The 72089-nt window shown below is 48.3% G+C and overlaps 1 protein-coding gene across 1 annotated transcript; it reads right to left on the bottom strand.

Annotated features, from left to right (window-relative positions):
* Positions 1-11866: 11866 nt before the first annotated feature.
* Positions 11867-45918, bottom strand: TET2 (tet methylcytosine dioxygenase 2; the record flags this gene model as incomplete). Its single annotated transcript, XM_084251986.1, has 9 exons — positions 11867-13308; positions 14882-15230; positions 16912-17049; positions 28451-28540; positions 30514-30664; positions 38405-38613; positions 39155-39248; positions 40526-40616; positions 42582-45918. 9 exons carry the CDS (start codon positions 45916-45918, stop codon positions 11867-11869), a joined length of 5901 nt encoding a protein of 1966 aa, XP_084108112.1.
* Positions 45919-72089: the final 26171 nt, after the last annotated feature.

Below are 72089 nucleotides of genomic sequence, written 5' to 3'. Positions count from 1 at the left end.
GGGGAACTCTTTGCTTGTCTTCCAAACCTTTGTGTGTGTCCAGTCTGCTTACTCTGTTCTCATGACTCCCACTGCTTGGGGGCAAGACCTGTGGGTATCCCAGCAGGGGGAGGGGGGAGGGAGGACCCCGATACAGGCTGAGATACCGGCTGACAGGAAGCTGGGCCCTGGGGCAGGACCTTCTCAAGCCTGCACAGGTACCACTTCAGGGGAGTCTGGGAAATGGGCTTTCCTGGGTGCTCCCTGTGCATTGAGTCTGGAGCTGAGCAGTCCGGGACTGTCAGTTTCTGTCCCACTGGGCCTGTGGCCATGAGCCCTCATGGTCACCAGAGCCAGCCAGTTGAGCAGCAGCCCCAAAAGTCAGGGCGCAAGCTGTGCACCAGCTCTGCTGGATGGTGGCGGCAGCCAGGAGCAATGGGAGGGACCTGAGTCCCCAGGTGTCTGCGGAGCGCTCAGCCAGCCCTCAGGTGTGCGTCAACCTGGACGGCCCTGGGGGCCTCTCTCCCAGAGGACCGGACTCCTTCACCGAGGGCAGGACCCTCCCTTGATCGTGGCCTTGCTGGTGCCCTCGGGAGGTGCCACCTACATCTGGCCAGCCCAGCAGGATGGTTTCCAGCTCAGCGCGACCTTGGGGAGCGCTGGACTAACATCGCTTGGCTTTCAGAGTGCGATGTGTTGAGGGGCCGTTCTCAGGGCAAAGTCTTTGAAGTTGGGGTCCCTTCACGTGGCGAGTGGGGAGGTCATGGCAGGTGTATGGTGTGACGTGTGTTCTGCCACTCCTCTGTGACCCACCTGAATTTCTGAAAGGCACCTGAGATCTGCGGCAGCCTCCAGGGTGACCGTTGCCCTCCCGGGCAGGGGGTGAGGGGAAGGTGCTTGTGGTGGACGCGGGCCGTGTCACTCTCTCGGGAAGAGCTTGGGACATCCCCTCTGCTGTCCCCTGACAGCGCCCCCAGCACGGCAGGCTCGGGGGGCTGGTAGGAGACCGGGGTCCAGGCTCCACGCCGACAGGGCCCGGGGAAGTCTATTAGGCTGTGAATTTGAGGGTCAGATCGTTGTGTTTATGATTGGATTTTATGACAATTTTCAAGTCACCAATGACGGGAGTGCCTCCTGCCTAAGCCCCGGGGCTCTTGCGCTGAAGGGGGAGAGGTGGGCTTGGTGAGTACCGGCCACCCCCGGCAGGGTCCCCGGGACACTGAGCGCGCCGTGTGCTGCTGCTGAGACCCCGGGGCTGGGCGCCACGCTCTGAGCGGTGACGTGTTTGTGTTCTGTGAAGCAGAGTTTCTTATTGAAAAGCTTTTTGTTGCAATCTAACAAAAAATAAAACCGGGGCCAGCGTGGGGGTGGGTAGGAGAGTGCCCGGGGCCACCTCATCTCCGCTGGGACGGTTCTGGTGGAGGTGATGGGCGTGGCGCTGTCAGCTTTGTGTCCTTAAGAACAAATTGTCCATCTAAACCGTGGAAAAGAAAATGATCAGTTATGTCCCCGGGTGAGCGAAATCAGTGGTTGCGTCTCTGGAAGGTGGGGAGCCTTTGGGAGGGAGAGACCCATCACATGCGTGCTTTCCAGACAGAATTGCCGGCCGTGGCAGGGAAATAGCAGGTTACCGGCCCTTCCCGCTGCACTGTGGAATTGCCGGTGTTTATCCCGGGCCGTGTGAATTGATGGATGAGCTGTCCCCCAGTTGCCCTGTGTCTGGGTCCTCAGCAAGGGCACAGGTGCCACCTGTGCTTCTGTGTTGTGGCCAGAAAGAGCTGCACAGGACAGCCAGCGGGGAGAGGCTGGGGCGCTCGTGTTCTTGGAGAGGGGGCATCTGGGTGCCAGGGGTGGGGGGCCGGGGGGTGTGGGTTTAACTTGAGAGGTGGGAGGTGCGAGGGAGCTGGGACGCAGACACGGGAGTAGCATCGTGCCGGGGCCCTGTATTTCATGACATGCCAGGCAGGCTGCGCTGAGTCAGGAATGCCCTTCCCGGTCTTGTGAAGGTTGAAGGGGAAGAGAGGGAGAGGCTGACCGTCTCTCCACACTGGCCCCCCTCTGTTCACGAGGTGCTGTGGGCAGAGGAGGCAGCCTCAGCCCGGGGCAAAGGGATGGATGAGCTCGTGGACACTGCAGGGGATTCCAGACCCACGCTTGGGAGACCGGCCCGAATGCCTGCCAGTGCGGGGGTCAGCCCCCTCCGCGGGAGGACAGCATTCCCTTCCCGGACTGAAACGAGCACTGGCGCTTGTGAGTCCCGGCTTCGGCAAGCCTAGATGGGGGTGTCCGTGTTTGGCCATCGCTGGAGCATCCCCGGAAATCGGCTGCTTAGGCGGAGTCTGGGTTGCTGACTGTGGCCCGGCTGCGAGTCTGATCAAAGCTGTGGGGCTTCAGGGTCCCCAGGGCCTGCTCCTCAGCCGTCGCCCCCGTTATGGCGATGCCCTCAGGCTCGGGTTTTCAGTGACTCTCCAGAGCCCCTGGGAAAAGTGCCAAGTAAACCTCTCCAGGGTAAGCCCTCTGCGCCCCGCAGCCTGCTGCACCCGTCAGCATGTGCCCCGGAGCTGCCCGCTGGGAGCCACCCCGACCCGAGCCCCCTCCCTGCGGGTGCAGGCAGGTCTCCTGCAGGCCTGGCAGTGGCCGCCGTGCGTGGGGTGGCTCATTCTCCCACCTCTGCTTGGTTTCCCCGGGATGCCCACGTCTCAGACATGCACTGTGGTCTCTACTGGGGGTGTGGGGGGTGTGAGGCACTCAAGGGTGTCCTGCCCAGGTGGGGCCGACCACCTGTGGGCCTGGGCTAGAACTCTTGATTTGGAAAAACAATGAATGAATGCATGCACGTGATAATAGTTGAGTATTACAAGCATTTGGGGGGTCTCTGTGTAGAAGTTTGGTGGTGATTTTGTGGCCAAAGATCTGCTCTAGGAAGTTGGTTCTTGTTGATATCAGCCTGCGATCAGTGGGTTTCATTCTAGGTCATTTTGCTGAAAGTTGCGGTTTCTAAGAACGAATCAATGACGTCCAGTGAGGACTTTCTGCAGAAATGCTGCAGGCATTTCTGGCCATTTGAACACAGCTTCTCTGGGCTGCTGCGGGTCCTTGGGACCTCTCCGAGCCCTCTAGAAGGTCAGCTCAGCCCCCCGTGAGCACGTGGGGTTCCCAGGTCCTCATCCTGCTGATGTCACCCCTCAGCTTAGGTCCATGATGGCTATTGGAGTAGTTGGGGGGCAGGCATCCACAGAAACAGCTATTGTCAGAAACTTTCCTGGTGGGGTTGCTTCTGTCAGGCACTGTCCCAGGTCTGTGGGTTTTGAGACGTGAATGTAACGGGAAGGTCGGACTGGCACACAGAGAGGGTGTGGACAGCTGTGTCTGACTGACTCGGGACCACTCGCAAGATCCACGTGCACACTTATCCCTTGGGGAGACTTCCTCTTGGCCTGGCAGGGCCTAGAATACATCAGTGTACTCCGAAAAGGAGGCGAGACATTGGTCATGCCCATGGAGGAAATGGAAAATTCATAGGTTTGAGCCAGGATCCTCCTCACTCCCGCCTGCTGCCTTCCGCCTTCCGCCTTCCTGAAATGGGAGATTCTCTGGCCACTGAGTGTGGGACATCCAGTGCGTCTGGATGGGGCAGTGTGTTTGAGGGGTGCTTGGCGGGGGGAGGGCAAGTCCATGTCCTCTACTCTGTGAGTGGAAGAAAGAGGACCCGGTCATCCTATCCCGGTTCTGGAGTTACTCCCCTTGCTTCCTGCAGACTTGGACTGGGTCCCAGCGTCCTGACTGTCCCTTTCCCAGACTGTACCATCCCTGGAGACCCCCACCCCACTTGCAGCTCCATCTCTTAGGGGAACCCGCCCTTGTGCTCCAGCCCTGCTTCCTTCTCAGTGTGCCTCCATGACATACTGGTTTGATGACTGTAGCTTTGTGATGCACTTTACGACCAGGGAGCACGCTGCGTCCAGTTTTCTTATCTTCTCAGGATTGCTCAGGGTCCTGCATGGGTGAAATTTTGCGGTTGTTTCTCTGTGTGTGTGGTAAATGTCACTGGAATTTTAATAAGATTGCATTGACTTTAGATCCCTCCTCAGGTAGTGTGCATGTCTTCACAGTATGAGTTCTTTTGGTCTGTGGACATGGAATATCTTTTCATTTCTTTGTGTCTTCAGCTTCTTTTATCATGTTTTTCTACTTGTACAAATCTTTCACCTCCTTGATTAAATTTTTTCCTGGGTATGGTATATGTAGATGTGGATGCCTTGTGTCTGGGGTTGCTCTCCTTGTTTCTTTTTCAGTATTTTGTTGTTAGTTTATAGAAATGCAACTGTTGCCCACAGGTACATTTTGAATCATGCGACTGTACTGAATTCATTCATCTGCTGTCTCAGTATTTTGATGGCGTTTTGGGATTTTCTGTATATAAAAGCACATCATCTACAAACAGTTTACTTCTTTGCTGTCTGCATGCTTTCTGAAAAAAATTGAGATGTGATTATACACGTGTGTGCATTTGCGTGTGTGTAACAGTTTTAGGTGTATAACAACAATTCAATATAAATATATGTAAGATGAACTAAGTCCAGTTAACATCTGTCACCACAGACTGTTACAGATCTCTTGCTGAGAAATTTGGCGGTCAACTCAAGTATACGATAAAGTAGGAAACCGGACATTTGAACCTTTTCCCCGCCCTGCCCGTGTGTTGCCCGCCCTCGCCGAGTCTGGCTACCATCCTTTTCACCAGTGTGCTTGAGGTCCTTGAGAATCCACCTGCGGGTGACACCAGGCTGTTTTTGTCTTTCTCTGCCTGGTTATTTTTTGTGGCATAATGTCCTTAATGTGCATGCTTGTCGCACATGGCAGGGCTGACACCCCCGTGCGTGACCCGTGTCTGCTCTGTGCGTCAGTGGAGACTTGCGTCTCATCTGTGTCTTGGCCGTTGTGAGCTAGGCTGCAGTGTTCAGGGTGCAGGTATCTTTTCAAGTCAGTGTTGTCATTATCTGCACATAAATACCGTGCAGGGGAATTGCTGGCTCTTAGGGTCGTTCCAGGAGCCTCTGTACTGTTTTCCATAGCGATCACACCAATTTACACTCCCACCAGCAGTGCACACGGGTTGTTTTCTCCCCATTCTAACGCCGCTTCTTGTCTTTTTGAGAACAGCCGCTCTGACAGGTGCGAAGTGGTATTTTGTTGTGGTTTTGATTTGCCTTTGTTTGGTGACCCGCGTTGAGCACTTTCTCGTGAACTAGGACCGCCTGTGTGTCGTCCTTGCAACAGTGTCAGATCCTCTGCCCGTTTCTTAATAACTTTGTTGTATTGAGTTCAGTGGGTGTATGATTTGAAAATATTTTGTTCCCTCTTTTTTTGGGGGGGGGATTTCCTTTGCTGCAAAGAGGTTTTTAGGTTGATACAATCTTACTTGTTCACTTCTGTTCCTTTTTCCTCTGCTGTCTGTCATAGTCAAGCACTCACTGCCAGGACTGACGTTAGGGACCTTATTGCCTGTGCTTTCTCTTCGGAACTATTATGTTCGAGTCATTTATCCATTTTGAGTTATTTTTGTGTATGAGATAATGATCCAGTTTCATTCCTTTGCACGTGCTAATGTTCTCAGCACGATCCCTTGAAGAGACATCCTATCCCCACCGTAATAATCTTGACTCCTTTGTCATCAGTTAACTAAATATACATGGGTTTGTTTCTGGGTCCTCTGTTCTGTTTCATTGATCTGTTTGTCCGTTTTTATGACCATACCGCATGTTTTGGCTGTCACGTCATGTTTGTGATGTTGCTTGAACTCAGAGCGTGGAATCCAGATTGGTCAGGATCACCTCGCTGAGTTGGGATCTTCGTGAGTCCCTGTGAATTTCAGGGTATGTGTCTATAGCTCTTGAAAAAATGCCGTAAGACTCTTGATGGGGGTTCTATTGAATCTATGTATAACTTTGGGTAGTATAGACCTATCAACAGCATTCATTTTTTCCAATTGATGAACATGAAGTAACTTCCCATTTATTTGCGTGTTAACTTTCTCCACTCAGGGTCGCAGTCATGAGTAGAATGTTACATTGATTCCCAGGGATTCATTGGTTTTGCTGCTATTGTATTTCTCTATCGGAAAACTAGCATCGGGGCCAGAAGTGTTCCTGACTGTGTGGTGATTTTCTGTCCTACAGCTGACTGAATCGAGCAGGTTTTGGTGTAGCCTTCAGGATTTTCTCTATCTGGAATCATGTTATCTGCCAATAACCTCCCCGGTCTGAGACCGTTTCCTTCTGTTCCCCTCGCCTAATCGCTCTGCCCGGATGAGGACCTGCGGTGTCCGCGGCGCATGACTGGCGAGGGCGGGCTGGCTCCTGGCCGGCCCCGCAGCTGGGGGGGGGCCTGCGGCCGTCCCCGCGGTAGGACGGGCTCAGCTGCCCTGTCCTGCCTTACGACAGGTTCCTCCTTACCCACCTTTGAAAGATTTATTGTAAGTGGATGTTGACTTTTGTGAACACTTCCTCTGCACGGATGGTGTTGGCGCCATGGTCTTCCTCTTCCCCCTTCTGCTAATTACTTAAACTTGGTGGCCTTTTTATCAGGCTCCGATGTGCCTTCGGCATGTCAAGAACGTGGCTGTCGCTGCAGTACTGGCGATTCCCGCCGTCCCCAGGGGTGGCTCACGGGCCTAAGCCCAGAGCAGCTTGTGGCTTGAGGAGCGGGCGGCCTGGGCGAGCCCCGTGCCCGCCGTCTGCTCTCTAGCCTGCCCGTCTAGCGCCGCTCCCCGCGCGACAGCTCCTTGCTGCTGTGTGAACCTCCCGTGTCCGGTGGGGGTCTGGGCGTCCTGTTCAGTGGGGGGGACGGTGGGTCACCTGTGAGCTCTCGGGTGTGGTCCTGGGAAGGGACGGGCCTGGAGCGCAGGGGCGGGAGACGGGAAACACTGACCACGTTTTCTGGTGGGAGCCTCGCCATGGCCTTGGGCCGCTCTGTCAGACAGAGGAGGCTTCAGGGCGTGAGATTAGCCCACCCACCCCCCTCGCGCGGCCCAGCCCAGAGCAGGTGCTTCTTGGGACTGTTGTTTCTCTCAAGGCTCAGCCAGAGCCGCCCAGGGAAAGGGCTGGCCCGCGGCCCGCCAGCCCCAGCAGCTCAGCCCGGACTTCTTGATTAACGGGACCATTTTGTGGAAGGAATAAAGCAAACGCCCGGCGACCGGCTCCAAACCTGGGCTCAGTGCATCTGGGTGGGCTGATTTCCTCCTTGTGCGGCCTGGGGGACGGGCCCCTCTGTGTGACGGCTGTGCGCCGCGTCTGGGTGGACGCCCCACTTCTGTTGGAAATAAGAGTTGGTTAGAGTGCAGTGTCACCTTGACTAGAGGAGCGCCTTTTGCAGCAGCAGCACACAGGGGAGGCCCCAGGAACGCGTGTGAGGAGAGCGGCTGCCTTCCGGCTCGGCTCGACCAGCCTGACCTGTGTGAGAAATGGCTGGGGGGAGGCGGGTGGCTTAGGGGAACAAAAGGACCTTTGTTCTTTGACTGAAGAATGTGGGTGGGACAGAGATGCTGTGTAGCTGCTGCTAATTCTCTTCTAAGCACCCCAGCGAGGGTTTTCTCACCACCCCAATAGCTGGAGAGTGTCTGGGGGGCGGGGGCGCAGCGGGACAAGACTGGGTGAGGTGCATGTCCACACCCCCGCGCTGTCCCTGAGCCACCCTGGCCTGGCCAGCGAAACGGCCTGGCGCCTGGGTGGGCGCGGCAGCCCTTTCCTTTCTGAGGCTGAGAGGCCCTGGAGTGGGCTCCGCTGAGACCCCGGGCAGGAGGGGTGCTGCGCGTCTGAGGAAGCAGCACTTGCAGGGGCGGCCAGGGCCTCAGGGACGGGCTCTCAGGTCAGTGGTGAGGGTGGGAGGGAGCGCGAGGCTCCCAGAGAAGCGCGCTGTGGACCTGCACCCCTGCAAGGGCACTGCCCCCGGTGCTGTGGCTGCTTCTCGTCACCTTCTGTTTGTGGAGAGTGGAGCAAGCTATCAGCCCTGCAGCTCCAGGTCGCCCGTCTGTCCGTCCGTCCGTCCGTCCATGTGGTCCTGCACTTAGGGATGATTTTCAGCCAAGTCAGTTCGGGGTGAGCAGAGAGACCACGGGGGAAAGCGATTTCCTTGCCCACTCAGGGAGGGCATGCGATGGGAGGACACTGTGGGGCTTGCATGGACCTGGCTGGATGAGGGTGTCAGCCTGTGCCTGGCCCTCAGGGAAGAGGAAGGTGGGTGCTGACTGGACGGTTGTCCTCCCACTCCCTGAAGCCATGTGTGCCGGATGGGGACACCCCCCTCAGCCTGCGTCCCCCCCCCACCCCCCGGCTGCCCCCACTCCCGGGCCTGAACTGCCTGCCTTCCTGACCAGCAGGAAGAGAATCTTCTTGGAGGCGGGTGGACGGTGGAGGTCACAGGAAGCTGAGATTCTGAACTTGGCCCGAGGGCTGCCATCTGGGGTGGGTCCGCGAAAGGGACAGGACATGGGCTTCGCGTTGGCAGAGGCGCTACCACCCCACCCCACTTTCATTGCTGTACTTGCAGAGGGAACAGGCTGGAAAGGAGGCTGCGGGGGGAGCCGACGGACACCCATCAAGTAGGGACTTTGCTGACGAGTGGTGACCGCGAGGTGGGCGGTGAACTGGGTGAACTGGGACAATGGCATGAAGGGCGGAACTGGACGTTGAGTCCAGACACTTGTGGATTCTTAATGACCCCTGAATCCAGAGTGATGTGATGCCGGAGTACAGTGTCGTGTGTACAGCCAAGTATCTAGACTGTCCAGCCAGAGCACAGCCGGCCTTATCTGGACCTCACTGGAGATGCAGCTGGACACTGAGGATCTCCATGAGGTGTGAACCTGGCCCCCGAGGCGTCCATGGTGTCTTGAGCACATGTTTCCTCCCTAAAGGGGCAAGAATGCGACCTCCCGGGTGTCCCTGGAGAGCTATTTCTTCTCATCCCCATTTGCCTCATGGAGTTGGCAGCAACTCGGCAGTGAACAAACTCAGCGAGCTCACACTTCGAGTGCATTAAATAAATATAAATTTTATTAAAAACACTCACAGCGCATTATCAGGAATGATATAATAAACGCTTTCAGATAACCTGCATTGGTAACATTACAGTATTTACAGTATTTATAACTGTCCTCATACTTTAGACAAACCACACATCTCATGAAAATGAAATGAAAGTAAGTTAAAAACAACAAAGGCATAGAAAAAAATGCACACAGAGTCCATTCCCTTAGTGTCACACTGCAAATCTCCGACACGAGTCAGCCGCCGGCTCCGGGGCGCACGTGGCTGTGGTCAGTCGGGGCAGAAAATTCATTCAAGTAAAGTTGACACTACTCAGAAGCGTTTTCAAGTATGGCTATAGAGTCCACCTGATATTCCTACAGAAGCAAGCTGCAGAGCGGCTTTCATTCATCCTGGCTGAGGCAGGTCAGATATGTACAGTCGCGGAGCTGATGTTGACAGTATGCACTCGGCTTCTCCTCCCGCCCTCGGCGCCGGCCCTGGCCGGCCGGCAGTTTGACAAATGACAGCGGATGAGACAGACCAGATATTCAGAGGACGGACAGGCCGGCTCGAAGCCAACGAAGGAGTGTGTGGCAACCAGCGATGTGGGGATTGACGTATGGAAAACCTACGATCCTGTGGCTGGATGTCCACAAAGGTTTGGGAAATGTTTGTAAATTGGACATAGCCAAAAACTAGAGAATTTTTTTCAAAAGACCAAAGCCATCTGATCAGACTCGACCGACCAATAAAACTCAGAAGTCTCCTCTGGTTAAGGATCAATTTGAAGTGTCAGCCAAACTGCCCTGAGAGCACGACGTCTCCGCAGCCGACGGCCCGCCTCGGGCCTAGCGGTTGTGCCGCCGGGGCGGCCCTCGCGGCGCGGCCCTCCCAGGTCTGTCCTCCTAGTGGCCACGCTGAAGGCAGGAGGAACCCGTCTTCAGCTGGAGCGGTCACTTGTCAAACTCCTGCCACACAAGTTTCCCTATGTATCAACTCAGTGCAATCTATTTTTAATTTTTTTTCCTGCTTGAAAGACTCAACACCTTTTAAAATGCCTTTCTTTACAATAGTCAACTGATTTACAAAATTAGTTTTAGTTATATCAGGACATCTACAAGTAAAACAGGAGGGATTCAAAACAGTAGGGTTAAATCCCTGAAAAAGAATAAAATTTTTATTAACCTACGACAATTTTACATAAACACAGGTGATGAAATGTTGGCATAAGGAGAACATGAGCTGAAATATCCCTGAATTTTTAGAACAAAAAGGTTGAAGTTCAAGTTATACTTGCTGGGAAATCAAGTATTGAAAAAAAGGATGCTTTTTTAATAATAGTAAAAATAACAATAAAAACAGACTTGGAAAGGATGATGGTACACAATGCTCTAAGCGTTCCCTCTCAGTCCCACGTCCCGCTGCCACACTAGTGTTGAGGTACATGACAAGGAGGGGCACTGCTCCGGGCGAAGGGCTCCCCGCTCACATCAGGGTCTGTCTGCAGCAGGCTGAGTAGCACCATCGTGATGGGAATATGATTCAAATCTATATATATATGTATAGATTTATTTTTTTTACAGTACTAAAAATACTAAAGCATTGCATTAAAAAAGTTTTGTTTACAATTTAATTTACTGACTATACATCTCTTTCATATTTTTATACAGATGAATGATTTAAAACCACCACAGCAAACCAGCTGCCTGTTTCTCCTTTATTTTTCTTGAACAGATTCATGTGGAACGAACCCTGTTTATGCACCTGACGCAGGCTTCCGGCTGCCCAGTCTTCCCGGTAAAGAGGACACTTAGCGCTAAGAAATGACAGCATCACAATGCACAGTTCATAGCACACAGGCAGACGGCGGCCGCTGCTCTGAGGTCCGCCGGGGCCCAGACCACAGCGTGGGCGCGGCCCCGAGGGCCGCTGAGCCTGGAGCATGTGGTGAACAGGCGTTTCTTAAGACTCTACTTGCTTGAGCAATGGACTTGTCCCACAGTCCTGTAGGAGACTGTTTTACAGTACAGAATGTGAGATGAGCACCAAAGAACCTGTGTTTTGTGGACAAACACATCCCCCCAAATCCAGTAAGCCCCACTTTGGATTTAACTGGCTGGATTAAAAATGGACACACTGCTCATCAGCAGAGGCCTGCGAACAGCAAAAATAGTTCAAAAGCTTTCCTCATTTCCTTAAAAAAATCTCCTTTGCCTTCTAAAATGAAAGTAAACTTTGTTTTTAATGTCTCAGTACCTTAGCATTGTTCAAGTTGTCAAAGCTTAGGTAGACAAAGTGCTTCTAGACACCATTTAAAACATTTATACATACTGTGTGCACATATACATACGTGTATATATGTACATATGTACGTTTATTGTCCCACAAGGACGTCAGGGGATGAACCCAGAGGCTTATAAAATGTCCACGTTTTAAAAAGAGGAGTCGCCCCGAGGATGCGAGGGTGGCCCCCACTCAAGTGTCTCCATGACAGAAAGGCATCCAATGTTAATTCTGAAAGACACCAATTTCTTAGCACCATTTCCTAGCACAACACCAGCACCCACGCCGTGTTCTGCTGTCTGTCCGCTTCCGCTTCCTGCGGCTACCGTGAGAAACGCGAGACGAGGACGACAGTGAGAACTGCAGGGTGAAAGTCCTGGTTCCAGTCCTCAGCACCAGATGGAGGGAGTCGCGGGCTCGGTCCCGGGCCGCGCAGCACTGGCGCGGGGAAGGACGGGTCCCCTCTCCTCCCGGGGGGGGGGCGGGGGGGGCGCGGGCGCGCGCGCGCGCAGGGGCCGCCCCCGTTGGCACAGCCGGCCTTCGGGCGCCGCCCGCCCCCGCGTGCCCGGGGCGCGTCAGATGTACCTGCTGTAGGGCCCGGTGACCCGCGTGAAGGCGTAGGGGGCCGTGGTCACGGTGGACTGCGTGGTCAGCGACACGGTCCTCTCGGCCAGGGAGCGGATGAAGCGCAGGCAGGTGGGCTGCGCGGCGTCGTGCGGCTCGGCGGGCTCGCGCTTGGGCCGGCGGCCGTGGCCGTGGCCGCGGGCGGGCGCGTGCTCGGGCCCGTGGCGCTCGCCCTCCTCCTCCTTCTCGCGGGCCTTCTCGGCCATCTTGGCCTCCCAGAGCGCCAGGCCGTGCTTGGGCTCGTTCATGCTCTTGTGCTGGTAGAAGACCAGCGAGATGCGCGTGGGGTGGTTGCGGTTGGGGTTCTTGAGCGGGGTGGTGGCGTGCAGCTCGCGCTTGGCGCACTCGATGAGGATGGAGCCGTGGGCGGGCGCCACGGCCACGCCGCCGATGTCGGGGTCCAGGAAGCTCTGCTCGCTGTCGGACCACACGTCGTCCTTGTCCTCGGCCGCGGGCGGCGGCTTCTCCGGCCGGCCCGCCTCCGGGGGCTTGGGCGGGCCCTCGGGGGCCAGCAGCTTGGAGAACCCGTGGGCGGCGTGCGCCAGCAGCTCGTTCTCGGGGCGCGGCAGGCGCAGGCCGCCCAGGGAGCCGCCGAAGAGGCCGCCGGGCGCGTAGTTCTGGAGGAGGTGGGCGGGGGGGTGGTGCTCCCCGTTCTTGTAGTCCAGGCCGGGGTGGCGCCAGCCGGGCGGCAGCCCGGAGGGGGCGCCCACGAAGCGGCCCTCCAGCGCGGCGCCGGCGTAGGGCGGGAAGGGCCCCACGGCGTGCGCGCCGGGCCTGAGCGCGCAGCCCCTGAAGGCGTCGGCCGGCAGGCGCTCGTGCCCGTACCCCAGGTACTTGGAGGGGAAGGTCTGGCTGCCGGCGAAGCGCGGCTGGTAGAGCGTGTGGATGGGCGGGAGGCTGAGCTTGGCGAGGGCGTCCGGGCCGGGGCACCTGTAGAGGTCCACGGGCTGGGGCGGGGCGGCGTAGGCGCCCAGGTACTGCGCGCAGGCGTCCACCGACACGCCGCCGTTGCACGGGTAGGCCGGGTACTGGCGGTTCTGAGTCAGGAGCCCGGGGTAGGGGTTCATGGGGCTCGACGAACTCAAATAGGGCCCCGGGGCCTGAGATGCGGCGGGGTAGAGCTCCCCGGGCGGGGCGCCCCCATACAGCTCCGCAGCGTGCGCGGAGCCGGGGTAGGGGCTCGCCGGGGCGGCCCGTCTCACGCACAGGCCGGCGGGCCCCGGGGAGGGGTACGAGCCGGCGGGCTCGTGAGTGCTCGGGAGGGAGGGGTGCGGCTGCGCGGGGGGCGGGGGCTCCTGGGGCCCCTGGGGCCGCTGGGGCTGGGGCGGCGGCTTCGGGGGCTGCGGGGGCTGCTGGGCTGGCGGCATGACTGGTCCCGAAAGTCGCAACAGCTCTGTGGACAGGACGAGAGAGCGGGGACAAGCACGCTTGGTTAGTACTCGTGAAGGCCCGCGGGGGGCTGCCCGGCACCCCCGGCTGAGCCAGACCCCACGCGAGGCCACGGCGGCGGCCGGCTCCGGCCACTGCTCGCGGCGCCACGGCAGCCCGGGCCCGGCACCGCCGGGGAGGCGAGCACGCGCTTCCTGGCGCCCACGGCCCCCCTGAGCGCCGAGGCCCCGCGCGCCTCCTGCGCGGTGTCCCGCGTCCGGCCCGGGAGCCGCGAGGACGGGCCTTGGCCGCCCCTTGGCGTGCCCGCCGGGCCCCGCTGTGGTGGAGGCCGGGTCCCGTCTGCCCTGTAGGGCGCGGCGCGCGCCTGTGAGGGGCCCCCGGGCGGCGGGCAGTGCTCGGGGGCGCCGGCGCGCCGAGGGGAGGCACTGAGCCGCTCACGCGCCCCAGCATCTTGGTAACCTGCCGCCCGCTCCCGTGCCGGGGACAGGCTGGGGAAACTGTCAGCTTCTCAAGCGCAACCTTGAGCAGCCAGGCTGTTTTGTGGGTGTCCTTAAGACAGGAATGTGAAGTGCGATCCCGTAAACGGAGGTGCAGGTGGGGCTGAGAACCGAAGGGGCCCGGCGGCCAGGAAGGGGGGGCGCGCCCGGCTCCAGCTGCTCCCGCGGCCCTCCCGGGAGGCGGAGGAGCGCCCGCAGCGGGCGTGGGGCTCCCCCGGGCCTTCTGAGCTTGTGCGCAAGGACGGCTGTTTCCAAGCAGACTGACTGACACGCTTTCCTCGGGGGAACAGCCGGGCCGACACCGCCTCACGCTGGGGTCTGGACACCCCATGCTCGGAAGGAGCTTTTGCGGCTCCACTGCAGACAAAAGGCAGGGAGCCCCGGAGGGACCAGCAGCGCGCCAGCCGGCCCGGGCTGCGCAGCTGGCTCTGTTTGGTGGGGGCGGTGCCAGGAGACACCCCCGACCCCTCATACACACACAGCGGGGACCCGCCCCCTGCACGGCAAGAGAGCCTCCCTTCCTGCCCTCTGGACCCCCTGCAGCCCGGCTTCACAGCCCTCTTCTCAAACAATCCTGCTTTCTTACCCGGGCTTCCAACTTCGGGTCGTGCTGGAATGTTCCTTCCCCTTCCCGCCCGGGTTTAGGGTCTGCGCTTGGAAAGACTGTACCGCGTCGCCTGTGCTGCTGTCTTCGTGCTACCGCCAAATTCGAGCTCTCGGTTTACTTGCTTTCAGTTTTGCTTTATTATTATTTTTTTAAAGTTCATCACATCCACCTCTATTCTTAGTGGCCTCTTTCCCTGCGCTCTGGCCTACCTGTCCCCACCGGGTCAGGCCCGGGTCCCGGGACCGCTGCCCGGCCGCCCGCGGCTGCGCCTCAGAGCACCGGCTTCTCCGCGCGCGGGCGCGGCGGGACGGGCGGCCCCCGCCGGCTCCGGGGCGAAGCAGGCCTGGCGGCTGGAAAGTGGACTCTGGGGCAGAACTAAGGCCGCAGCTGAGAGCAGCCCGAGTTCAAAACGCTCGCGTTGAATAGCGCAGGACCGCGCGGCCCGCCGCCCCGGCGCCTCGCCCCCAAGTTACCTGCCAACTGCTTGGCCTGGCCGGCGCCGTCCGGCGGCTTGGCCCGGGCCGCGGCCGCCTTCTCCTTCTCGCTCTTGCTGCTCTCCAGGGACGACAGCTTTTCAGCCGCAGCCTTCTTGGCTTCCAGTTTCCGCTGGCGGCAGGTCTTGACCGGTTCTGCCAACATCCGGACTTTGCGCCGGAAAGAACTGAGCACCTGGATGGCGCCGCTGCGCTTCTTCGCCTCCTGCGCCTCCGCGCTCCCGAACTCGTCCACGTCCGAGACCTTGTAGAGAGGCAGCACGTGGAGCTGCTCGTCCTCCGGGGTCCCTCGGATCTCGCGATTGTCCTCTCTGGTGAGGGTGCACACCTGGGGAGGGGCGGCCGCGGCCGCGGGTCAGCCCAGGAGGCGCGCGCGCCGCCCCCTCCCGCGACGTCGCGCCTGTGGCGGCCTGTCCTGTGCGCGCTGCGCTCCCCGGACCCACGTGGCCCAGCACCCCCGCCGGGACGAAGCCCTCCTGTGCTGTCACCCCTGGGGCACAGGTGAGACCTGGGCGAGCCCCGCCCGGAGCCAGCGCCGCCTCCACCCAAGGGGCCGCCGCTGGCCTCCGGGACGGCTGTGCAGGCTGCTCGGCTCCCCTGCGCACCCCCAACTCGCCTTTGCCGCCTGCACGATGCCCCCCGGGTGCAGAGTGGAGGCCAAGTCCTGGGGACTGGAGAGGACAGCGTGGTGGCCGCCTCTGCGCTCTGCTTCCCTCCTGGCGCCTCCCTGCGGCGCCACTGCCCAGACGGGGCGCTCTGGGAGGACAGAGACCCCACTTCTGGCCTTTGCTAAGGATCCTCTGCTCCTTTTGTTGCCTACAAGCAGGCGGGCTTTGAGGAAAGACTGCTGGCTAGTTTTCAGTGCGAGTTTTCAGTGTTTGGTTTTCTCGGTGAACGGAAAACCATGCGAACCATGGCTGGTGAAGACACAGGTCACAGAGAACCCGTGCAAGAGCCTCTCGGGAGGATCTGCGGGAACAGACTCACCCGGGACGTGGGTAGCAGGAGATGGCCTTGGAGTGACGCTTTCCCTTTCCATGGGGCAAAGTCTGCCAGGCCTGGTCCCCTTCCCTGGGTGCCCGTCCCTTCCCCGCACAGACCTGGGTCCTGCAGCCCCTCAGCCTGCGCTGAAGGGGTGTCCTCAGCTCTCTCCCCCTCCCACGCCCCAGAAGGAGCAGGCGCTCGGTGGGTGCAGACAGCGGAGCACGAGCTCCTGCTGGTTTCCCTGGGCCAGAGCCCAGCCGTCTCCGGCCGCGGCCAGCCAGCCTGCCTGTTCTTCAATGGTTTTCACTTTTAAAGGATGGTTTTACTAGAACGCAAAGAGAAGAAGGTGGCAGAGACCCAGCCTATGCAGCCTGCACAGCCTCAGAGCCTCACCCTCTTTACTTTAGTAGACGTTTCCCGGCCCCAGCCCCTTCCCACTACCGCTGGCCACCTCTGTGACACCCCCCTTCCCCCGTGAGCTGCAACCTGAATGGCCTCCTCCTGTGGGTCATCCTCAGCCTTGAGGTCACCGGCCTTCGTCATGCCCGTGTCTGAGGGTGGAGGTTTCTGCACTTGACCTTTGCTGCAGTTAGTCCCGGCTCAGGAAGTGCCCTCGATACACAGGGCCGCCCCGGGGAGCAGCACCCCTCCTCCTTCCTAGGACAGACATGGCCCTCCCCAGCTCCGTCTCACCCTAGTGCCAGTTGTCACCAGCTCCCTGAACACACTAAGGGGGTTACTGTGGCAATGGTACACGTCTGTCGCTTACCCGTCTCTCTTCGAGGCGGGTTACTGCCCTGGCCCTGGCGTGGCTTTATACTTAACCGATCGCAGCCTGCCAGACCCCGATCCCTCCGGCCGCCGGCGGCTGGCACGCTCCCCACTGGCTGACAGCAGCACCAACAAGCTCCAGATTGTGCAGCTGTGCCACCCTCTGGGGAGAGCGCCACTTGCCGAGGCAGGAGGCTTCAGAGGACTGACCCTCTCGCCGTGCTGCCCCAGCCCCCACCTGGCCCCCCGCTCACCAGCGTGCTACCGTTCTGCATGTTGTGCAGGTCCCTGTGGGCGTGGGCACAGAAGTCCAGGCAGGCGGTGACCCCTGAAAAGGGACGGCCTTCCTTCAGCCCCAGCCGGCACTCCAGTGCTCTGTGCTCATATTCGATCTGAAAAACACCGCATGTGGGTTAGTGTGACAGAACCCGGGTCCTACACGGTGCCACCACCTGTCCACACCAGGTTGGCCAGGCTCCTCGGGACACCAGCTCTGTAGAACTTGAAGAAATGTTTCATGCTCAGAGACATGACGCGATGACACAGAGAGGGGCCCTGACGTGGTAAGACGTGACAGGGGTTCAGGTGTGACTCACAGGCCACTGTGCGCAGGAGTCGCCCCAGGCAGCATCTGCCTATGACACAAGAGCCACCGCCCATCAGCCCGTGGTGGGGCCGCCTCCAGGCCGTGCCCACCCCCGCGGGACTCCGGGTGCCCCAGGCTGTCTGCCTCTCGCAGGGCTTCCTGTGGGTAGCTCACCGTGAGGTGAAGAGAGTCAAGGTGGATAATTTCCATTTCTGTCAGAGCAGACTGTGTTATGACTAGGGAAGGAAGATTTCCAGGGCGTCTTCGGATTGTGTTCTTTAAAAATTTATTTGACGATTCCAGGTCCTTCGTCTTTCTCCATTGTTAGAATCAACGCGGCATTTTCGTCAAAACCCCTGGTGAGGTTTCGGCAGCTCAGGTGTTGAGTCCATTCATTCACTGAGGGGAACTGGTCTCTTCTTCACGGCTGCACTGCAATCCCTTGACATGGTCTCTGCAGTCACTTGTCTTTGTAACGTCTCCCAGCAGCGTTCTGGGTTCTCATTTGCACAAGTCCTGCATATTTTTGTCAAATGTATGCCAAGGAATTTCCTATTTTTTCATGCTATTTTACATGCTATTGGTTTTCATTCTAGTTTTTGTTTATTGCTAATTGCAAAACTACGATCACTATCTGTATTTTGTTAAACCGTTTATTAGTCCCACAAGTCTTTTGTAGATTCTTTGGGACTTACTATGCAGATGGGCGTGTCATCTGCAAACAAGACAGCTTGACTTCTTATCCAGCTCATGTGCTTTCTCCTTTCTCTCATCTGGTGCACTAAAACTTCTAGTTACATGTTGAATAGACGGGGCGAGGATCAGCCCCCTTGTCTTGTTCCAGTCTTTCTCCATTAAGTATGCTGTTGGCTGTAGTTTTCGTTATCCATGTTCTTTTTCAGGCTGAGGAAGTTCCTATCTACAGATGTGACATTCTTTAAAATGACTTTAATGAGCCCGGAATTAGTGAAATAAGCCCATGTGGCTATGATGTTTTAGTTAGATGTTACCTGTTTTACACATTGTTGGATCTAATTCACTAAAATTTTGTTGAGAATTTTGGTATCCGTTCTCATGAAGAACACTGGACTGTGGGCTTCTCTCTTGTTCCATTATCAGGATATTTCCAACCTCCAAAGAGTGGGAAGTGGCTCATTTTCTATCTTCTAGAACAGTTTCCACTCAATTAATGCTATTTCTCCTTCCACATTTGGTAGGGAAATAATCTGAGCCTGGGTTTTTTGGGGGAAAGAGTTTGAAGTACAAATTCAATTTATTTTATAGACACAGGGTAGTTACTTCTCAAAAATTTCTTACCTTTTTTTTTTAAAGATTTTTTTTTTTTATGTAGAAAAACTGGGGTGTAAGCCAGAAGTGCAGGTGGGGGTGTGTGTGAGACGATTCAACAGAGGCAAGCAGGAAACAGAATAGGTGGGTGTACTGAAATACACTGCTGAGGAGAGCAGCGGGCGAGGCAGGACAGGTCTGCTGCGCCATGTGTGGGTCACCTCGCTGGCCAGGGATTGAGCTCAGGCTGTAGGATGATAGTGCTGAGACTTAACCCCTAGCCCACCATGGAGGCCCTATTGTTGTTCATTTTTGTGTAATACCTTCTTTCTCCCTGCAAGTGTGTCCCCGTAATTCTACCACCATCACAGCACAGTATTACTTTTTTCTTTACTGAGTTTTGGTTGTTTCATATAAGTCACAGAATTTATTGGCATAAAGCTGTCACTAGCACGTCTTTATTATTATTTTCAAGTCTGTAGGACCTGTAGCGGTACTCTCTAATTCTTGATATTGGCATGTCTTTTTCCTGAACTGTTCTCCTTAGTCACTTTGCCTCAAAGTACCAGCTTCTTGGGTTTCTCTGATTTATCCTCCTGTTCAGCATTCCACCTCACTGAATTCTTTTCTGTTCCTTCTGTCTTACTGGGCTTTCATTGTTTTCCTTTCCCAAGGTTGTTATAGTGGAAGCATATAGATCATTGAGAATTTATTTTTCTCATGTAAATGTTTAATGCTATAAATGTCTAACCAAGACTTAGAGAAATTTCAAGGTCACAATACACACTTTCAGTGTGAAACACTTTCTTATTTACCTTGTGATCTTTTTTGACTCATTTAGAAATATGTTGCTCAGTTCCCAGATAATGAGGAATTTGTAGGTAACCTGGTAGATTTTTTTTGTTGGTTCCATTGTGATCAGAAAACATTGTGAGACTTTTCAACTTATCAGTACTTTTTCTATGACCCAAATATATTTTGGCAAATCACCCTTATACGCTTGGAAATATTCTTCGTTCTGGTGTTGAGTGTGGAGTTCTGTATGTGTCCACGAAGTCAAGTTGTTGTTCAAGTCTGTCTCCTCGTTGAGTTGCTGTCTCCTTGTTCTGTTAGTTCTTGAAAGAGATTACACTGAAATCTGACTATGGATTTTCTATTTCTTTGTTCAGTGCTATTAGTTTTTGTTTAATTGGAAGCTCTATTATTAAATACATACTTATTAGGATCGTGCTGTTAGTAAACTGCCTTATTACTAATCAGCCTCTTTATATAATATTCCTTGCTATTAATACAATCACAGCAGCCTGGCATTAGCTAGACATACCCTTTTCTGTCCTTTGCCTTTTTTTTTTTTTTAATAGAGGCATGTTTTATTTATTTATTTATTTGTTTTGTGTTTATACATGCACTGGGTACAGTCAGAAGCGCGGGAGGGTGAGGGAATTCACCAGAGCCAGAGCGGGGAACAGAACAGGCAGACTGACGAAATACACTGCTGAGGGGAGCAGCGGGCGTGGCAGGAGAGGTCTGTGTACCATGTGGGACCCTCCTTTGGTGGCCGGGGAGCAGCCGGGGATCGAACTGGCGCTGCAGAGGCCGTGGGCAGCTTCGCAACCCAGCACTCAACCGCTGCGCCTGTCCTTTACCTTTTAACCTATTTATGGCTACATATTTAAAGTGTCTTTTTTGGTGGTTGTTTTAATATCACAATTATTCAGTATCATTGTATTATTCAATGTCACAAGCCTCTACCTTTTTATCGAGGATGCTAAAATCATTTATGTTTAAACATGGCTATAGGTAAGGTGGGGTTTAAATATACCCTAGTGACATTTGTTTTATATTACCTTTTTTTGCTCCACAGTCTTTTAAAAAATCTCTTCTGGATTGATTTTCTTCTCATCTCTTTATTGGTAGACTAAACTCTATACAATTTTTAGTGGCCACTGGCCCTCACAACAGCATATTTCCAACCTGCCATTTTCTGTGCTTTTTCAGGTTACAAATTTGAAAGTATATTGTTAATATGTACATCAAGTAGCAAATTCTCTTTTAAAGAATTGTTTAAAATAAGAGAAAACGGCCTTTTCTCACATTTACCACTTAGGATGTTTTCATTTTCGTTTTCTTTCTACTGGTGGGTTTGAACATTTTCAAAGTGTTAACCTGCTGGTGGTGACCTAGCTCAGCTTTGCAAAGTCTGAAAAAAAAATGCTCACTCACCTTGTCTTTTAAGAATTGCTTGGATTGGTTGTAGATTTTTAGGTTACTTTTTTTCCCCCTCTGGTACTTTAAAGATGTCTTGCCTCTGTCTTACACTTTCCTGACACCAAGTTTCCTGTTGGTGTCATTTTGCCACTGTATGAAAGAAGTCTGTTGTCTTCATTTACTTGTCACATTTCCTCTCTATCGCTCATTCTAGGCAAGGGAACCGTGACGTGCCTTTTTGTAATTTCCTCGTGTGTGCCCGACCCCGCCAGCCCCACTGTTTGGGGCTTGCAGAGTTGCTGAGCTTTGAGGTTCAAGAGCTTAAACTTTTGAAACATGTGAAAAACATTCTGTCCATTATGGAAATATTCTTTCACAATTTTTTTGTCCACTTTCCTGGGAACCGCACCACATATATTAGCATGTTCATATGGAAACCTTGCTCCACGCGTCTGTGACCAGGCCTTCAACTCTGGAAACTATTGCGGTGTACTCGGGTCCACCCACCTTCTGTCAGTTCCCCCTCGCCTACACTCTGTCTCTCCATTAGACATTTTCATCTCTAAGAGCTCAGTGCAGGTCTTCCGATAGCTTCTTAGCTTTATCGTGCTCATGCTCCTTCATCTTCTTGAACAAAGAGTGACTGTGTTACGATAAATGTCCTTATACACACACTGTTCTCACATGTCACTTTCATTTCTGATGAAACTGTGGGTCTTATTTTTGCTGCTGTCTCTCTGTAGGCCTGGTGAGTGGTGATGGCATGCTAGAAATTGGAAATCTGACCTTGTTGGTAGATTGTAAAACTTGTTCTGCTATGTGTCTAAGTTACTGGAAATAGGCTTGATGCTTTCAGGTCTTAATTGTGAGCATTTTTAGGTGGAACCAGAACAGCCTACTGGGTCACACAACCTCGGCCTCGGGATTCTGAAGTCTCCTTGGTCGCTTGGGTGTTGAGAAGTCCTTTCTTCCAGATGGTAGCAAGGAGAAGCACCGCAGCGCCGAGACATGAAGGGATTGCTCCGTCTGTGCCCTTGGCACTCTCCTCCCGCACGGTCTTCATCATGCAGCAGAATCAATAGCTCTTGATGAAGAGTCCTCTCCTCTTGTGTTCCTTAGATCCTGGCAGGGATGACCCTGGGGTCTGTGTGGATGCCTCCTCTCTGCCCTGGACTTTAAAAGCACTTAGGTAGTGAGCTGGGGAATCACAGCTTTATCTTTGCTGTTTCTCTCTTCTGGTGTTACTATCTTGTACTCCTTATTGTTCTATCTAAAAACTATTTTTCACATATATATGAGACGGTCCACAAGTATACATAAGTAAATATAGGCCTAGAAGCTGAACCGATACCATGATAAACTTTTTGATGGTCTGCATACAGTATTTACTCCCGGGTTCACGCCTTTCTGTTGTACCTGACAAGACCCTGGTCAAAAGAAAGTGAGGGTCTTGCCTAGCTTATTTCATAGCTGTGTGGTTTGTGACTATGGTTTGAGCTGTGGTCTGGTTAGCTCCATTCTGTTCCCTTACTAGAATCATATTCAAAGTCATTGGGTGTTTAGACTCTTGCCATGTCATGAGACATACCATGCAGGATTTGTGAATAGTTCCTAGAAATTCCTCTCCCATGGCTGGAAGACAGTTGTAAGACCAGGTAACCATGGTTTTCTGATGACCTTGTGCCTTGCTGGTGGCCGCGGACCACAAGGGGCTATTTACATTTACGGTAATTGAAGTTAAAATCCATGAGCTCAGTTGCTCTAGGCCACACCAAGGCTCAGCCAGTATGATGAGTGGTCATCAGCTAAACAGCACTCACAAACAACTCCCCTTGTGCAGAGGACACTCTTGGACAGCACTGGTCTAACGTGTCCTTCCCACATGGGGAGAAAGCACGAGATTGAGATCTGAACCTGCTGTTCAGGCCCAGAACTTAATGGTGAGACAACCACAGAACGGAGCAAATAGGTGTGCTGGATTGAAAGAATATGTAAATTGAGAAAACCTTTGCTGTAATTCCATAGACCCAATGGAGTTTAACTTTATAACTATGAAATCAAGGAGTACAGCAAGGAAGAACATTCTCATGTGAGAAATAAGAACACTTGGAGAGGTGACATAGACCAAATGGTAGGTTTTAGGACAGCAGCCAGTCTCCTTGGTCTTCCCATATAATGTGTGGAATGGTCAGGTAGGCCGACTGGCTCTCTAGGCCACATTAAGACACACACACACGTCATGGCAGACAGGGCTTACTGCATGATCTAGAAAACACTGTCCTTTCACAGCCATTCCTTGATTTCATTTAAGCATTGCATCTTTTTCATGTACTGTGGTGGAGCAGGCAAGCGAAGCTTGCCCTTAACCCCAGCACTTGCCCTGTGGCTGCTGCGGCCTCCCAGCCCCACAGAGACCTCCTAAGCGAGTGCCCCGCCCCCCGTTGCTAACACCACCCCACTGACTAGTATCCCCTCACAGCAGTGGGTCATGAACAGTGGACTAATGCTAAAGAATGATGCTGAATCCTCTTATTACAACTTAAACAGCTTATAGTGTCTTCAAAATTTGGAACTGCAGACTGAGAAATGCACAAAATATTCCAAAATGTAACAGGGTCGAATATGAATACTTAGAAAATCACATGTGTTAGAGTGTCTGTAATTAAAAATCAAAGCAGTAAAAAGCACACCAATGCTTTGTTAGTCCGCTCCTTTTCCCAGCTAGTCATTTGATTAATAGCACCTATAAAATGACGAATCTGGCAAAAAATGGCCAAACCTCAGATCTAGTAACATAGGCTGAATTCATCTCCTTTTTATTGTTTGATTTACTGTGATGTTTCTCACCCAGAATGACGCTTTTAAAACAGTACCCGGGCCTGCCTGGTGGCGCAGGCGGTTGAGCACAGCGCTGTGAAGCTGTCCGCAGCCTCCGCAGTGCGGGTTCAATCCCGGCCGGCCAGGGAGCTACCCACATGGTGCAGCAGACCTCTCCTGTCTCGCCCGCTGCTCCCCTCAGCAGTGTATTTCAGTAGATCTGCCTGTTCTGGTCCCTGCTCTGTCTCTGGTGAATCCTCTCACCCTCCCGCACATCTGGCCTGTACCCTGGTTCTTGTATAAATGAAAAAATCTTAAAAAAAAAAAAAAAAAAAAAAAAAACCCAAGCATTGTTGATATTGCCCTGTGATACTGATTGAAATAGATAAGGCTGTCAACAGTATAAGTCCCTCTACTATTTCTTTAATTTTTTTGAGATCACTTTGGTTTACAACACCGTGTATGATTTAGGAGTACAGATTCACAGTTTTATAGATGTTACCATACCCACCACCAGAGCACCAATACTTTTCCCATCAAAGTCCAATGGGGTCCAATGGACCCCCCTCGCTTAGGAGGTCTCTGTGGGGTTGAGAGGCCACGGCAACCACAGGACGTGTGCTGGGGTTAAGGGCAAGCTTCCCTTGCCTGCTCTCCCCTCCCCCCATTTGGTTTGTTTGTTCCCTTGTTTCTTTACATTCCTTATATGAGTGAATCCATCTAGTATTTCTTTCTTCTTATCATTTATTTCATTTAGCATAATTCCCTCTAGTTGGTCCTTATTATCACAGATGGCAGTATTTCTTTTTTTTATATAACTGAGTCATACTTCACTCTGTATACACACCACACCTTCTAATCCACTCATCTGTCCCCGGGCACCTGTTTCCATGACTTGAATATTGTAAATACTGCTGCAGTGAACACAGGCGAACATAGATCCCTTTGAATTTGTTTTTTGCTTTTTGATCGACAGGAGTGGAACTTCTGGATCAGCGGTAGATCAACTGGTACTGTTGTGAGGAACCTGCACACCGTCCTCCCAGGGGCTACACAGTCTGCTTTCCCACTCACAGTGCAGGCAGCTCCCTTTTCCCCACAGCCTACCAGCACTTGTTTCTGGTCTCTCTGACGGGGCCATCCCCACAGGTGTGAGGTGTATCTCGCTGTGATTTTGACTTGCATTTCCCTGGTGATGATGAATTCTTTTTCATGTGCCGGTGGCCATGTGTGTATCTATTGGAAGAGTGTCTATTCAGATAGTGTGCCCATATTTTGAACAGTTGTGTTCATGTTGAATGTATGAGTTCTTTGTAGATCTTGGATATTAGCCCCTGTCAGATGTATGGTATGCAAGTATTTTCTCCAAAATGTGCCCAAAGATAGTCCCCAAGAATCCCTGAAGCCAACATGAGAGTGTTTTGCCTGTTTTCTTCTTGTATATTTATGGTTTCAGGTCTTAAGTCCAAGTCTTTTATCCATTTTGAGTTAATTTTTGTGTGTGGTGTGAGACAGCGATCTAGTTTCATTCTTTTGCAAAAAGTGGCTGTCCAGGTTTCCTAGCACCATTTGTTGGAGAGACTTTCCCTGCTCCTGTGTATACTCTTTTCTCCTTGGTTGGAAAGAAACTGTTTACTTGAGTGTGGGCTTATTTCTGGGCTTAGCTGCAGTCTGTTCATTTGTGTATCTTTCACTCCACACCCCACTGTTCTGTGCCCTCTCATGCGTGGGGTAGCTGTACTCCTGGAGCCTGATGCCTCTGGTCTTCTCTGACAAGATTGCTTTGGCTATCCTGAGTTGCTTGTGCTTCCCTACAAATTCCACTAATTTTGCTCTACTTCGTTGAAGAACGCCACTGAAATGCTGACATGGCTTACATGGTAAGATGGCCATTTTAACCATGTTAATTTTTAATCCAATCCATGAGAAAGAAGTTACCTTTCGACTTGGGTCTTGTTTGTTTTAGCAGTGTTTTTACAACTTTTCTTGTAAAAAGGTCTTACAAAGGAGGTCTTTCACCTCCTTTACTAAGTTTATTTCTAGGTCCTTAATTCTTTTTGATGTAATTGGAAATAAGACTGTTTCCTTGATCTGCACCAGATGATTGTACACCGAGCGTGTCGCCTGCAACTTGACTAATGTATTGTTTCTAATAGGTATATTAGTGCCTACAGGGACTCCGTGTCATGACCCACAAGTGGTGCTGGCGCTACTATACTAATCTCTCAAATTGGACTCCTTTTACCTCTCTCTTGCCAGTTGCTCCAGCCAGGACTTGTAGTACTATGATGAATAGCAGTGGTAAGTGTGGACATCCCTGTCTTGTACCTGACCTTAGGGTAAAAGCTTATAGTTTCTCACTACTGTGTATGCTGTTAGCTGTGCGTGTCTGTCATAAAAGGTTTTTATTATGTTAAGGTACGTTCCTTTGCTCCCCATTTTATTGAGCGACCTTATTACAAATGGGTATTACACATTATCAGCTGTTCACTGATATCACTTATTTATCTTTCCTCCTTTGAAGTGCTGCATGCACTGACTTGGTTGCATGTGTTGAGCCATCTTCGCACCTCTGGAATAAATCCCACTTGGTTATGATGTGTGATGCTTTTAACGTGTCACTGAATTTGGTCTGCTTAGATTTTAAGGATTTTTGCATCTATGTTTATCAGGAATAACTGGTCAGATTTATGTTGAGCTCATAAAATGTGTTGGGAAGCACCCCTCCTCCAATTTTTGGAAGTGTCTGAGGACAGGTATTTGTTCACTTGTGAAGTTTGATAGACCAGGCAGTTTCACTAGTGAGTTCTTTGTTCAAACTGCATGCTCTGTAAGTGGCCTGTTTTCTCTTTCTTCCTCAATTGAACTTGGAAGGTTGTATGATGCTAAGAATTTGTTCATTTCAAATTACACAATTTATTGGCATAAAGATATTTATAATAGTCTCTCATGAGCCTTTATATTTGTGAGATACTCATTATAGTCTCTCCGTTCACTCCTGATTCTATTTATTAGAGCTTTTTTTTTCTTGGTGACTCCAGCTAGAGGCTTGTCTATCTTGTTTATCATTTATTTACACACGCACACCCGCACGAGGGTGATAGCAGGCGGCAGGAAAGGTCTGCACACCAAGTAGGACCCGCCTCCAGTGGCCGGGGAGCAGCCGGGGATCGAACCGGCACCACAGAGGCTGCGGGCAGCTTCACAACCCAGCGCTCAACCGCTGCGCCACCAGGGAGGCCCTCTTGTTGATCGTTTTAAACGACCATTTATTTCTGCTGCCTTTTAAACTGCTCTGTCCCTTGAATAAGTGAGTCCCACCATTATTAACAGTACTGAAAATAAATTTTATAAACCTTCACATCCATTTCTGCAAACCCAACTGGGACATAAAAGAACTAATGTCACCCCCACTGGCATCCTCCATGTTACCAAGTCAACAGTGGAGTTGGCTGACTGAGCTGCCTGCCTGCTTCCCACAGCGGAGAGTCCTGGCCGTGGGCCTTCTCTCCTCTGCAGCCTACTTCCAGCACTTAATTTCCTCTACTTAAATCTCACTGTTCCTAACCCCGGTGCATACTTAGCTCACTTATGTTCACCCACTCACCCCTAAGATGTTGAATATCCCCTTGACAGTATAATCTCCAATCTGAAAAAACCTGCATTCACTCCAGTTGTGGATTCACTTGCTGTATTTGAGAATTCCAAGTCTATAGTCATAATCTGGATATTCCTTTTCCATCAAATAACACTATGAGTAATGTCAACCTGAGTATGTTCAAAATAAAATTTTTCATCTTCCCACTCGCTCCCCTAAACTCATTTTTCCTCTAAACCGGAAATATGGTAGATTCTCCACTTCTCTCTTGCTCAACCTCAAATCCAGTCGCTTACTACGTTTGGTGAATCTCACACTCCTGCTCCTCGTCCCTATACCTCTGCTGTTTTCTTGGCTGAGGGCCCTGCATCCTTTGGCCCGTGACTATGACATCTTCCGCCTCCTCTGATTTACTCTTACTCACCTGAGTTACTTTTTGTTAGTGTCACATGTTCGGTGACCTGTTCAAATTAAATTCCTTCTCTCTCCCCTACCCCCAACACACAATTAAAATACCCCAGTGGTAACCTCTAACCTGTAGGTATAACCTCTTGCCTGTCTTTGTATGACCTCCAAGGTCATTTGTGACATTCTCTACCTTTTTTGTTCCTTCAGAAATTTGCTCTTCTTCTACTATTCAGGAATTGCTGTTTTATATGCTCTGTCTCCTCCACAGAGATTTCCTTAGAACCTACATTGCTGCTGTTTATGTATGCAATGACTAAACACAGTGCCTGGTTTGTAAGAGATTTTCATTTAATGCTTTTGTTGTTGTAGAAACAGGGAAGATTTTATAGTCTGTTGCCTCTGTGATGAGTATTTCTGAACAAATCATCTCATCTTCTCCATAGGGGTAGCCTAAAACACACTCACAACACAGGAAGAGTGGTTTTACTTGGTTCATAGAGCAAAGACCACACTAAAGTAAGAGGATCTAGCAAAAGCAGATATATCTGGACTTGTGCATGTTCGGTTACAAAGTAGTATACCCATAATGCTATGTAAACAAACTCTTGTGAAAAAGTCAGTGCTTAGAATTTATAGTTTGGGTCACATAATTAATCACTAAAATCTGCTTGTGAGCCTTAAAAATCTTATCTTTATACATACAAAGACTGAAAATTTGCTCTTTCAGATGTTGTAATTCTCATATAACTGATAAAGGTCATGGTTAATGGCTTTGCTAATTAAGTAGTCAAGTGCGGAAAATCACTGTTTCCCAACTATTTTTGGGAGTAGGGAAGTATGTCATCATTAATCAACTGTTCAATCACTGTCAATAATTATTTAAGCTTACCTGGTTATTATAGGCATCAGGTGCAAGTTTCTTGTATGTTGGTGCCATCAGAGTGGACAGGTTTTGTAAATGAGCCTCCAGTTTCTCCTCCTGTATAAAATGAATAATTCTGCATATTAAATTCTAAAACCATCCTCTCTATATGAGCGAGGCTATCAGTTTGATTTTTTCTCCCTGCATCTTGGCTCCAGATTACAATATATATATATAGTGCCTCACTAACTAAAACTAAAGCATCTTAAAAACATGACTATGTCTAAGTTGAAAGTATTGCCCATATAGTACCTGTTTTTTGAATGTGCTATTAAAACACCTAGCTCCTCAGTGTTTTCTGTAAGATCACTGGCTTAGACATAGGCAGGCATCTGGCACATTATAAAATCCACGCTGAGGGGAGGGTTCAGACAAAGTCATGTGGTCTTTTTTTTTTTTTTAAAGATTTATTTATACAAGCACTGGGTACAGTCAGAAGCGCGGGAGGGTGAGAGAATTCACCAGAGCCAGAGCGGGGAGCAGAGCAGGCAGAAGGACCGAAGGACACTGCTGAGGGGAGCAGCGGGCGGCAGGAGAGGTCTGTGCGCCATGTGGGACCCTCCTCCGGTGGCAGGGGAGCAGCTGGGGATCGAACCGGCGGTGCAGAGGCCGCAGGCAGCTTCGCAACCCAGCGCTCAACCGCTGCACCACCGGGGAGGCCCAAAGTCATATGGTCCTAAAGGGGCACATTCTACACTCCTCTCCATTAGTTGCCAAGGATGATGAGCTGTGACGGCCCTTGTTTGGCTTAAATTGTCTATTTCTAATTGTTTAACTTTAAATCATCTCTCCATAGAAGTAAACATTGCTGGCTGGTGTGAAATAGGGAGGGAACAGAGCTACAAAGTGATCTATATGAAGAACTTTGTAAAGTTACTGGAAAGGAGAAATAATGTTCAGTTCTCCCTCCTTTAACAAAGAACATATCTCCCAAGTCTCACCCTTTGTCAAATGGTAGAAAATACTTGGCTGTTTTGCGCACACCTAGGAGTTCTCGTTTGAGGGGACATTTCTCGAGCAATCTTGGGAGTCGGCACTGCCCGGCAGAGATGTACTTGGAGGAGGTGTCTGAGCTGAGACCCCTGCCTGCCGAGAGGGTGCGTGAGCCAGCCAGGAGAGCTGGCGTACACAAAACCCGGTCAGGGGGAGGCGCTCTGTAACCAGCCTGGAAAGTACACTGGTGAAGGACATGCAAAATGGCCCCTTCTTATTAGGCATATTCATGTTTTTCTTAGGAAAATAGGACCTCTAGCACATTTTCAGTTTACTATTGAAAATGTAATCCTATGAAAAAAATTTCCATGATGACTTTTAGAGCTTCTGCATTTTCTTAAATTTCCACTGGTAGTGGACGTTAGTTCCGTTCTCTATTTAAATTCACAAATAAAAAAAATTTCCCTAAGAGGGACATGTCACTATTATAAATGTATATTTCAATGGCATTTAAAATAGGAAAGATAGCATAGGTGGTTAAATGTGGTATTTTAGAGAAAAGACAAAAACTAGTGACTTAGATGAGAAATGAGAGTTCATTTGTTTCCATTACACTTTTACACTAAAATAGAAATGTTGTTCATAACTGAAAACATTTGTTACACTAATTTTACACTGACAGCTCTCATGGTGTTTGCAGTGTGACTAGAAAGTCTTTTTTCTGAATGCAGAATTGTGATTTCTACAATTCAGGTTCAAAAGATGAGTTTTAAACTGAAGTGTTTGTTTAGTTTTAATACTGGTGAGACAGCCCTTGAAAACTCTGGGTTAACATAGAATAAATAAAAAAAAGGCCATAGATGTGAAGAGTTTATGCTGCAGCAACTTCTTTCTTGGGTCTCACATGGTCATTATGCTACCTTTACAAGGAACTCTAAGGTGTGCCTGCGCTCTATTCAAAATGTTGTGGGCTCATCCCTGAGATGAAATCCTCTGCTAGTGAGAGCTCAGTGGAGTGTGCCAGACTGTTCACGTCATCTGTGCTCATCAATTCTCCATGAAAAATATAGAGATTATACATCAGGAAGTAAACAAACCTCTTTTGGGTCATCCCCAAGCAGCTTAAATTTTCTTGGGATCTTGCTTCTGGCAAACTTACATCCATTGTAGTACATGCTCCACGAACAACCGAAAGAAAAGGAGGCGCCGCAGGTCTCTGGGTCCAGCCCCTGACAGGCACAGGTTCTCCTGAGAAACCAAAGACCAAGTTCATGGCTACGGAGCGCATCACCAGTGCCACCAACTTCATATTGGGTGTCTGTGTGTACATGTACACGTGACTGCACTAAATTAAGGTGTTGCCACCACACAGAAAATAATTTTAATTGACTTTAAAACACAATTTAAACAAACTTTCTGTTGCAGAAAAATTCACAGCTAGGGAAGAACATATAATACTCACACTATAATGGCTTCACAATACACAGGAAAACTACTTACCCAAGTAAGTAGCGCCACACAAAGAAACATGCCTGCCCCCCAAACCTCTGTTACTACTGGGGACAGTGCTTGGAAGGAAGCACAAGAGATTAGTTCTGCCTTTGAAAAAAATTATATGTACATCTAAATCTCTGACAGTTTTACATGGAATTGGTTTTGTGCAGACTCAGCTCCTGAAATGTATTTTTATACTAGGTATACATTATGTATAACACACTGCATAGTATTTTTACTACATATATTTTATACTCAGTAGGAGGTATTTTTATGCTATAAAAACTTTTACAGACTCTAAAAACTTCACATGTGGTATAAAATGAGCGGGACTACAGAGGGATGGAGACTCTGTGGCAGCGGCTGCTCGGTCCTGAGTCACCTGCAGCACTGTGCTGGGGTGTCCTCTCACACCAATGCAGGGAGCTGCACCTTCAGTCAGTCCCCGGGGTGTAAGGATGCCACAAATCAGTTGTTCTACCAGTGGCAGTCATTGGAGTGCTTTCTAGTTTTTGGCTACAAGGCAGTGTAGTGACTTTACCGCCCCAGTCAGACACGTCCTAAGGACAATAATCGAACAAGCAAAGCAACCAAATGAACACAATAAAATAACGTACTCGCTAAAGTACATTCAGCAGCTCTTTCCCCCGCCTTGAGACAGGACTGGCACGCTACAATACTGAAAGTGTGCAGTGAGATGATTTGATGAGTGTAGGTTCCCGCATAGAGTTAACACATCCATCAGCTCAAAGACTTATTCCTTGACAAGAACGTTTAAGTTCGTTCTACTCTGAGCAAATACATGGTCCAGTGCATAATGACGTGATAACGAAAAGACTGTGCCCTCTTACCAGCCTCTCCTGGGTCCCCACCCAACACACGTTCCCTAAACTTTTCTACTGTTTGAATCCAAGGTTTTGTGTTTGATGATTTGTCTTTCTGTCTGGTTTCTTTCCCTTGGCATAATGCCACCCTGCCAAGAAAACGGCAGGGTTTCTTGTTTTTCTGGAAAGGTGAATATTACATTAAGTACTTAATATGTGTGCGTATACAAACCCTGACAGACGTGAATATGGAACGTGAGAGAATGACTTCATTTCTTCTGGAGATGCATACCCAGAGTAGGGCTGCTAGATCTTAGGTACTGCTGTGTTTAACTTCGGCATCGCTTGTCCTTTTGGATAACATACCCCCTAAAAGGGGCCCGGTGGTGGCAGCCATTCTAGCCGAAGTGCATGGGTCTCGCTGTGGCTCTGGTCCACACTTCCCTGAACGAGGCCTTTGCGTGTCTTTATGAAAGTGTCCGTTAATAAATAGGTTATTGTTTTGCAATTGACTTGTATGAGTTCCCTGTATATTTTGGATCATAAGCTCCTATCAGATATGTGGTTTGAAGGCTCTCTCACATAGCCTGCCTTTTATGGAGGGTTTATTTTGCTTCTGTTGCTTTTACTGTCAAATCTAAACAAATCACTGTCAGAAACAAAGCCAGTAAGATTACTTCTTGGGCTTTTTTCCTAGGAATTCTATTGTTCGGGGTCTTAAAATCAAGACTTTAGTGATTTTTTTTTTTGGGGGGGGGATAGTGTAAGAGAGGGGTCCAGTTTCATTCTTTTGCAAGTGATACTCAGTTTCCCCATCACCATGGATTGAACAGACTGACAGAGGTATACAGTGGGATAAGACAAAGATTAACTGACCATACATGCATGGGTTATATCTGGGTTCTCTATTCTATTTCATTGGTCCATCTGTCTGTTTTTATCCCAGTACCATTCTGTTTCATTAGTATACCCTGGTAGTGCAGCTTGAAATGTGACAGTTTGAAATATAGACAAGTGGTATATCAATAAATTATCAAGAGATGCAAAACATGCTAAATAAAATACTAGCAAACGTAAGCCAGCAACATATAAAAATTATATATGTGGGCAAGTGAGATTTCTCAGAAATGAATTGTCAGTCCAATGTATGAAAGTCAACTAACACACCATATTACAGTGGATCCTTACCACATGGGCTTTTAACTGTGCAGGTACACTGACATGTGATAGATACAGATGAAGTGTTTGTTAACCGAATATTATTAGAGCTGAGTTGAGGAGGAGTCAAATATCATACACCCTGTGTGGTTTAAGGATCCACTGTACATTCAGAAACAGCATCTGAGGAAAGCCCAACAGCCTCTCATGGCACAATACGTTCTACATAAGAACCCTTCATCAACACGACAGAATTTCTCCCTAAAGCCAGGAACAAGACAAAGATGTTTGCTCTTGACAGTGCGCTCAATGTCTACTAGAGGCTTTAACCAGGGCAGTTAGGGAAAGAAAAGCAGACAGACGGTTAATAATTAGGAGACATACTATCAAGATGTATAGTATGTATATGCATACTATACATACTATACACTCTTCTCAAATTGGTCTACTGATTCAGTGGAACCCCTATCAAAAGCCCAGATAGGGACATTGACAAGGTAAATCCAAAACCTATATGGGCATAAAATGGGTCCAGAGTTGCCAAAATAGACTTGTAAAACCAAACCAGTTGAAAGCAACAGTAATCAACCCTGTGTCGTATTTGTGTAAGAACAGATACATAGATGCACAGACTCAAGAGTCCTACAATAACCCATACACCCTTGGTCTTGTCACCCTTGTGGGAAAATGGATGTTCACTGGAGAGTAGTCTGCAGCACACCTGGGGAACTACAGGCAACAGAATGAAGCTCAGCTCTTACCTCATAGATCAACATTGATCAAAGATCTAAAGCTGTAATATATCCAGGCAGAAAACCCTCAGCTTCAAGATCTAGGAACAGGCCATGGTTTCCTAGCTGTGACACCAAAACCAAGCAAGTAGTCAAGTCCTAACATCCAGAGTATAAAACGAACTCTTACAACTCAATTAACACAATTTGAAAATCAACAAAGCTTGGGCCTCCCCGGTGGTGCAGCTGTTGAGCGCAGCACAGTGAAGCGCTCCACAGCCTCTGCAGCGTGGGTTCGATTCCTGGGTGGCCAGGGAGCTACCCACATGGTGCAGCAGACCTCTCCTGTCATGCCCGCTGCTCCCCTCAGCAGTGCTTTCAGTCCATCTGCCTGTTCTGCTCCTGGCCCTGTCTCTGGTGAATCCTCTCGCCCTCCCGTGCCTCTGACCTGTACCCTGGTTCTTGTATAAAAATAAATAAATCTTTAAAAAAAAAAAATCAAAGCTTTAGGTATTTCTTCAGGCAATTTATAAAGAGCCAGTAGTACATGAAATAATGCCTCATGCCATCAGGCATTAGGGAAATGCAAATAAAAACCACGAACGTACTTCACACCCACAAACTTGGCTGTAATAAGACAGACATAACTAGTTTTCCTCAGTGTGTGGAGACTCGAGAACATCCATATACTACTGACAGGAATGGAAAGTGGTGCAGCAGCTTTGGAAAACAGTCTGAACATACCCCAGAAGGTAAAACATATTTTTTGCCCATACGTAACTGGTACACATGTTCGCAACATTGATCATACTAGCAAGAAGTGGAAACAACCCAAATGTCCATTAACTCATAAAATGTGTGTAATATTAGAGGGACAAAACAAGAGTTTTATGTTATAGGTGAAATATTATTTAGCCATAAGAAGAATATTCGTATTATCACAGAGATGAACCCTTAAGGCATTGTACTAAGTCAAGGAGGCCAGGCTTAGCAGTCAAGCACAACGTAATTCTACTAATATAAAATGCCCAGAATAGGCAGACAACAGAGAAAGCTGACTAGTGGCTACACTTCAGAAGGAGAAGTCTCTGGCCAAGGGGTATAGGGTTTCCTTTTGAGAGTGATAAATTTATACAACTTTGTGAATATACTAACCCACCGAGTATATACTTTTTGAATTTTATGGAACGTGACTATCTCAAAAACAAAACCAAACCAAAAAAAAAACAACAGGCAACTTGCAAAGTGACAAGCTAATGGAAACAGGAAGTGATCATCAATGGGTGAGTACCGCACTAGACGAAGGTTTTCTGGAAAACTTGTAAGGTACATGGTGCCACGGACAACACCTGACATCCTGAACACTAAGCACCACACCTCTCTCCTCTCTCTCCTCTCTCTCCTCCCCCGACTTCACATCCTCCTCTGTCATCTAAACACACAAACACACATACACACAGAACATCATGGTCAATGGAACAATACAGACATCATTTCCCCCCAATGGGTATGAAGAACTAAGATCATTTCCTCACCACTTATGAAGCATTTTTACCAGAAGGTAATAGGGATAGAGAATAAATAGAACAAAGCAAGTATGGAACCAGTCAAATACAGAATGTAGAACATGGTACAGTGCAAATAATCTCATTCATACAGAAGGGGAACTGTACACTCTAAATTGAGAGTTTCACAAATCACGGTTTATCTCCCTAAATGCCATCAACTAGAGCCACTGTACTGAAAAGCCTCAACCAAATTCAAGGAATGAACTTTCCTCTTCTCTGACTTTGGATTAACAAAGTCTGAATATTAAACGATAACATAGAGTCACTGTCAGTTTTGAGATGACATGCTGCCTAGGTTTTGCAAAAAAGCCCTTGTCTTTTCTACTAGTGGGGGTGAGAATGGTTGCACAGCTGTCTGTGGGGACTCCACTCCAGTAACATGGGACACAAAAGCAAAAATAAGCAGTGAAGTACATGAAGCCAAAAACCATGTGAACAACAAAAGCGGTTATTAAAACGAAAAAGCACCTTTCTGAATGGGAGACAGTGTGCACCCAACAGGGCTGAGACCCAAGATGTACGAAGGAAAGGAAGAAGAACTCAACCCAGAATGGGCGAAGAGCTAAGTAGGCGCTTCTCCAGAGAAGACACACAGCTGGCACAGGCACAGGAAACATGCTCACCATCATGACCGGCTGGGGAATTTGAATCGAAACCACAATGAGCTACCACCTCACTGCAGTGTGGAGAACGGGGCCTCCTGCACTGCGGGTGGGGACGCAGACGGCACGGAGGGGTCTCAAAGATGGACATTCACCAGGACCCAGTAATGCCGCTCCGACATGTCTCTCTGAGAAGGCGGAGCACATCCACAGGGATCATGCTCCATGTTCACTGTGGCACTGGCTCCCAGACAGACGGGTAGAGACTAAGACGTGGCGTACAGACAGCCTGGACTACCCATTTGTGACAACACGGATGGAGAAAGACAAGAACTGCATGATTTCACGCACAGCAATATGCAGAACCAAAACCAAGAAATAAGCACACTGAAGTGAACCCTAGAAAGCCTCTGCAACACAGAGGCCAGCGTGGGAGGGTGACGGCGAGGGGCCTGGTGGGCCCCGTGTGCTGGCGCACACACATAGAGGGGAGGGTCTGCGCTTTGGCTCAATGTTGTAAACCCACGTTACCTAAGATGCTAATGGGGACAGGTGTGGGGTTGGAAGTGAGGGGAGAGTCTGGTAAGATGGTGAGAAATACTGACGCTGGAGATGCTCAGTATAAAGGTCACAGGAGTGCCCCCGGCACGGCAGAAGGCCTGCCTGGCTACGACTTCCTTACCGTGACAGACATGCCCACAGCGATTGCTTGCCAAAGCAGTACCGGTCAGGCTTAGTCATGAAATAGAAATCTCAGAGGGGAATCTTTAGAGGAGGAACAGCTGGCTGGGCTTGAAGAAAAAGCACAAATCCATTTTTGGATTTTTCCCGCTGAGAGCGGCTGTCAGAACTCTCTGGGCTCCCAGTGCCCACATGGGCCGTGGGGGTTGTCAGGCTCCGAAGAGGCACACGTGCCTGTGAAAATGAGGACTCAGCAACTTCCATGTGAAGTTATCCTCTGTTCTTGGCAAAAAGTCCTAATTTTAAACTTCTGGTAGATACAGAGTAAAATTTCTACCTGATGGGACAGAAGAAACTTTAGATGCTCTAAGGGAAGTGTCTTTGCCGCTGTTTACGACCCTGTTTGTCATGCACCTCGAGTGCATCTTTTGTGTTGCTTTGGAGAATCGCCCTCAGTAGGAGTGGCCCAAAGCTTAAACTTCATCTGAATAATTACCTAAACCCCAAAGTTTTAAACAGCAATAAACGAAAGTATACTGGCAATATCAGCCCTTAAAATTAAAGCTTCGTATCTTGTGTATGTTTTACCCCCTATTTAAACCAGTTTAATTATTTTTTTTTGAGACCCTGGCCCTGACATTCACTGTTTTCTAATGCAAACTGAGACAATGTAGGCAAGTTCTTCAACTTGTACAGAATTATTACCTGCTGCTCTTATATTCCATTTCTGGTAAGGGCATTTCTGGGTAAGAAAGAAAAGCCTTTGGAGGAAAATACCAAAGATGTGTAACAGATTAAAATTAAATCTATTACAAAGACTCTGACAGAGTTGGCATGAGACTTCAAGAAACATAAAGAAAGGACTGACTCTCTTTACCAGTGCTGTAGTGGATGTGCAAGCAAACCTGTTCCAGGAGAAAGGCAGTGTTGCTGAGGTCCTGAGAAAAGCCGTTGCAGCCAGTGGGATCCAAGGCCTCCAAGGGCATACCTGCCAGGTGAGGCCGCACACGCGCAGCCCCTGAGGCTCCCCCCGACGCCTAGGAGCTGCAGCATCCACCTGCCAGTGCAGTGCCCGCTAGACCTGTGGCCTCCTAAGGGCCATGGGGAGCCCGGTCAGGCCTCAGAGCCAGAGACCCTGCGCTGCCAGGGCTGGTGGGAAGTGCCAGCTGGGGGCCTGGCACACTGTGCAGAAACAGCACAGGGTATCTGCACGCCCAGCGTGGTGGGTGCAGAAGGAAGGGGAGCAGTTCACATGGGGCAGCGCGGCAGGGGCTAGCACAGGCCGGTGCCCTCCAAGTGGCCCTTTGCACTTCCTGTAAGTGGCTGAGGTTAAAACAGCAAGAAAGATATTCCAGTACTTGGATGTGCTCAACGTTTTCAAGAGCAAACCCCTGTCCTCGTCCAAACCCTCATACTCCTGGGAAGCAATGCCTGCCCCAGCCACCCGTTCCTGGTGTTCGCTAGCAGTACTAGCGGCAGCGATGTGAGTGAGCTGAGACTTACACGGATGGTTGGTTCGGCTCTGTTTCCACAGAACGCGTACAGGCCACGTATTTTACCTTGGCTGTGTGTATATACAGGAAAGCCCCTGGCCCGGGATCCCCAAATGTCTCGCCACACCTCCTTTCTGTTTCAGATGCTGCAACGTGGAAGGCGCAGCAAGCACAAGGGCTGGCACTGCAGCCAGTGGACTCGCTAATATTCCCAAGTTTGAGGTCTGATGAGCTGTTGCCGTGGCCCCCGCCCTTGAACTCAGGCCTAGCCAGGGCCCCAGATGACCGTGCCTCAGTGCTGAGTGCCGGCTGGGGTCTGTCCCTGGGACTGGGGGTGTGCACATGGACCCCTGCAGCCCACTCTGGTGCAGGCTGGCTGCCCCCTCTGTGCAGATGTGCAAGGGCAGAGTCGGGGCCGCCCGCACCCCCACACTTACTCTTCGTTGAGGGAGCAGCGGCGGTTGGTGTGGGCGCCATACTTCCGCAGCGTCTCCGTGAGCTCCGAGTACAGCTGGTCGGCCAGCGGCAGGGGGATGCCTTCCCACACCAGGATGAGGACGACGATCACGGCGGCCTCGCACGCGTGGCCCGCTCGCTCCCGCACCAAGCATAACAGCTTCTCCTCACTGCAGCTTCTGCGCACCACCTGTGTGGGTCCCCGTGCCCCCCCAACACCCCACCCGCCCAACAGAACAGGGTCACTGGCTGCAGAGGAGCACACGGGCGCAGCACATGTGCTCCTAGTACGTCTGGGCACCATCAGGGCCCACAGCCAGCACCTGCGACTGGCCTTTGGGGATCCCACCTGTGGGGTGGGGGACAGGTATCCAGGTATCCAGCAAGTACAGCTGCTCCAGGCGGAACAACCTCTACCCAGAACTCGGGGCCCAATGAGCTGCCCTGAACCCAGAGCTGGGCGAGCCAGGCAGGCAGGCCTCCTCTAAGGGTGTTTAAAGGAAGGACTATCTCATAACGCTCTGGAGAAGCATCCTTCTAGGGGACAAACAGGCCCCGTCCTCCCTATTGAAGTCTTTCAACTAAGTAGAGTTTGTACATGATTGTAAAAGTAATCTAATTCAATAAACACAGTGACAATTCTTCCCACGGGCAGGAACGACTGTGCTGGGTAACCCAACTCTCAGGCTTGTGCGTGAGCCAAGGCAGCGGGCATGCCGAGTCACACTCACCCATTTAGCAATAGGACATCCCTGAGAGCTTTTGCCTTCTTTACCAGTATACACGACTCTTTCGATCCTAATAGCTTTCCCCTTCTGGCCAAACCTTAAAGAAATCCAGAGACACACATAAACACAATTAGCTAGTGAATCCACCAGGCAAGCAAAATAATGAACATTTGAGCATAATTTTATCCTATCACCACATCCTGAGAAATGGTTTATTTTTTAAAAACAGGTGTAAGCCAAGCAAACTGGATCCTAATCTTAATATATACTGATAATTGCAAAGCTGCACTGAATTTATGTGCTGGGTAAAAATAATAGCAACACTCAGTTTATACATATTTTCACAAAGCAAGCTTGCTAAATCCAGTCTTCCATTTGATATGCAATCTTTACTAGATTTAACTATTTTAAAACTTGGGGAATCATAGATTTCAGTTAGAACTATTCCTCAAGCAATCTCATACATTTTTTAAAAGGAGCTGGCAAATAACTAGTACCCAGCGATTTAATTGTATTTTCCCTTAAGACCAACATAGTACTTGCTCATAAAAATAGACGCGTAGAAAAAGTCACGGTCTGTGCCAGGCTACGGGATGATTAGTTAGTGAATTTCTACATGCTAATTTAGACATGAACAATCTGGAAATGGAGCAAGGACACTACGTTTCTGCTGCCCGGAACATCTCTAATGTATTTTAATAGCACTGCCTACCTCTCACAGAAAAGGCATCCTAGCATAGTACAGCTCAGAGCTGTGGACACCTATATCAAAGTCTCTCTGCATTGATTATCTCGCTCCTAAGAGTCTTCTACATGCAGGAGTAACTGCAGATTCAGGTACATACTTGCATACCTGTGTTGACAGCAAAGAAAAAGCAGCTATAAATAGAATCTGTCTCTATTTCTATTCAATATAACCCACTAGCCCTCAGCTCAGACTAAGGGACAACTTCCTTACAGGTGATACTCATGGCCACTCCAGGTGATGAACTCGGGGGCTCCTCTCTCATACCATGCTTCCCCCCCCCCTCCTCTCTGATACTGTCACCAAATGGGCTGCCAGCGTGGGGCCCTCTGCAGCGGTGCCAGCACCCTTTCCTGGCAGGCTGGCTAGCGGGTTCCTGTTCGTGCCTGGGTTTCTGCATCCGTCGCCAAGTGGGCAGCCGGTGCCAGCCTGCAGACTAATGGTGCCGTCAAATATTGTGACTCTCCGGTGAACGGCACAGTGTGTGGTGCTGGCAACCCTGGATAGCTAAGCCTGCTAATCATGACTCAATTTACAATTGTTTACTGCTTTGCTTGCGAAAGCTGGAAAAATTCTGACATGTACAAAAGGAGAAACGTTCATCTGCCCTGTGCCTTTGCGTTAATTACCTTTCTTCCATGATTTCTCTAATAGCTGCCACATTAGGACCTGCTCCTAGATGGGTATAAAAAGGACCTTCATCTTTTTCAATAATTTGCTCTGTTGAGATAATAGAAGATTATTATTTTAGACCTCAATTATACTAAATAGAAAGGCTATATCCACAAGCGTATCCCCCAACTGCACATTAAGGGCCCTAGAAGTTTTTTTTTTTTTTTTTTTTTGGTATTAGTTCACGTGACTGTCACTTTGGGGTAACACTTTACTCCTCCATAGGTGCACATGCTTCATTCCCCCTCCACCACACCTCCCATGCCAGTGCCCTGCCCCTTACTCCCTTCAATGTGACTTTAAACATTGTTTTCTTTGAAAGGAGTAAAGTGCTAGACTAATCTGTTAGAAAATGAAACAAGTATATATGCACGGCTGACTGTTGGATAAAAATAAATTACATTTCAGATACAGGTGAGAAATTATTGTAACACAAGTGGAATTAAAGCAGTGAGGGAAATTAGCATAAATTATATGTAATATTAACTACAATCCAATTTTTAAAAATTTTAAAGCTAACTGGAAGCCTGCCTGACAGCCAATTGGATGTTACATGGTTAAGAACAAAATGTGTGTGTTCTCTCCACCCTGGAGTATTGCTCACTTGGCTGGAAACCCACATGTAGTAACTGTTTTGTACATAAGAGCACTAAATCCAGACTCACATGTGTACCACACCTTATGATCAGAGATGCACTGGAGTGTGCAGGTCAAAGGGAAGGGGTTTGCAGATTACCAAAGATAGGACAGTGGGGAAAAAGGGTGAGCATGGTCATAACTTACCTAATACTAGCTATGCCGTTGCGGCCCTTCAGCCCAGAGAGGTGACTTGACCTGACCCCCCTCCATTCCCCTGTTAAACTTATTAAACTAGGGCCCCACCCATAAGGGGAACAACCCGAGGTTGATGGACTCACAGTAGCTTGTTTTTTCAAATACCTTCGGCTCTGTGCAATCTGAATACTTACGACCCCTTTTCTCTCTATATATATAAATGTACCCATCTGCAATCGTCAGCAAAAATATTTCCTTGGGCCTCCCTGGCGGCGCAAGGGGTTAAGCACCACACTATGAAGCTATTTGCAGCCTCTGCAGCATGAGTTTGATCCCCGGCCAGCCAGAGAGACAACCCACATGGCGAAGCAGACCTCTCCCGACTCGACCACTGCTCCCCTCAGCAGTGTGTTTCAGTCAGTCTGCCTGTTCTGTTCCCCGCTCTGTCTCTGGTGAATCCTCTCACCCTCCCGCACATCTGGCCTGTACCCCGGCTCTTGTATGTATAAATAAACAAATCTTTAAAAAAATACATTTCCTTATGCTAACAGACCTCTCACCTATCTTCAATTTTAATTCAAAGGTATTTGCTTAATAAGAAGAAAAGAGATACCTATGCACTTTCTAGCATTTAAAGAGAAAATAGAATCAAAGTACATATAAATTACACAGCATTTTGAGTATATAAATGGAGAAAAGGCATTTTCATGTGTATTCAGAACTTAGCATTATAATTTCCCCCAGGTCACTGAGACTTTCGATACTTTCCCCCTTATCTAGAAATTAATGCTATAAAACTACATTCAATATTGAATTGAGATGTCCTACATTTGCATATTTCTGGACTTGTTTTTGCAGATGGCAGTATTTTGTCACTTAATAGATGCTTCTGCTGCTTTGCTAAGTCTCCAGGAGATGAGATGCAAAGAGTTACATAGGTGAAGTGATCTACAACGGATATATTTATATTTTAAAGGGTCTGAATAGAGGGGAAATGAGCACGCATAAATGTGCTGACTTTTTTGGAAGAGTCAGACCTAAGCGCAGGTCTTTTTGTTCAGTGCAAGCATCTGTAATTTAAGGACAAGAAATATAGGCTTCAGATTTTTATGAACCAAATTGCTGCCAGCTTAAGCTTCTTTTCTTTTTTTAAAGAATAAAGCAAGCAAGGCCCCTACCTGAAGATGAATTTTCTAATTCTGGATAAACACTACATCTCAGCTCAATGCTGGCACTTACCTACACAGCTGCATGATGGGAAATCATACTGAGTCTTGACAGGTGTATCCAATAAATTTTTTATAGGTGTATCTAGCAATTTGGAAGGTGACTCTAAAAAATGATTGAGAACAGAACCAGCTGTTCTTTTGGTTGGTGTCTTTTCTAAAGATGGAGTTGCTTGCTGCTCTAAAGCCGGGGTGTGGCTGTCGAGGTCGGCAGCAGAGGTGTGTCGGGTCAGAACCGTGACTGGCCCCGACATTTCAACTTTGATTTGCTTCTGTGATTTGAGAGTGGGCACCTTGTGGTCAAATAGAGACCTGGCCTGCAACTGCTTCAGATGCTGCTCCATTGCTTCCAGACTGCTCCTCTGCTGCACGGTCTCACAGTGTGGCAGCAGCACCTCTTGCTTAGCTATCTTTTTCCACGTTTTGTTTTCTGGCTGTGTGGACATGGGGTGCATACAGGCATGGGGCTTGGATCCGGGCTCCACCTTAATTGGCCTGTGCATCTGCTGCTGGCCAAAGTCTGTTTGGGATGGCTGTGCTGGCTGCTGCTGCTGCCCTTGCTTCTGTAAGAGGTGCCACCTTAAAGCAGCATGCTTCTGAATGTCCTTGTGGGGAGGGGTCTGTGTGTGACTGCCCCCGGGGTTGGGCACAGGGAAAACATCTGTTTGGCTCTGTGCCAGGCCCCTGTGCCATGCGATGTGCTGGGCTGGCACATCTGGGTTTCGAGCTTTGCATGCCTGTAGAGCAGAAGCCTGGTAAGGCTTCTGCTCGGATTCTTGAAAGCACCTAGGAACATCTTGCTTGGAAGTCACATTATTTGGAAAATATTGCATGTGATGCAGGTTTTGGGTCTTGTGTCCTGCAAACAGTTCAGAGGGGATACTCCGTTCTTTATGGTCTGGAGCTGAGTACGTACTGTTTGAACAAGAAATCTGAACCTGGTTGGCATTTGATTTCAGGATCTGCCCGTAGGGAGAATTGCGATTATTCAAACTCTGAGCTTGCTCCAGTCCCATCTGGGTGTGTGGGGCCTGGAACTCGTTTGATTTTGAATACTGACGCTCACCACAAAAGCTCTCTTCCACCTTCACGTGCCTAAAGAAAGCTCCATCTCTTTGCTGGTCGTTGTTGCCTTGTGAATAAGGAAAACTCTGGGGCATTTGTTCTTTATTCTTCATCTGTGAATTTTGCTGCTGCTGCTGCTGCTGCTGGTTTTGACAGAGATGTGAATTCTGGGGCAGTTGTATTTGTGCCGCCTGCTTCTGAGGCTTGTGTGGCAGAAGGTGTGAGTTGGAGAACAGCTCTGTCTCTGAAGCCTGCGGAAGCAAGTGCTGTTTGAAGGTCGGGGCAGGGAGCTTGTCCATTTGGGGTTCTGGTCTTTGTTGAAAATGAAATCTGGGGGTGCACAGTGACTGCACATGAGCTTCTGGTGAAGGGTCTGAGTTGGCAAAGTGCACCGGGGCTTTCGGAAGGTGGAGCTGCTGGTCCCCAGCACCCTGAGATTGCCCCTGTTTCATCTCCACCGGGTGCCTCTGAGGCTGGTGCTCCGGCCCCACGGTTCTCTGGGTGTTCGAATGCACCAGGAGCCCCCGGGGCAGGCTGGAACTTCCAGTGTATTGTTTGGAGGTGACCTGAGGGGAGGGAATGGACTGGTAGGGAAGGGCAGAAGGCAGGGAGGCCTCGCTACCCTGTGGGTGGGACTCTGCTGGGTGAAAGTGAGGGGCCTTCAGTTCAATCCAGCCTGGCTTCAGGTAGGGCTGAGCTGGGAGGCCCCGATCTCCAGGCCGCTCCTCCTCTCCATCCTGCAGCTCATCTTGCTCTGTGCATCCTGCCTGCGACTGCTCTCTGCCATCGGCGGGCACCGGGTGACGCTGGACATGTTCTGACCTGGGTCCCGTTTCCTCAGAACATGACGAAGCAGTCATCTGGGCTGGGGCCCAGGAGTCACTCTTGGGGACGCAATTATTCTGCAGCCTTTCTGGAAGCATCCGAGAGGGGGTGGGCACACGGGGGCCCTGAGGCAGTGGTGCCTCGGCGGGACTCTCCCTCTTCACTTCCTGTACGAGAACCACGTTACTTTGGTTGGGGCAGTGAGGGTGTCCCTCTGAAACGTCCTCCTTCTCCGTGCGTTTTGCTTCTGGAGGAAGCAGAGGAGCCTGTGGAAGGGGCGCAGGGGGAGAAAGGAGCCTTGGTGGTGGAGGTGGTGGTGGGGTGGAGGCAGAAATGGAATCCTTAGTGAACACTGAGTCCTGCTTGAAGTAAGCACCATTCGTTTCGTGTTGCTGTGAAGATCGCCTCGCCGTGCTGAGGCTGCCGCCGGTCCCTGTGGGGAACTCGCCCCCCAACGCGGGCCTGGCGGTCACTGGAACGGCTGGGGCGTCCTCGTTTTCTGCAGGAGACGGGCAGACCTGGAAAGCGGCTGCGTGTTGTTTTGCTGTCTCGAAGGGGCAGGTCCTGGTTGTGGCCGCGGGATCCCCGGCATCGGCTTCGCCGGCCAGGGGCACCAGCCCCGCGGGTTCGGGGTGCAGCCGTGGGCAGGCGGGCTGCGGGCAGCCGGCGGGCCCTGAGGTATGTGACGGGGGAGAGAGGTCACAGGACAACTCGCTAGGAGCCTGCCTGGGAACGACTTGGATGTGAGATGGGGTTTTCTGCACCGCAATGGAAACACAATCTGGGTAATATTGAGACAGCGTCTTCTCCAGGAGTTCACCTTCCGCGTCCTCCACGGAGGAGGCGGGAACTGTAGCACCGTTAGGCATTAGCACCGCCTTGTTCTGGAGCAGGGCCACGAGGCTCTTGTCGTGCTGGGCAGCCCCCTGCAGCAGGGGATGCTGGGGGGCGCCGTGGCCGAGGGCGCAGAGCCCCGCCAGGTCTTGCCCAGCGCCCCCCCAGGGGGCCTGCCTATCACTCAGGGCTGAGGCGGAGGGGCGCCCGCCGCCCTCGCCGCCGCCTCTCCCTGGGCTTTCCCCGAAGTTCGCGCTTTCTCCATTCGCCTTCTGGTCTGGCCTCAGCTTCTTGCTCTGGTGGAGGCCGGAGAGCGAGGGCTCGCTGACCGTGCGCTTTATCCCGCCGTTCTGCAGGCACCGGGGCAGCCCCCGCACCGCCGGCAAGTCAGGGCTCGCGCGGCGGAGCTGGCTGCCCTTCGCAGGGGGGATGCCGGGCTGGCCCGGGAACGCCGGCCATGGGGTGTCTCCGTTCACCTCCCGCTGAGGGCTCTCCGCAAAGGGGCTTCCATTCTGGAGCCTGGTCGCCAGGGCTTCGGTCTGGCAGACGGGCGAAGGCGAAGGCGTCGGCGTCAGGAAGGGACTCAGTCTGTTGCCCTCCACATGGCTGGTTCTGTGCTGTTCCATCAGGCTTGCTTCGGGGCCATCCACAGGGCTGCCCTTGGAGTGAATTCTGCAGAGCACAGAAAGGACAGGGTGTTAGTGCAAACCCAGGCCCGTGGCACGTCTTCGAGACCAGCCTTGGCGCTCTCGTGCCTGTTTCCCGTTGCCGGGAGCTGCGCTCACACAGTGATTCTGGACTCCAGAGCAGCTCCTGGCAGTCGGTGGCCATCTGTGGTCACGGAACACAGATCGTCAAAATCAGCTAATGAGGGACAGAATGATTCCAGCTTCCTTCTCAAATAATCCCCTTTAACAAAGGAAGACCACCCCATCCTGCCTTCCCCAGCGCCTGCATCTCCGGCACAGGCATTGCCCCGTCACCAGCAGACCTTTTGACTTCCCTTCGGACTATTCCTTCACTCATCCTCCCGTCCCATCAGTAGCTAGATCTTCTGTCCCCTGCCCATTACCTACGGCAGGGACTTCTCCAAGAGGCCTCCCCCTGCCTGGCCTGGCCTGGTCTGTTTCGAGTCCTTCAAGGCTCCTGCTAAACAGCCCTCACAGGAATGTTGCAGGGAGCCGCTGTGGTGTCACGGCCTCCTAACACCCTGTGCCGCTCCACTCCGCTGCATGCCTGGCACACCCCACGGACAGGGCAGGGCTGAAAAGGGCAACTTTCAGATGCCCTTTCTAGGTGATTCTAGGGTTTCCTCTACGGTCGAGGAGTCCTGCCTCTCTCTCTCACACACACACACACACGGACGGACAACACAGGCAGTGCTATGCTTTCTTTCCCCTCTTCCCTCTCACATGCACACCCCAATGTAATGGCAGCCTGGAAACACCCAAGCACAGTGAGCTACTCATAGCCCAGTGCTGCTGTTTTGTCTGCCCAGACAACTCAACTGCCTCTTGGCCCAGGGGCCACAAAGCATCTCTCTAATCTGTCCCGGGCATCACCTCCCCTAGGATACCTTCTTTGATTTTCCAGGAGAATCCATCACCCTCACTTCTGTGCTGCGTCTCTGCTCTCAGATCCGCTGCTGATCACATCTCCTTTGTTTAGGCTCTGACTGGACGATGAACTCCTTAACGACACTCCATTGACCTAACATCCAACCCGTTTCATAAATTAGCTTATCTTTACTATCCTTTCTTCATTCATTCAAAGTTGTTTCAGACCAGTGGGGTGGCGATTTCAAAGACCAGATGATAAAGAAAGCAGGGATAGCCACAAAAAACATCAACGACCTATTCTCAGCACCCCGCTGCCCCATTTGTGATACTGTCCTTCTTCCTTTTTCCCAGTTTTTCTAATTGCATTCATTTTAAGGATAATATGTAGAAAAATCAATTATTTTCCCTTTCATCCGTAAAACACAGCTCTATTAAAAGTCATTGCTTATTAACCAAAATAAGTGAAACAGAGAAAAAAATATATAAATATTGCAAAGCAACACTAAGTTATTATTATAACATAAGAAGACTGTACAGTGGCCAACCAAGAACAGCGATGGAACACTGTTACAGTTCATGAGAATTTGTAGCTGAAGAAAACAATCAATAGCCTCAGCACAGAAAGGGAACAGTAAGTCAGAAGCATTAGTGGAACTGGACACTGTAATGGAAAAAATATTTTTAAAGCACCATGAATAAATTTAAAAGGAAATGTTAAGAATGACCTATTTGAATAAGACTTGAAAACAATACTGAGGGATATACAAACATGAAAACTAAACAAGCAGGAAACTGTAATATGTCCTGGGATAGTTGTCAAGTTAATCTACTCATTTAATGTACTCTCAATAAATACACTAGCAGAATGTTTTGACAAATTAAAGAATCTGAATCTAAAGCTCACGTGGAAAAATAAACCAACTGATTCACTAGGAATAATCTGTGAAAGAAATGTAATGGGGCCTGGGCAGGGCAGTTGCCTAATTAAAACCAAGGTAACCAGCAACATAAGCTGTTCTATGAAGACTGGCCTGTACCTGCCACCAGCAGACAGCAGGTACTGGTGAGAATGATGGGACGGAACAGGATGTTTAGAAATAGAGCCAAGCGCAAAATATGGTGTGAGATACTGATGCATCTCAAAGACATAAAGGATATGGGAACAACTGGATACTCTTCTGGAAAATGATAAAGTTGTGTCTACCCCTTACATCTTGTATCAGAATGATTTCTACATGGATTTAATATTTGAATATGAAAACTCCCACCTCTAAAATTAAAAACATAAAATATACTAATGACTGATAAGTTGTTTATAACAAAAAAAATCTAGAAACTATAAAAAGTTCAAAAGCTCAGTAACATTTAGATGTGCGTGCAAAAATAGACCTATAAGCAAAGTTAAAAGTCACACAAAACTTTGCTTACTCTATAGAGCTCATACAAATTCACAAGGAGAAACCAGCCAAAAGCGAAATGAGCAAAGGACATGGACAATTCACAGGAAATGAAAAAGAAATTGCACTGTAATATGTCAAAAGATGTCCAGCATCATTGGAAAAATGCAAACTAAAACCACAAGATCATTTTCTCTCAAACTGGCAAAGATCAAAACGTTTGATAATACACTATGTTGGCTAAGCATGTGTGGGGCATGAACACCCTCCTGCATGCCTGGGTCTCAGACACCAAAACCAAAGCCAATAGCCTGAAGGTCAATTTGGCAACACCTACACCATTTCATAGGCACTTCCTCTGACCATTTAGTTTAAGAATTTACCCAACAAATACAAACACAGCTCATATAGATGCTGAGTTGCAAATGCACAATCTTCTGTAACAGCAAACTGGAAATACCCTATGTTATCACATGGGACTATTTCCAAATAATTTAATGACATAAAGCAAGTCGCAGAATGGCATCTATAAGAATACTACAACCTGTTTATTTACAAAAATAAATACAACAGCACCTCTGGGAGAATACAGAACAGCCTGGCAATGACCTCTTTCCTGCAGGAAAGGGGTGGGAGGCCAGAGGACAGGACTGGAGGACTACCAGTCACTGTTCGATTTTTGGAAATCTAAGCTTGTGTATTAATTAATAGGTAAATAAAATTAATAAAAGCCATAGTTCCTATAGAATAAAGATGAAAATTGTGTGAAGGATAGAATTAAGACTCCTACTGTAAACTTAATGTGCTATACATACAGGTGCTGATTTCCTGTGCTGTAGTCCTAAAACCTTTGTGATGTTATAAACCCGTGTGTCTTCAATTAAAATATAAGACCTAAGTGTGGACTGAAAAAAACATGAAATAAAACAGTATTTATCACATGTTGAAATGAGGCTTTCTGGGGTATATTAAGTGAAACCTGTCATTAAATGAATGTCATTTCTTTTTACTTGTTTGGATGTGATTACTGGAAACTGTAAAATTCCATGTGATTTACATTGTATTTCTAGTGGACAGAGCTACATGAACATATGAAATCATCCATAGCCCTTAATACAAAACCTTTAGTTCTAGAGTCATGACAACTGAGTCGTAAAGTCTTTGTGGTAAGGGGCGTCTCTAAAATTAGAAATAAGCCTGGACAAATCCTTCACAGACCAGGTCAACTAGCATTCCAAATAATAATAATGAAAAAAGCTTAAAAGCTGAAAATCAATTCACTTATAAAGCAAACCGAGGCATTGACATGTACACTCATGTACAGATTTATATGTTATAAATTGGGTAAAACTCTCAGGCTCCATCTATGATTTATATTGTCCCACTTAATTTTCTAGATGTACGGTATTTTAAGCATTTAATACATTATTCTCTATTATGACCCAAGCCACATAATGTGGACATTCTTTAAAGTGTCAAGGACAAAATTACAATAGATGGAGTTTGCAAATCTTTTATGAGCATAATAATAGTTCCTATGAAGAAATGAAGGTGTCTTACTGTGAGATTTATCTCAATATGGAGTTTTACACACAATAGCCATTTTTAAACACTAATTTAAACTTATCAGAACTATTTTGTCTGTGACAGCAAATTCTTTTACTGAGTATTGCCATCGGCTGTGAAAAGTTAAAATGGTTAACTTTTTCAGGGAAGCCAGGAAAATTATGTGTTATCTTCCATTTTAGGATGAGAATAATTTGTTAATTGAAGATGACTTGTTATTACTGTGAACCTGATTCAGAACATTTCAACCAATGACGTGCCACTGCAGCAGGAGAACGGAGGATTTCCCTTGACTTTGCTCTGTCCTGAACGCCACACTTGGTTCATGCACACCCTGGAATTTAACATACCCCATCAACCCTGTGCAAAGTACTCTTTCAGTGCTTTCTGCCGACATTGGCAAACACTACTTATTTTTAATAAAAAAAAGGAAGGAGACCTGCTCTCATTTTGGCCACTGTAGAAAGACTTCATGCTGTAATTTCCAGGGTGTCACACAAAGTTTCTTCAAGCCTACGGAAAGTTGATAACATACACATACAACAAAAAAATCTTCCACGTTTTTTTTGGGGGGTGGGGTGGGGGGAAGATGTGTACCTACTAATCAGTGCAAACAGTTACTAAGCTACTTTAGAAGTTTAGGGGGGGGAAGAAGCCTTTCAAAGTTTACGCACTTCAGATGAATGTAAATTTTGGCTATGGAAATATTTTTGTGTGACATCCCTTTTGCTTCTCACAAACTAAGAACATACTTTTTATTCACCCATTTTTGCTCTTAAGACTGATATCAGAAATATTTTGTTGATTTTTCAATGATGATCACCTGAAATTTATAATGCCATAGCAATGTTACTTCAACAAAAACCATCAAAAAGGGAATAATTCGATTTCTTATAATTGACTTTTGATACGATTGAGATTAAATATACTTTTATCCCATAGTAGAGAACAATTAATTGTGACAATGCAAGGTACGAATCCAACACTGTTTCCTTGTGCAAGTGAACAGTCTAATACTTTGTAAAGTAACGCCAACTCTTAGAGGTCTGTAATAGTTATTTATGCCGAATGAAACTGCAAAAGAGTTTATAAAATGGTATCCGCAGAAATCAGGATATAGACTTTTCATTTGAGAAGACTCAATTCTGAATAGGGTGACAATGACTCAGTAAGAGGATACTGACCAATCAAAATTATGGCACCCTGTTCCCTCAAGCTGTTTGGGAGTTTGCAGTCAAGGGCACAGGTGGAAGGCGTTTGGTAGAGCTGGAGAGGACAACAGGTCAGCTGACCTAGGGAAGTTCCGCTCCACACTTCCCACTGAACTTTGACTTGCAAATTATAAATGAAGAGTAAGCTTCAGTCAAGTCCTTTAGGAGATGCCCTAGGGTCATGGCTGACTGCAAGTTGTCAACCTCCAGCTCCACAAATTCCTGGAGGTTCCACAACCTGTTCTCCCCAGCTGTTAGGAAGTGGCTCTGAGCAAGTCTCTGTGAGAGCTACCAAGATAGCAACAAATCACATATTTTCTTTTGGCACAGAATGAAAATCGGTTCCAGAATGTGACTGGACAAAGAGGTCTGGTTTATGGAATTAAAATTCTCACAAAATTACTCATACTAGGATTACGTCTGAACCTTTTGAAGGGCTAAGAGCCTTTACATGAGATATGTATGTGTGATGTACGGGAAAAGAGGTTTTTGCTCCATCCTCATTCTATAGATATGAAAAGTGAGAAACTGGCGCAAAGTTAGGCATCAAACTAGCGACTCCCAGAGGGGCCACTCCACAGAAACTCTTCCTATCACAGAATATTAAGAAGAAAAACAGGTATTTAGGGCATGGACTATGGAATCTCCACAGTTCCTCTGACCCCTTCGTGCCCACCTTTCTAGACTACCTTTTCAGCACTGGGCTGCAGACAATGTTTCCACATAACATTGGAGGACAGTCGCTAACCCTGTGGTCAGAGAAGGCAGCGTGGGCACTACCGCGTGTGCTGACACAGAGCCAGAAGGCAGGTGCTGGCCCCAAGCCAGGGAGGCCACTTCGGGCCAGGCAGAGAGAAGGCAGCGGAGGACGCACCGCATGCCCATCAGGGGAATGCGCGTCCCACTCAAAGTCAGTTTGTAAAATTCCCCCCTACTACTAGGCAAGTGCAAATCAAAACCACATGATACCATCTCACGCCTATGAGACTAGCTATTACCCAAAAGGTAAGAAATAACAAGTGTTGGAGAGAATGTAAACTGGGCAACCGCTATGGGAAACAGTGTTGGGGAGTCCTCAAAACCCTGCAAATAGAAAATGCTATGATCCAGTTATCCTACTTCCAGGGATTTACCTGAAAAACACAAAGAGGCTAATTTGGAGAGGCACATGCCCCCCTATATTAACACACCACAGCACTATTTACAATCAGAGAACTGGAAACAACCTAAGTGCCCATCAACTGGTGAAAGGATGAAGATGTGGTCCACACACACAATGGGACACTATTCAGCTAAAATAAAAGATGAAATTCTGCCATTTGTGACAATATGGATGAACCTCAAGTACACTGGGCTGGGTGAAATAAGACGGAAGGACGGAGTGGGGAAGGAGGTGGACAAATGAGGTTAAAGGGGACGACAGTAGGGTGAAGGGCAGATTCGGACTCTGAGCAGTAGCCTGACACAGCATTAAGGTAGCACACGTTCTTCCGATGTAGCGTATACTGATCCACAGTGATGTATAGCTGAGATGCATGTTACAACTCAGTGTTTCTTTAATGAAAATCTTAAATTAAAGGGTGACAAGGGCTCATCATCCATACTGACCACCATCACTGAGGCAGAACGGGGCCGAGTGTCACCCCGGGTCAGTAGTGTCGAGCTTGGGGAGGCCGTGCAAAGACTCGGTGGTGGGCGTTTCTAAGCAAGTCATGCCCAACAAAGACAGACGGGAGCTTTTTAGACGTTTGAACCCTTAATCTAGAACAAGACACATCATGTTTATCTGCCTGACTATCAGTTATCTTTGCTAATCAAATTGCACAAAGTTGCTCACTCACACAGGATTTTCGTTATGAAGCACTGCACGAGGGTCCAATAAAAGCAACAGGTGGCCTATACTTTCAGAATGAACAAAATAAAACACTCAGATTCTAAACCAGCTTTAGCCTGAAGAGGTGGTTTTTAAAATTATTTACCTAAGTGACAGATGTTAATTAAATCACAACTATAGAAAAATGTTGTGGTTTAACTCTCACTGGTCATGTTATTTTTGTGTATCCCTTTATTCTAGGCACAGTCTTATATTCCCAGGAAGCATGGCCTTCTAAGGCACTGAAATGACTAGGTCTATCTCTTGGAAGTACCATCACTATTTTTGAAAATTCTAAAGGTTAAATTATCATCCGGTAATTTAATATGAATAGGAGCATGCATAATATGTTATGGCCACCCAATGATTTCATTGGGCTGGGCTCCAGAATAATATTGAGAGAGAATTTTAACTAAAAATGCCATTATTACTTTATAAACAACATCTTTGTCTACAGATTTACAAAGTATGTTGTTCAGTTCAAAATACTGACCTTTGACTATTAACTAGTATTTTGGTTTCCTAAGGTCAATAGAGGTTTTAGCTGTGCTTTTCCTTTGGCATTTGATTTTGCTCCTTCTCCCGCCTGCCTGACAGTCATTTATTATGAATTCGAGTCACATAGGCAGCATCTGTGAAACAATTACTGCGCCCAGGACTGACTCTGCAGTCTAATCCATCATAATTATGACAGGCCTCTTTGAAGACGCCACGATGCATGACTTAAAAATAGCACATTAGTGTGCAAATGGATCGCGATCTCATTCCACCAATATGCATTTAGGGTTGTAATTTAGCTCGACACCATTTGACTCTTGAATCTCTCAAGAATGGTAGCGGTAACTCTCACCGCATAAAGCTGTAGATGATGCTCAAAATTTGTGAATAGGGCTTTCTGGTTTTGCTTTTATTTTTTTGGTTTATTGATTTTGTTGGTGGTGAGCTTTTTACTGCTCTAAAAGAAAGCATATACATCATTTAAATTTCATGTCAGCTTTTTTCAAGGAGAGAAGAGTCAATTTTAAGATCTGTACAGTTGCTGTACTATAAAGCAGTATGTTTGTGTCTATGAAAAACCCTTGAAACTTCACATTCTAATATTAAGAGATATAAAAAAATACTCCCCCATCATCAGGAATCCCTTTGATTGATATGTGCACATCACTGGCAGGAAATGCTGACTTCTGACCTGCAGAGGCCATATCTGCTCAAAGTCATTGTGTGTGAATATCGCCACGGGAGATACTCACCTGCGGCCCGTGCCCAGCACTGATTCAGGAGTTAGGGCCTGACTCGTTCTGACACAGTAAACACAGTTAAAGGCAGCATGTCTCACCACACCCGCTGTGTGGATGGCACTGCTCTCCAAAACTATTCCAGATGCTTCCTACTGCAACAGGATAGAATGCGCGTCAATTAAGCATGGATTTCAATGAATGTGCAAGATGGTGGGCCGCGGGGGGGGGGGGGGGTGGCCTGCAGTGTCCCATGGAAAGGCTGTGCGGTCTTCCCACAGTGCCGCTGGGAACCTGGCCCTCAATGCCCTTGGGACCCCTTCCTTGGGCCTGACTTTCTGACTCGGTACGTGACATTTGTGTGGTTGCCAGCACGACTCTGGGAGCAAGCCGGATGCTTTTCATCAGGCATTTCTAGTGAAATTTAAAACTATTCTTCATCAATTGGGTATTAACAGTACTTTAATGGAAAACTGTCAGTCCCAAAGCTGTATTTTTAACAGTGTGAGGTGCAAAGGAAATTACCCCATACCCCTCTGGGGTCTCCCAAGTTAGCAAGGAACAGAACAAGCATCAGGCAAGCTGAGAAGAGAAAAGGCCGTGTAAGGTTAAGAATGACATGTGTCCTCCTGTAGACCTGGAGCGACCCAGCATGGCTGAGTGAGGCACCCATGTGGCTTTAGATGCTGCCTGCAACAGCTTAGCTAGGACAAGGAGTTTGGGGGAGCAAGGAGGATCCCCTTGGGGGTGCTTGCTTGGGAAAATGAAGGTCCATGGATGTGCTTTGCGCCTGCCGTGTGCGATGCTTACGGGGGTCCTCGTCAGTTTATTCATGATTCTCCGTTCAGGCTATTTAATGCCAACGACTGGAGCTTTAAAATTTGCTTCTTATCTTAAAGTAACAGTCCAGACAGACCTTAATAATGCAATGATTATCTGAGGGAGGAAAAGCAGGAGGAATGTAACTGAAGATTAGAGAGGAGGCTTAGGGGCAAGTCTTTTCTTAAGATGTGGAGACTAGAAGTCAGCCTGCCTACCGCCTTCCGAGGCAAAGGTGGGTCTGGTTTTCCCCCTCAGTTCTCAGTATCTGCATATCTGTTTGGATCACAGTCCTGGGACTGTTTGCTGAATTTAGGCTTCTTCCTGGTCAATCTCTAACTCATACTAACCTAAAGTGTACAGAGGAAAAGTTCATCCCAGCCATAAATGTAATTTCTCCCATAAATATAACAAGTATTCACACTTCTCAGCTGCATTCCACTCCTACCACTAGGATGACTAATGGTGATTTGGTCCTTCTCTGTGGGCATTCCCTAGGATGTGCTGAGACACTCCAGGATGTACTTGCCAGGATACACTATTTCAGTGCTTTACATCCTCAAATTTTAAATGCATGCAGAAACCACTACAGTTGCTAGGACTTGGTGCTGCCAACACCCTATCTGAGAATCTATCCAGTGGGCAAGCACACCCCAAAAGAAAGCACTGCTAGGATGGAGACTCTGCAGGCACAGCCGAGTGGCTGCTGATGAAAGATGAAGGACGACAGATTTCCCACACTAGGCAGTGTGCATAGATGTCGCTGCAGGCCCTAGAGGAACCAACCAATTCACTGTCCAAGTGAGCCCGTGTCTGGACCCCTGCCCCAGACACGCATCCAGGGGCCCATGCGTGCCATGGACCAGAACAGCAATACCCCATGCCCTCACCTTGCTCAGGTGAACAAGGTGCCTGAAGTTCTTTCACCCTTAAAATCGAGGCAGGGGGAGATATGCAGACTCTTAACCCAAAGCCAGAGAGCAATTGGGGTTGAATTGGGAATTTTAAGATAAACAGGAGTGAGTTTCAAAGATGTGATGAAATTGTTCTACTATCCAAAAGACGCTTGAAAATGATGAAATCTATGCAAGACGCCACAGGAGAGTGGGGTGAGGTGAACCCTCGGTATGTTTGAGGGCATTTACAGGAATAAGACTTTTACTAGTGTATCTTATAAGGTCTGATTTTTCTTATAAGACAGCTCCTAAGTCCAACAAAACAGTTTCTAGTGATATATAAGGACTATATGTACCCTGTGGCAGGGCTCACAGTCATTGAGTGGTTTTAGATAATGACAGTGGTAGTCATGAACATGACCTACAATGTATTCCTCTTCTATTAGCAAATACGTCCAGGACATCTCCTGTGCACTGGGTACTGCTGCCCTGGAGAAAGAAGCCAGCCAACTCTGCACTCTCAGACCTGACACTCCAGTGGGGAGAGAAGCAAGAAACACAGGACTAACTGCACGGTGTGATAGAACACGCTGAGTGCCAAGAGTCCCGGGGGAGCAGGGCCAGGCATGGGGGACCAGGGAGGGTGGCTGGGTGCTAACTGAATTGCACACAGTAAGTCTCACTGAGATCTGAACAGTCTCTTGGATTCGAGTCACATAGTACATGCCCAGTTCACCAAAATGATCTAAATTGATGCGTTAATGCCGTATTACTGGATATGCCATTTCATGTCTTCAGCCCTAAAATCGAGATTGAAAAACAAGCCAGACTACCAAGATACAGTTGTAGTATAATCAACTAGGTTGTCGCAGTTCCAGGCACGCTAAAATATTAATGTGGAGCAAACTAACAATATACTAGGCTACCGACACAATCTCCTGAAGTAGGGATCCTTGACACCCGCCTTCTGGCAATTAAGAGCTCATTTTGTATCCCAGAGTCTGTACCTTCTCCCAGGTGCTATGCCCTCTCCCATCACTTCCAGGGCCCCCCAGTGTGTTCCTGACAAGTTGTACAATCGTGAGTGGCTCCATCATCACACCAACTTCTACTGATCTGCTGTAGTGAGCCAAGACAACCCAGGCATGTTCCTTCTCCCCGTTTCTGAACAATGCTGTGGTTACTTTGCACAGTGTTATGAAGTTATTCTGAAGTGAAATAAGTATTTAATTTAAAGAGTAGTCTCAGAGATGCAATTAGGCCCATCACCATCAATCACTACAGCACAGCTCAAAGAGCCCCACCATTAGTTCAGATGTTAATGCAATGACTTCAGTTCATGGGGGCAAAGGGGGTGGAATAAACTCTAGCAGGTAAAGCATTAAGGAAGAAACACAGTCTCGTCCTGCAGAGGGGTAAATGGGGGGCAGAATCGCTGTTCATAGGCACCCTGCAAAGCCAATGTTCCATGAACAGCAGACGCTGGAATACCTGACCTCTGAGGAACGCGGGAATTTTATACAGCTCTAAAGTACATATGGATCTTGATGCAGGGGAGAACCTGGGCTCTAAAACAACCTGACAACCTGCTGGAGAGCACAAAGCCCACCCTAGAGCCAAGGCCCGGAGTGTGTGCAAGTCTTACACAACTTCTAATCCACCATGTGGAACTGAGCCATCTTCCTTATGTTTTCCAATTAGATTACAGATTAATTATTCAAATTCTTCCCCAGAAAAGGCTTTATTTAGCTCATAATCTCCTCAGTCTCAGTGAAGTATTCATAAATGGCTACAAAGTCACATACTGAAATAAGAGTTTTGAAATCGCACCCGATGGCTCTGTGTGAACAGTAACGCTTTTTCATGATGACTTTACAAGGAGCAGTCATTCACTTAATGCAACAGTGATTTTCATCACATGTACTTTTAGGAGATAAAGATTTTAAGAGTCAAGAGAGTAATAGTTTGCAGATTAAAAACTGTGTACACACCACCTTCGTGATCTCTATAGCCCCATTTGCACTCAAGAAAGGCACTCCCAGGTGTCCAATACCAGATCAATAAAGATGAACAGGAGGCTGAGGGCTGCCCCAGGTTTTTATATACTAAGTGTAAGTAACAGATATAAAATCAGAGTTGAGAAACTGCAGTAATGTACAGATCCCAGCTAAAGATAATATTTAACAGAAAAGGTTTTATAATTATTTTCTATATAGCATAGTAAAGAAAAATCATTCTATTGAAGATTTCATAAACCTTGAAGTAAACAAACCTTTGATCACATGATCACCACAGAATCCATTTCTTTCTAGAACCTTCCAAATATGCCACATATCAGTACTGTGTCAAACACAATGTAAGATAACTTGGAAGTGAGATTTAAACGTCAAGTGAAGACGAAAAGGGAAATTCAGACTTCCAGCAGAGATTTACTTTGCACTAAATTATCCTGGTGGGTCTTTACTTGGCCCCAACACCCAGAAAATGGCTCACCTGCCCACATAAGCTCAAATCTCCAGTTCAGAGACCGGTCTGCCCTCGGCCACCATGTGGTGACCACATGCCGCCGGGGAAAGAAAACACATAAATATGCAAAGCACTATACATCGCTGAATCGCAGCACTCGGGGAGAAGAGAACCTGAGTTCCACGGGTCCTTAAACACGTTCTTTGCATTCAACAAAAGACCTAATTCCAGCATCTCCACAGAACTGGGGCACTAACGGGGTACAGCACCACGACACCCAGGGGGTAGTTCGCACGGACGGAGCATTGCGTGGCCCCTGAAGGCAGGCATGCTAAAATGCAGAGTGCGGGGTGTTTGAAAAGAGCTTCAAACTAACGCATCAGTGAATGATCCAGGTTTATGGCATTTTTCACAGAAAATAGAACATCTCAGAGAGAAATCTGACAGAATATCTGTAAGTTTACTGCCCTAACTTGGGCCAATCCATTACCTCCAGCCTCCAGTCACCTCTGCAGATGGAGGAGACAACAGGCGCCTGAAGCAGTGTGCAGTGGCCATATGCCGGCCCCCAAAAGGAGCTTTCCCTGGCTCCCCTCCTCTCCTTCCCAGCCCCCAGGAGGTGTAAGAGCTCTGGTTTTAGTTCCCATCTTATGCATGCGGCCCCGTAGGAGAAGCTTACCATGTAAAGTCAGTGCTGAATCAAAGAACTTAAGATCAACTCAAAGGTCATGGAACCGTAGTAACCACAGAAATGACATTTCCGTAAAGACTTTGAGTGAAATTCCTTTGAACACTCCTCTCCCTCACCTGTTGCAAAAAACAGATTTGAAACATCCATTTGGTTGAGCCTTTAGCTTTAAAAACACTAATTTCTACTCTGTGTCCTGTTTCATCTCCCCCAGAAACTCCAGCCCGAAGACCACGAGCTCTCATGTTCGGTGGGGAGAGGCCCTGCACCCTCTTCTACCCACCGTCAGTGGCTGCAGTTGTCCAGAACCTGCAGCTCAACTGACTTCATTCAAGGGGAGAACAAAGGGTAGGAGGAAATGGGGGACTGTGTCAAATGCTCACCCACCTGTTCATGGCACTGGGTTGGAGCCCCAGCCCTCGGTGGTGTTCTGATCCCCATGGTTTCCCCCAAGTCAAGACAAACTCTCATGCTGAGGTGTGTTCTCTCTGCAGCCAGCTGCAGCATGGCAAGAGGGTGGGAGTGCCCAGCCAAGGGGGAGACAGGGCACCGCATGCAGCTGTCTGGTTCCTCCCTGCCTCTACTCAGAGTACCTCCAAAACTCACACTCCTCTTCCTGAACCCACCCTGGCAATGCCAGCTCTGGAAGACCATCCCACAGCTGCCGACCCTATGAAGACTGAAAGGACCGCCTGGCTAATTTAGGTTCTAAATAACCAAGTGTAACATCAGAGAGGAGGGTTCAGGCTTTTCAGTAATACACATTGCAAAGTTTAAAAAATTTTCTAGAACATCTATTTATTTCATCATCTGGCAAGTCATCATAGGTTGTTCCTCTAGAGACACCAAAATAACCCATTTTTTTTTTCCATTTAAACGCGACTTAACTGGAGAAAACTGGGTTTTATGAAAAGGTCTCGGGTGGCGATTTCTGTTGCTATCAACAGCATATCTTTATTACTGTCTACACCCTGTTGATGCTCTGACACGTTTTCAAAGCTGCACCTCAGCTCCTGGCTTGCTGGCCCATGATGGGGACATGGAGGTAGGTCGCACCACCAGCTCCAGGGTCGCTCAGTGGATGGGGATGACTCTGCAGCTGGCCAGAAGATCTTAGGATTTCCTCATGGGCAGGAAAAGAAGAGCATCCTAGATGAAGGGGAAATTCTTAAGAAACTTCATATAGAGAAGACTTAAAGCCCAGAGATCTTAAAATAACATTAAATCCATTTAGTCAAGCATTGGCACAGGCAACACCTTGAGCAAGAGGGTGCTGATATGATAGAAATTAGCCTGTCTCTTTGAGTGTGACTAGTTATGTTTTCCACTGCACGCTTTGATGCCTGAGCACCCGACTTGATGAAAACTGGCTAAGACAATAAAGCAATTTAGTATGTTTCTTCTAGACTTTACTTCTGAATATATTTGAAAAGCTGGGACTCTTCCTAAGTTCTACCTTTATGACCTATAAGTAACTCTGTTGTCAAGCCTCAATGGGGTATGTCAGTATGCTCGCAGATACAGCGTTCCAGTCCTAAAAATAGTCACTGTCGGATATTTCATGCTCCGGCCACCCATTTCTATGCCAGGAAAAGGGTTGAGGACTTGTCAAAATTTAAATTCAGATTTGCAAAACTGACCAGGAGGTTAAAAAGAAAACAGATGAGCAGATGTCTTTGTAATAGAAAACCGTAGAGTTCTTTGGTGGGGAAGTGGGGGTAAAGAAAAAATGCATTTTCTTTTAATAATGGCAACAAGAAACAGAGTAATGCCATTAATTAGATGTTTGATGTCATATAAGCTAGAAAGAACAGCACTAGAAAATAGACAACCTTCACAATGTGAATTTGTTACATTTTGGGATTCCTAACTTTCAGTTTTCACAAACAAATGGGTTACTCTCCTTTAAGGTAGTACAGGAATGCAAACTAAGGTCAAAATTAGCAGAAGGAAGAATATAAAGAACTAGAAGAAGAGAAGTATGTGAAATAGTTAACAGGGAAATAGGAGAAAAGATTAATAAGAGGGTTGGTTCTTTGAAAAGACAAATGAAATAGACAACTGTTGGCTAGACTAACCAAGAAAAAAAGAGAGAAGCGTCAAGTTAGAGGAGACATTATAAATGATACCACAGAAATACAAAGGACAGGAAAAAAAAATTACTGTCAACTACTATGCCAACAAACTAGACCATCTAGAAGAAATGGATAAATTACTAGAAACATATCAAAATTCAAAATTCAATCAGGAGAAGTAGACCATTTGAATATTTCATTTAATAGTAAGGAAACTGAAACTGTAATAAAACTCTTTAAAAAAAGGCTATCGTATAGTTGGTGAATTTCAACAAACATGAAAGAAGAATACCAATCCTTTTCAAACTCTCCTCAGAGAGTCTGTAAAGGAAATAAATCTGGAGGGAACACTCCTAAACACGTGTCTCAAGATCACCATTAACGTTAACGCCAAAGCCAGATAAGGACAGTACAGGACAAGAAAACTACAGCTCAATATCCCTGAGGACACAGAGGCCAAAACTCAACAAAATTTTAGCAAACCAAATTCAGCAGCACATTAAAGGGTCACACAGTGTGATCTGTGAGACTCGCCCAAATCAGTAAGTGTGATATATCCCATAAACAGAGAGGTAAAGATCAAACTATGTCAACAGGTACAGAAGAAGCATCTGACAAATTCTACATCCATTCAGGATAACAATGCTCCACAAACTGGAGAGAGAAGGTACACACTTCAGCATGACAAAGGCCATGAATGACTACCCCCAATTAACATCATACTCACTGGCAAAAGGAAGGAAGCCTTTCTCTGTGGTCAGAAGCCAGACAAGGGTGCCCACTCTTACCAGTTTCATTCAACATGGTAATTAGTCAAGAGGAGAAAAAAGAAGGCATTAGGATTGGAAAGGAAGTAGTTGTCTCTCTAGGCAGATAATATGACATTATATATAAAAACCCTAAAGCCTCCACCAAAAACCTGTAGGACATAATAAATGGATTTAGTAAATTTGCAGGACACAAAATCAAAATACAAAAATCAGTCGTGTTTCTATATACCAACAATGAGTTATATCAAAGAGATATAAAACCACTCCATTTGCAATAGCATAAAAATAAAAATGGGGCTTCCCCATGGCGCAGCGGGTTGAGCGAGGTGTTGTGAAGCGGTCTGCAGCCTCTGCAGCGCGAGTTCGATTCCTGACCAGCCAGGAAGATACCCACATGGCGCAGCAGACCTCTCCTGTCTCGCTCACTGCTCCCCTCAGCAGTGCTTTCAGTCCATCTGCCTATTGCGCTCCCCACTCTGTCTCTGGTGAATCCCCTCACCCTCCTGCGACTCTGGGCTGTACACCAGCTCTTGTATAAATAAATAAATCTTAATAAATAAATAAATAAATAAATAAATAAATAAATAAATAAAATGCATACCTGCAAATTTAACCAAGGAGATGAAAGATCTGTACTCTGAAAACTACAAGACAATTATGAAAGAAATCAAAGACACAAGTATTAGAGAGCCAGCCCCTGCTATAAACTGGAGTAATTAATGTTAAAATTTCCATACTACCCAAAGCCATCTATAAATTCAAAGAAATCCCTATCTAATTCTAAAGGCACTATGTTGTAGAAATAGCTGAACAATCCCCAGATTTGTACAGAGCCAAAAAGACCCAAAATAGTCAAAGTAATCCTGAAAAACAAGAACCATACCAGGGTCCACCACACTTACTGATTTCAAACCACATTTCAAGCTGTAGTAATTGAACTGGACAAAAACAGATACAGAGGGGCCTCCCCGGTGGTGCAGCGGTTGAGCACTGGGTTGCGAAGCTGCCCGCAGCCTCTGCAGCCCCCCGGCCACCGGAGGAGGGTCCCACAAGGCGCGCAGACCTCTCCTGCCGCCCGCTGCTCCCCTCAGCAGTGTCCTTCGGTCCTTCTGCCTGCTCTGCTCCCCGCTCTGGCTCTGGTGAATTGTCTCACCCTCCAGCGCTTCTGACTGTACCCAGTGCTTGTATTTAAAAAAAAAAAAAACAGAGACCAGTGGAACAGAATAAGTCCCCCAAATAAACCCATGTGTGTGTGTTTAACAAATATGTGACAAGGAAGTCAAGAATACTTAACAGAGACATGACAGTGTCATCAGCAAATGATGCTGGGAACTAGACTCCTCTCTTACAGCATACACAGAAATTAAATAAACTAAATTTAGGACCAGAAACCTCCTTGACACTGGTGTTGGCAATGTTATTTTAGTCTTGACAACTAAAATACAAGCAAAAAAAAAATTTGAACAAGTGGGACTGTATCAAACCACAAAGCTTCTAAATGCTCAGCAAGATGAAAAGCAACCCAGGATGAGAGAGAGCTGCGCAAACCACGCAGAAAAGGCAGTGATGGCCAGAACGGACGGAACTCATACAACTCAATGGCGAACTCAAATGACGCAATTTTAAAAAAGAGCAAATGACCTGAACACACGTTTCCAAAGAAGACCTAAAAATGGCCAATGTTCAAGGCACTCATCATGGAACTGCACACGGAGGCCACAGTGGACACCCCCACACCTGTTGGGGGGGCTCTCATCAAAACAACAAGAGCTGACGGGTGCTGGCAAGGATGTGAGGTTAAAGGAAATTAAGAACAGCTGTATGATTCTGCCGCCCCACTTCTGGGTACACACCTGAAGAAAATCACTGCCTCAAAGAAAGAAGCACACCACCATGCTCATGGCAGCAGCACCCATCAGCCGGGACATGGGGACCACAGAGTGCCACGGAACCAGGCCTGGCTCACACCACTGCCTGCCCAAGGGCAATGAAGAGCAAGTGAAATCAAGATTAGAAAATACTTTGAGGGGAAAAGCTTTTACACGTGCAGACCTAATTCTCCATTTATATAGCCACATCTGGTTTTCTGTTGTTTTTTAATTATGATCCCTCCTTTCTTTCCTCCCTCCCTCCCTCTCTCTCTGATCTCCCTCCAGGTGCAGTCACCATGCTTCTCCCACCACCACAGACCCCACAAACCATCACCACCGTCCCCACAGTCCCTGGTAGACACATCCTCTCTCGTGCCTTTAGCTCACGTGCATGAGAGACCAGAGGGGTGTTTTCAAAGTCTGAGTTGGCGCATGTTTCTGTCGCACCAGCATGCTCTACCGGCTCCCCTCGTGTTTAAGAGCAAGCCAAGCGCCTCATCCTACCTGGCCTGTGAGCAACGCCGCCTCTGCAAAGAGCCACCCCCGTGCCCTCACTCCTGGAGAGCAGGGCAGGCTGCCTTGTTCTCGGATATGCCAGGCTCATTCATGCTTCAGTGCCCCAGGACTTCCTGTCCCTTCTTACTGGAACTTTCTCCCACGATTCACCCTACCACTGGCTTTTTCGCTCAGCTCAGTTAGAGGTCAGCACCTGACAGAGGCTCCCTAACCTCCTTGGTGAGTAGTCCCTTCTCGACCCCATCGCTCAGCTTTGTCGCCTGCACAGCACTCCCAATCTGCAACTGTCTTGGTTACTCATTTGTCTAAATAAAGGTCACTGATGAAGAAGCCAGACTATCCTGCGCACCCACACATCTGGAGCTCTCGGACCAATACCTCGAACAGAGCCACCTGGTCAGCCCGTGGACAGTGGAGCCGGGAGAAGGAGGGTCAGGCCTCCCAAGCCAGGACACTCGGCACTGAGAGCAAGCAGAGGAACAGGGGCTGGATGGAGCTGAGCAGGACCACTAGAGAGGAAAACGGAGAGTAAGGGGCCACTAAGTGACAGTGCCCCCCGAGCGAGCAGAGGAGAGAGGGCACCCACCCTCCGGATGGAAGGGAAACTCACAGATAGGGCGCCTGGAAAATAGCAACAGATAAACCTTGGAAGACAAGCAGGGATATTCTGTGAGGACTGACTGGAGGCAGAAGAGTCCCGTCCCCTGCCCCCTCCCCGGCTCCTACATATCTCAGTAACCTTAGGGGTACTGTCACCAGAGTGAAAAGCAAAGGCTCCACCAGGATGACACAGGAGGGGAAGAATGAGGACCTAAACCAGATGGACGCCATGGCAAAGTCTTTCTTACCCAACTTCAGTTGCTGAGATTCTTCCACCTTTCCTAACCTTCAAGTAAAGAAGGCTGCGGACAGGATGAGAGGCGACAAGGAGGGCGAGGGACAGACACTGTTTCCTGTGATTATTCCATTCCAGTCTCAGGGTCAAATCACCCCTGTGCCCTCATCAGCACATTATCGGACCTACAAGACGAGCATTCGCAACCGGCCACGCGGCTGCCGGCCCAGCCCAGGGTGGCTGAGCACAACGCAACGGGTGAGCGTCCCCTTCACGCTCTCGGGCTGTGCAGCCGTGCTCTGGCCAGGCGACTGCTGTGCCTTTCAGATGAGCGCTATAGTCAGCTTTCAAAGACTTCTCTACAAGCACAGAAACAACTGCTAAATGAGTAAGCTTCTGAGAGTTTCGGGTGTTGACTCCTGGGACATGCTGTGCTGTTCTGGGCCACGGTGACAGCAGTGGAAAGACAGAGGCGGGCATGGGTTTAGGGCATGCTTTCAAGGCAGGAACAAAACAAGCTGGTAATGGACTGGGCGTGAGGGAGGGAGCGAACGGAGGAAGCTTGAGACACTCGGATGACAGGGTGTCATTTACTGAAACAGAGGTGAGTGGGAGTAACTAGGTTGACGGGAAAGTTATGAGTTCTGTTTGGAACGAGCAAAGTTTGAGATGCACTCAACAAGATATATTAGGAAGGTGATCTGATATAAATATAAAAGCCAAGAACTAAGCCTACTGACAGTTTGTAAGCCAAGTTGTGATCACCCAAGAGCACAGTTAGAGAAAATGGTCTGAGAGTAGGTCTAGAAAACTTTAGAAGTTAGAGACTGAAAGAGAAAGTCACTAAGATGCTCGAGGAGATGGCCAGCAATACAGAGAATAGCCAGTGCTGAATTCCCAAGCTGAATTCCTTATTTTTTACTCCAAATTTGTCCTTCCGTCTATTTCCTATAGGGTGAATGCTGCTACATCTACCCAGTACTTAAGAAGAATTCTTGGGTGTTTAATTTCTTCTTCCCTTGCACAAAAATATAATCAAATGCCACCTGCTTGGTTCTGCCTTGTCTCTGTCCCGGAATTCATAAATTATCTATGCCCTCATTCTCACTACTAAGGCTCGTCTCCATCTCATCCCCTGGTTTTCCTAACAGTCCGTTACGAGGGTTTCTCGCCTCTAGTCTCACTTGCCTTCCACCTGCTCGCTGCACTAAAGCCCAGTGCAGACCACCATCACTTCTCTCCCTCCCCTTCCATTAGATTCGCTTAGTCCTCTGTGCCCTTAATACAGTGACTAGATCTAGCCCCGGCCTTTCCAACAAGCTGCTCTCTCATGCACATTTGTGCCGCCTCTTCCTGAGAGAGTTCCCACTGTGTTTCCACACCGCACTGTCTCCTGCTGTCCAGGCCTCTGTACCTGGGGTCCCGGCGCACCCTCACACATCTCCCCCACCCCTGTCCTCTTTATCCTTCCCACTCTGGGCAAAGCCGACCTAACTCATTCTACTCGGGCCTTAGTCTAGATACTTCTGAGTGACTCAGGGTGAGTCGGGTCTCTCCAGGATGCGCCACGCCGCCTCACTCCTCGTCAAGGCACTAGGGCTGCGTTCCTTCCGGGCCCCTCACCACACCCCCACTTCCCGCGGGGCGAGGCTGTGTCTGCTGCTCTCACAGCCCCACGGTCCTACACCCAGCACTGGCAGAAGGTTAACACCATTTGCTGAGTGGATGAATGACTGTGTAGAGATATTCTCTCTCCCGATGGTTTATAGAAACTTATGATCTCTATTTAGCAATTATGCCTTCACTAATTTCACTAATTTCATTTCACCATGAAACAAAAACACAGGGGAGGACTTGCTGTCAGATTTCCATTCTGTTCTGGCCTGGCAGGCCACCCGGCGCATGTCCTCCCAGGTGAAAGAAAGGTGCTGGGAGAGCAACCCTTGGTGGTGGACTCAGTGGGCGCAGAGCCTGGCGACTCGCCTGGAGCCCCTTTAGCTGACTATTTAGTGTCGCGCTCCACAGCCAGTGGTTCCGTGCCCAGGATCGCCCAGAGCGTCGACAGGTCAAGAGTAAGAGCAGATATTTCAAATTTTCTCTCATTTGGGTCCATAAACCTGTCTTAACACTTGACTCATATTAGAAAAAGCTTCAACTTCAAATATTGTTACTGAGATGCAAACCTCACTTGGAGTTACAGTGGCACAAACTAAATTACCAGGATCGAATAACCCTAGTGAGAATGCGGAGAAACCTGCAAACAAATGCAGGAGACGTCCATCCCAGCATATTACTGTTGCTGGAAGGGTGTACACCCAGGCATGTGCGCCATGCGTGGGCACCTACCTGTGTTTCTACCACGAGAGTTATAACATATTCAATACCAAACTTGATTGGACTGGTGGGCATTTTGTTTTCCAGCCAATGTTGAAATTTAATAGCTTTGTCCCTTTGTTCCTGTTTCATCTGAAAACACTTATCACTATTTGAATTTGACATTACATTTGCTGACAGTCCAGTTCTTTGGTGGAAGGAGGATGGCTTTAATTGGCACCAAGCTTCCTGTTGCTCTCTTTGTGATGGCTGGTCACCATGTCAAAAAACAGGAGGACACGAAAGAATAGAATTAATGCTAAATTAATCCCAAACCTTGAGATTAACTGGAAACACTCTCTACCTACCCCTGTGCCCCTGTACACTCCTATTTTACTCTTCATCCTGTAAACTAGTAAACAATGTTGTACAAACTCAGCAACTTCGCCATGACTGGAAAAGATTCAAGAAATAGAAAAAGGCCAAATGGTAAAAATAAAGAGCCCCTAATTAGCTTTTTTTAACTTGTTGCACATAGAAATAAATCAAGTTTCTCTGTGTCTCTTAGACTTCATGGAACAGCAAGGAAAATAATTAGACAATAAAAATAAATGAGAAAACCAGTATCCGGGGAAAGATTTCTTCAGAGGACTCATAATGCAATTTGCAGGAATGTGCTGGGGATCCTGGATTGCTCACAAATTTACAGAAAATCTAAAATTCAGATTCATCAGAAGAGTGAGTTTTATTTATTCTGAGAATGCTCAACTGCATAATGAAGGTATTTCTAAGTCACTTCCACAGCAGAAAAAGTTGTGTCCCGAGGGATAGCGTGAGGTCCTCGTCCCCTCTGCAAGCTCAGAACAAAGCCGCTCCACCAGCACCCGTCATTCTAGCTCCTTCTGACTTCCCTTAACACAGACACTGAAACTGAAGCCATGGCCGAAACACACTGGACACTCTCCACTTGTCCTCTAGCGGCCCTCCTCCCTCCTCCACATACCAGGGGAGCTACGCAATGCAGAGGCTTGTTTAAGCTGTACTGGTTACTCTGAACACTCTGCAAATCACAGCCAACCCAGTTTTCTGCAGTGCGGTTTCAGTTCCTCCTGCTCTTGGTGCTTTGAGTTTTCATGTTTGTGCTAAAGCCATCTCTTGTGGAATTAAGTTTATTGCCCAACATAGAAATGCCTAAGGTGATGAGTAGTTGCTTTGATTTTCTCCCACTTGGAGAAAGAGCCTTAGTTCCAAAGCTCTGAGATACTGTTGAAAATCTCAGGAAAAGCCACTGGCCCCCTCCCCCACCATCATTTATGAAGAACTTTCAGTGATTTTTGAGATTCCCAAAAATTAATGTTTAGAATCAGTTAAACGTGTTAGCTCTTCATTTTCTTTGACGAGATCTACTTGAATTGGGAATGTCAAAAAAGTTTCCTCTCGGGCCTCCCCTGGTGGCACAGCAGTTGAGCGCTGGGCTGAGAAGCTGCCCGCAGCCTCTGCAGTGCCGGTTCCATCCCCGGCCACCGGCGAGGGTCCCACATGGTGCGCAGACCTCTCCTGCCGCCCGCTGCTCCCCTCAGCAGTGTACTTCATCAGTCTGCCTGTTCTGTTCCCCGCTCTGGCTCTGGTGAATCCTCTCACCCTCCAGCGCCTACGGTCTGTAGCCCGGTTCTTGTATAAATTAATAAATAAATCTTAAAAACAAAACAAAATGACATGGTAATACATGGAAACATTTAAAAAAAAAAAAAGTTTCCTCTGAAACCTGTTGTCTCAGATTGGGCTTATTTTTGTCCTTGTGAGACTGGCTGATAATTTATTCTCTCTTCTTGAAAACTTGCTTTCAATTTGGAATTTCCTCGAAAGTGCCATCCAGTGTGAAATCCACGTCAGGAGCACATTTTCATCATGTTCATGAACAAAACTTGGCTGAGGGCTTGCAGAGAGGTGGTAGCAAAGAGCAGACACCAGAGCCCTCTCCACAGTAAATGACTGAAATAAAGAGAAGCAGAAATTGGAAAATATTCCCCACCAGCTCTGAGAGCAGGGCAGAGTGCCAGCAGAGACGGGAAGTGCGAGGAATTTCCGGAGCAAATGCAGATGGCTCCATCCGGGAGTGATCACTGGGAGTCCAGCCCAACCCCTCTTCCTAAACCAGCCCTGGAAGCTGTGCAGAGCAAGAAAGCCCACATTTGGAACCCTCCACCAGACAGGGAGACTGGAATCACAGCCCCGGGGTTCTCACCCTGGCAGAAGGAAGCTGCTCCCCACCCCAAAGTCTCCCTCTGATGCAGGCCACAAAAGTAAGGGGAGGAAGGAGGGCTTTGGAGAAACAAGTGACTCTTGGACCAAACCGTGCGGGGGCTGTGGGGGTTGCGGGTGGCCGCCTGCTCTCCATAAGCCTCTCCCTCACTTCACACAGGGGTCACTGTGCTAAACACTGCAGCCCACTAGTGAAGGGGACCCTGACATCCCCCCAGGAAGTGGCCTAAAGCTCCAAAAAGAAAATCAAACAAAGCCAAGCTAACAGAGGGGTACTAAGGCGGGGGATGTGCTCATGTGTTAAACAGTATTTTCGGCAAATAGAAAGAAGCTTTACAGTGATACAGCCATCATGTTCTAAATGCACCAATAAGAGAGTGTTTTGATGAGCCTAGGAAGACCCCATGACATTATGTAGGTGAATGAACCATACTTTAAGGATGTATGAATGGGGGAACGAATTCTGGAAAAAAATCTTCACTATATTTCTTAAAAGCAGAAAAGCATGCTTTCAGAAGTGATTTGCTCAGGATTTTGCAAACATCCTGGACCTTGTGTGCCTTGTCCTGCTAAGGTAAACTTTGAAATAACAGAAGAACGGTGAAATGAGAAAATGGCCTAAAATTAAGGAAATTAAGAAATCAGGGCAAATAATGCCAGGTAACATAATTCCACAGTAACATATAAAACAAGACTTAATAAAGAAGAAATAAGAATAGAGCAAAGAAGCTGAAAAGGTTTGTTTGTTTTTCTAAATAATTTTTGCTCAAAAAGAAGTTGAAACTTTAAGGAATTTCTGAGTAAAATGGTAATGAATACAATTCGAAATGTCAAAATGCATGGACTGTGGCTAAATTAGGGCTTTAAAATCCTCTTACTAACAACACAACCTGTTATAAATACAAATGACTCAATGAGCATTGCAACCTGACTGTGGGAAAACAAAACAAGCTTCAACATAGAAGGGACAATAAAAAGATAATTAAAAAATACATATTGTGCTTAATAAATCCAACGTTAGATTCTTTGAAAAGGAATACAGTAGAATAAAAAAAATTCATAAAATGTCTTAAGAACTCATAAATTAACAGAGAGAGGTGTGTTACCCACAGGTAGAAAGAATAATGAAATGCAATCTGCTTCCGAGGAATGAATCGGGAAAGCCAGACAGACTGACAGCTGTCCCAGAGAGAATACAGTGCTAACATCAGCTCAAAGGCAGAGTAAAGGGCCTCCCTGGTGGTGCAGCGGGTTGGGCGCAGCACTGTGAAGGTGTCCACAGCCTCTGTAGCGTGGGTTCAATTCCCGGCCGGCCAGGGAGATTCCCACATGGCGCACAGACCTCTCCTGCTGCTCCCCTCCGCAGTGTATTTCAGTTGTCTGCCTGTTCTGCTCCGCGCGCTGTCTCTGGTGAATCCTCTCACCCTCCGGCGCCTCTCGCCTGTACCCCAGCTCTTGTATAAATAAAAAATAAATCTTTAAAAGAAAAAGGCAGCGTAAAGACTAAATTTTTGCCTTCAAATACAAGCCGCAACCTTGTCCAGTCCTCGGTGCTAGCTGTGGTGTCCCCACAGCTACGCCCCTTTAACTTTCCAAGACATTTACCTCCTGGGCAGCTCTCATTTAGAAAGGGCAGTAAGTGAGGAGAAAAGACCCTCTGCTAGTAAGGTATTTTGAATGACTGAGAACACTTTTTTCACAGCAACTGTATGCCTGATAGTGCATGGCTATCTATATTTCTAGGTATTAGCAGTGCGTTATTTATTCAAATGTCTAGTAAGTGCTTGGTATGTACTAAAGATACAAGACTGTTGCCCTGGAGGAAGAGAGATTCTGGAAGAATCTTAAGGAAGCCATACCATTAATTTTCTAATAGATTAGACACAACCTTTGGCGACAGGACAGGGGCAAATTTTCCTCAAGGAAAACAGCATATTCCTTCTCATAATTAAGACTGACTTGGAGTGCATGAATCCTTATGATAATTAAGACTTACTCAAATCCTGCACATTGCCTCCTCAGCCGCAGCTCTGCCCAGCAGCTGGCACGTCTGCTCTGTAATTAGAGAGGAGGCGGTGTGATGCCACAGCCAGGCCCCCTTCTGTGTGATGACATGCGCCGAGGCACACACAGGCCTTCCTGACAACAGCACATTCAACTCCGCAGCACTTACGGTATTGTTTAAGGAGTCTACAAGTTTAGAAATATAGTACGCTTCCAGTGAATATGTGGTCACAGCCCTTTCCTGCCATGCTCTTTTCCAAGGACTTCTAAACTCATTAGGGGCTTAGTGTATTATTCCACAGTGTATTCCAGTGAAATCAGGCTGGCCGTGAATGCACATGGTCTACCTGGGAATGAAGAAGGGCTGGACTAGTGGGGCAGGACCACACACACCGTGATTTATTTTTCTCCCAAATCCTACATCATGTTTCAACTTGACAT

The sequence above is a fragment of the Talpa europaea genome, assembly GCF_964194135.1.
Source record: "Talpa europaea genome assembly, chromosome: 13".
NCBI lineage: Eukaryota > Metazoa > Chordata > Mammalia > Eulipotyphla > Talpidae > Talpa > Talpa europaea.
Note: the sequence above shows the minus strand (reverse complement) of the source record. Positions and strands in the feature narration are given on the sequence as shown.